This window comes from Ambystoma mexicanum, chromosome 10 (assembly GCF_040938575.1).
Source record: "Ambystoma mexicanum isolate Mex_15411 chromosome 10, UKY_AmexF1_1, whole genome shotgun sequence".
Lineage (NCBI taxonomy): Eukaryota > Metazoa > Chordata > Amphibia > Caudata > Ambystomatidae > Ambystoma > Ambystoma mexicanum.
Window position 1 is genome coordinate 375,141,067 of NC_090932.1, and position 72,089 is coordinate 375,213,155.

The following is a 72,089-nucleotide window of genomic DNA, read 5'->3' on the forward strand; positions in this document are numbered from 1 at the left end:
TGTGCTCCGTTTGACTTTGGCTGTCCTGGCTCCCTGCAGACTATTCTAGGCCATTGACTTTGATATTTCTGTCCCTCATAGGTGGTAACATGTTTTAGACAGTTATTGCTGGGAAAGGGTTGTCTAGACTTCCTTGGAAGATTTAAGTATACACACATGCCCTGAGAACCTGTTGAACCTTTTTCCTTGCTTTAACCTTTCCTTTCTGCAACCTCAGACTCTGCAAAGCATAACTAGGGATAGATAAATGCCATTACTGTCCTTGTGAATGGTCACCTCCGGGTGTAGGAATTGTCTAAAAAGCATATCCAAAGAGTATCCACTAACTGATGCTGATTCAGAAAAGTATGTTTAAAGTATATTTGATTGTTACATATCTTGGCCTTTTTAAAGAACGCTTATTTAAAATTGATGTTAAATAAATAAATAACTATTTATAACTGAAACCTTGAGTGTAAGTGTTACTTGGTTACTTGTCTTTGCGAATTTCATTGCTTCAGCTCTACAGCTCACATTTACCCCTCTTGAGATAGACCTGGCTGCTCAGTCACACTACCAAAGTGTGTAGTACAGACATATACCAAAAGGTGGGTTACCTAATACTGAGCAGATCAGTGTTGTGTAGTCTCACACAGTGTTACTACATACATTCTTAGCTAACAACAGCTTGTGGTAGTCCACTCTTGCATATTTGCTATTGGTGCTGAAGTGCACAATGCTCTCTAGTTGAGGCCTGCAGCAGTGTGCTAACTTGGCTGGTGCAAAGGCCTGTGAAATTCAAAGAAATACAGATAATAGACCTATGTTTCCCCTGCACAAAAGTGGTGACGCAACGGTAGCTTGTTTCCAAGTGCATTACTTGTGCAAAAGACTGTGCAGCAGCCCCTATTAACCACATGTGCTACTTGACTGATTGCTGTGGTAATGAGTTAGTGCCAAATTTCATAGCACCACCAATGAATGACCTACTGAACTGCAACCTTGCACCTGTACATCGCTGCAAATTAAAGCCTGTGATAATGCACTCCTGTACAGCAGTTGCTGGTGCCTGGCTCCACAGTACCACACAATAACATAGACTAAAATGGCAGCATACCCACGCACATCAGAAAGTCCTCCTTATTCAATATGTGTCAGTGTTTGGCCATGCATCATGAAGAAGCCTGCTCTGTTCACAGAAGAAAACAAATACATCTAAATGAGCACATAGCTGGTAACAAATCAGTGCACTCGGCATGGCAGGCTAGCAGAACTCACACAGACAACGTTCCACCACTCTAGCCCCAACCAACGCAGTCGCCCTAGCTTCTAAATCATGGTTCATCCTATGCACTTGCGGGCTGCCTTGCCTATTTCTCCTGGGGTCGACCTGCTTCTCCTCCCTGTAGCAAGTCTCCCACTTATCAGCTGTCCTTGTCTGGAGAGTAGGGAGGGTAAAGGGCCATCTTTTTTATGGTTTGTAAACAATATGTGTTAGTGTTTAGTCATGCATCGTGGAGCAGCCTGCTCCCTTTACAAAATAAAAAAGTCGAATAAATCTGAATGCAGCACGTAGGTGGAAAAATATCAATGATCTGAAAAAGCCTGTAAAACAATGAAGAAGCACAGATTCAAAGCCCTGTGTGTTACCCGGACAATAGTAACACAAGGGCAGGTTGGCTGCAGGAAATTACCTATTCCTGCAGCATAAACTACGGTATCTCTTTTCAGCAATGGTCGTGTTACGTCGCCCATCAACAGAACATTAATTTTAACCAACAGGAAAACTTGCCAAACATACAAACTATTATTACAAACAAAAGAGTCATGATAACATAATGCGACCACCTCAAAGAAATAACTCTTTCACTTTATCGAATGGTTTTTTATTGAAATTTAATTGTGTTTTTATAACGTTTCTAAGCACTGGATGGGGGGATTGGAACTGCTGTTTCTCTGTGTGGTCATGCTCTCAAGACCAGCGCGTTTCCCCTGTGCTATCCTTCGCACTAGAGCTGAGCGAGCCAGGTGGGACCCGAGATGACCTGAGACAAAACGGTGAAATACAAACAATAGGGGTACCCCTAGTGCTAATGTGGATCAGGGGGTAATAGATACTTTTAAACATAAAAAGAGAGAGATCCACGAGCAAAACAATATTCATTTCATTGTAAGACAAAACAGTGACTCTATTTAGGGCTAGTGCCTGACCCTCGAGTCGGAACGTGGTTGCCCATCTGCCCTGGTGCAATGAAGGTCTACTGCGCTTGCTAGAGGGTGACGTTTTCCGTAAACAAAACTTGAAGGCACGCTTCAGCATGTTTTGCACTTACGCTGCCTCACTTCATGTCCCACTCTCCCGCCTAATTTCCTGGTTGAGGGATGGAACGGCGTGGGAGCAGTGTGGTGCGGCGGTGATTTGCAAGGTGCCAGGCAAGTGTTCTGCCCGGCTCCCTACAGGCTGATCAGCATTCCACCATCTGGTGCTGCACTGCCCTCCTGCACCCAGAACCAGTGAGCACAATCCGTATTTCTCCTGCCCAGACCCCCCCACAATACAAAATAAAAAATTTGATGAGTTTTTTTGTCGAAAAATCTGCTGTAAAAAACCCAGCGAAAAAACATCCCGCGATTAAATGACATAGAACCATTTTAGTTAAGTGGTGAACCCAGGATTTGAACGCAGGATTTGAGCCCAGTCGGCGATTTCATTTTGTTTTCGCAAGTCTTCCCAGTAGTAGCTCTGATTAATATAAATATGTGTATACTTTGCAAAATAATTAACCACATGTTTTGCATGTCAATTTACTGACGCGACTCTTGTTTGGACTTTGCAGCCAGCTCAGACTCACTGGCTCTGCCCTACCATTGAATTCTCTGTCTCCCCCAGCTCTATTATATACAAGCCAACTATCATTATATCACATCGATTGCTTTCTGAACTGCATACGGAACTTACTAATGATTTTTTTGTCAAATCACCTGTGATAAACAAATTAGGCAGCCAAGCTGAGATGTTTTTATTAACGTTTATTTTTGGTTAAAAATAAATTCAACATTAACATTAACAAAGAAACTGTTTAAAAGAATTAAATAAAACCAATTAAAATTCATGCAGAGAAAAATAAGAAAAGGAAAATACAACCGCAAAAGATGTCCATTCTATGAAAATCAATACATTAAATGCTACTGATATGAGCAAGTTCACAGAATTTAAGGGCAGATCGTATAGCCAAGGGCCCTCCTGAGTTAGTCTCAAGCTGTTAAGGAAAGACACTACTGAAACTGCCATGTGTGCTTGGGTGCCCTCCAGGCATTTTCCCCAAAATAGATCTTGATCTGCACAGACAACTGAGTCAAAATATTTTTGGAAATAACAGTACCTCGTCATTCTCAGTGTAAAACATTCTGTCAATAAATGCTTCAAGGTTTCCATTTTGAACTTAGCTCTGCAGAATCTGCTCTCCGCCTCTTTGCCCATCAACCTTCTCTGTCTAATCAGGATCTCCTTGGTGGGAAGCAAGTTCTGCCGGAACCGCAAATAGTCATCACGAGTCCTGGCACAAGGAAATTTGGCCAAGTATGGAACCAGAGTCCCCCTCCTTCAATGTTCGTGTAGGAAGTGTGACAAACTAGTGTATGCTTGTAGGGTTTCGGTGTTTGCGCACTAGTCTTGATCTAGCAATTCCTTCTTCACCTGCTCTGGGTTGGTAATCAAGTCATCATTCCCCAACTCTAGGTTTTTCTGTAAAATTTCACATCGACCAGCAAATTCCATCAACGTGGGAACTTTGCCGGAAGTCATGACCACAGCAAGATTTTGGTATAGGGTGTTATTCTGTGGGCACAGGAATTTGGAGAATAACAACCAGAGACGCCATTGGCCTTTTGCCTTCAGGAGTTGCATCCCAATTCATGCCTTATGGCACTGACAGGCAGAGTTAGGGACCCCCAAGACTTTGCGCCAGAAAACGCCCTCAATGCAAGCAAGAAAGTCCAAGACCCATTCATCCAGCAGCTCAGTTCCATGTAGTAGTGTAGGGGTAAATTGACCCTACAAAAAATGTATGAGGAGGATAAATGAAAATGTACAGTAGCGGAACTTGACAAATATAATGTTCCGCTTTCGCTCTCAAGTGCTTCCTGATGCATTCTCTATTAGGAGAGCTTTGATCGGGAAGCCAAGATATATTACTGTCTTGACTCTTTCTAAGGTGACCCCATTAACCGAGCAACTTAACTTGGTCTTCCGAGCTCTCTTTACAAGTGACATGACTTGTGTTTTTTGCAGTTAATCTCCAGGTTGTTGTCTCCCGCAAAGCCCTCGAAGGCAGCCAAAAGGTGGTGCAACCCAGATTGTGTGCAGTCTATCAAAACAAAGTCGTCAGCATATGCTAACCGATTTATGGAAATATTTCCAATGTTGGGAGGTGCGAGAGATGCTCATTCTAGCATGGGACCCACGTCTGCAATATACAAATTAAAAAGGCAAGATGCAAGAATGCACCCGTCTCAAACCGTTTATGTTGGCAATTTTTCCCGACAGGCTGCCCTCCAAGTTAAATCTTACTTGGACATTGTTGTCCTCATGCAACTTAATAATACATTTTAGCAAACCCTCAGGGAAGCCCCATTTCCTTAACTTAACCCAAGGTTTTGGTCTCGACACAGTATCAAATGCATTCGAAAGTTTCAAGGTTGCCAGGTGTATAACTGAATAGTTTCCTTTTTTAACCACATCCCGAAGGCAGCTCAGTACATACTCATTTAAATGTGTGCCGTGGTTTTTCCGGAAGCCGGTCTGAAAGATGGATACACATTTTGACTTTGTACCCAGGCTTCTAGATGCTGCAAGATGATACTAGCAAAGGTTTTACTGTCCGCATCTAGGATACTAAAAGGACAGTAGTTATTGGCATCCAATCTACTACCTTTTTTGTAAATCAGAATAGCATATGCCATTTTCCACATAACAGGGTAGCTCGTTGTCCTCTGGATGTCGTCAAATAGAAACTTCAGAATCCCTGCCCACTCCGACAGAATCCCAGTGATTTGACCGAAGGGGAAATTATCGAGGCTGAAATATTCGAAAACGAAATGTTCGCATTACCAAAAGTTCGAACACTTTGTTTATGTTTTTGCCAAAACACACATTCTCTCACACACACACACACACACACACACACACACACACACACACACACACACACACACACACACACACACACACACACACACACACACACACACACACACACACACACACACACACACACACACACACACACACACACACACACACACACACACACACACACACACACACACACACACACACACACACACACACACACACACACACACACACAACGCCCATAACACCCCCCACCCACACCCTCAGCACACCCCCACCCACACCACCAACATACACAAACCCCAATTGCCTTCACCTTCACGCTGGTTCCTGCAGCGCCAGTTCCCTTTCACTTCTGTGATTGGGAACTGGCGCTGCAGGGTCCTTTTCTTTTTTTTTTTTTTTTAAACGGACGGCTGCGGTGGTGTCCCCCACAGCCCCCGCTCGCTATACCATAAAGTATAGTGAGCGGGGCAATGCAGGGGACAACCCCGCAGCCCCTGTTTTTTTTTTTAATGCTACGACCTTTTTTTTTCGGTCATTTCGACCTAAACCCTCCAACATAGCTCCCTTAAATAAGCTGTAGGAGGTTTTATTCGGCCCAGGAGCTCTTGAATTACTAGCTCTATTTATGACCTCCGCCACGTCACCTGTGTCATAACTAATGGCACCAACGAGCCCTTTCTCTTCTACATTATGCATGTCATGAATAACTTTTTCTATTTCTAACTGCCCATACGTGGCTCCAAAATGCTTAACCCAGTCTGCTTCTGAGACAGCGTTAATGGTATTTTCTCCTGAATCTTTACTTTGATTATTCTTTAGAGCCCAGAAAGATTGTGAGTCCTTCTTCTGGAGATATGTCAACAACTCTTCAGCATCTATCTGGACCATTGTTGCATGATGATTCTTAACCCAGTTTTTATATTTTTGCTTGATTTTCTTAATTAGCTCCAGACACTCGTCTGTGAGCCCATTTTGTTTACTGAGTTGCCGAAGAGAAAACCTCATGTCCTTCTTTTTCCCTGCCAATACTTCATCATATCTGTGGGTTTTCTTGTTAGCAGGTTGTTTCTTTTTGTCTTTCAATACCTGTGTGGTTAATAGTGCTCTGCAGAAAATAGTCGAAGTTTGCGTGCATGAACGTCAGCAGTTTCCAATCATAGTTGAAATAGTCAACTGCATCCTTAAATTCTTAGTTCACCTTATTAATCGTATATTGGTTGCATGTAATTCTGTTTAGAGCAGAGTTAACCCCAATGTCTATCTCATATTTCTCTCGATTTCATTCCGTCGGCCAATAAGTGAACAGGTCTAGTGATCACTCCAAGAGTTTTGTGAAAGTTTACATTCAGTACAATTTGCCATCTGAAAGCTATCAAGAAAAATATAATCCAATGATGATCTTCTATTTCCACTCTGCCAAGTGATATATTCCCCTTTGTCTACATTGGTGGTACCATGCAGGAAATACAGTCCCAAATTGTTTAGGCAGTGTTTCCATTTACTGCCATTCAGACCCAAAGATTGATAATCCACCAAGAGAGGATTATTAAATTTGAACATTTTAGATGATGAGTCTTCATCTACCTCAGTGTCAATGCAGGACGATGACATGCCCGTCTTTAAGGCACTCCATCCAATACACAGAGCAGGTAGACAAAGCTTCTAAGAATGAGTCTAACTGCTGAATGCCTTCATGCCAGTAGATGTTACAAATTAGCAGTTGTAAGGGCATTGATTCAATAGAAAATGCACATTCAGTGACCATAAGGCCAGGTCTGAGGTCGTATTTTTCAGTGAACTTCAAGCCACTTCCAATTCTGCACATAGTTACGAGGCCCCCCTTTGGCCTTCCACTCAAGCCCTCCCTTGCCAATTGAGTGGTCACAATATGTCCATCCATAATTGGAGCTTTCAGTAACCAGGTCTCCTGGAGACAAATAAGATCTAATGTTCTTAATAAATGGCCGACAGATGTATTTGTAAATAGGTGCTTGTGACCTCTTGTGTTCCAGGTGGCAAGTTTACATGCTGTCATTGCTAGAGTCTACATGTGCATTTTTGGGGTTCATGACTTGCATTTAAGGTTGCTGCCAACCAAGACCAATCCACTTGACATTCTTTCCCCTCCCCAATCATACTGTCAGGGACCAAGATCTGCCCAGCTTCAATGTCTGAGTAGGAGGTGGTGTGGGGAGGGTAGATCTTTATTGATCATGGTAGTTACCCACAACTCTCTGTGTCAGGTGTGAAGCCATGTTCGTGTCCATTATTTTGATAGCAAACCCAAGCCGCCATAGAGTCTCAAGTTCCCTAAAAATAAGTTCAAATACCACTCGAGGCTCAATTCCCAGTACAACTCAATCAGTGTGTACTTGGTCCACAAATTCTACGTTTTCAATGTTTCTAGTTGATATCACACTGAGGTTAACAATTTCAGCAAATAGAGACAAAACAGCAGACCGATTCAAAACCAGGCCCCTCTCTTGGTATAATTGACCCTTCAAAAGAAGTTTATAATAGGCATGAGGCTTTGCTGGATGGAGTCTAAGACCACCATCCCGAGAAGAGACACACTGTTTCTGGGATTTGTTTTACTGGTCACCTATGGTTTGCTACAAGGTTACTGCATCCTCTCTGCCTCTTGCACCTTTTGGAATTGAAAAATTGTTAAGGCTGGCACTGTTCAACGTTTTTTGGGCTGTTGGCATAACTTTTGATAGATGTAATGTGCGTCATTATTATCCAGCTCATAATTTTGTTGTCCTCCTTTAATGCCCAGCCTATCCCTCAAATCATCCCTGTTGTTTTCAGCTCTGTAAGTGCTGTGTTGGGGCTGTGAGGTAGATCGATGATAGGCTGGATCTCGGTGCCACAAAGATTTTATGGTCACTAAAGGTCTCTAAAGGTTGTGCAAGTTGTAATTGCTGGTGATAGCATGTTAGTTATAAAGTCTGAGTTAAGGTATGTCTTCTGTATTTAGTTGCCTTATTTTCTTTTAGGTATGGGGAAGAGAGATCCGATTGTCCTCCTCGCAATGCCCCGATTCGCAGATCAAAAGGGAGCATACTTGAATAAAAAGGAAGAAAATTAAGGACAATTTCTGAACTACAAAGATAGTAATTATTTAGGTATCTCTCCTGATGAACCATAGGGACTACTATGCCTGTCTCCACTGCCAACATTTCAACAATATTATCAAAGGGGACCATGTGAGACACCCCAATACAGGCAAGGAAATCATGCTGAAACACTATGCCACGTGTGATACAAAAAATGTAATTTATGCCATCTGCTGTCCCTACGGGAAGTACTACATAGGAAAAACCAACCGGAAGGTGAAAGAGAGGTGGACAGAACATAAATCCTGCATTAGGACCAAAAACACAAAATCACAGGTTTACAGACAAAACCGGGATCAAAAACATAACATCTCACATATGAGAATGGTAATCTTAGAAGTTCTACATCCACTATCTCAGGGTGGTAATCTACCAAGACTCCTAACACAAAGGGAACATTTTTGGATCCAGAAATTAGACGCAATGATACCACTTGGTATGAATGAAGAGTATTATCTAGGACCCTTTTTTTAAAATCACCAAAAATTCCTAACCAGCTAATATGGGGTCTAATTAACCACTGAATAACAACAGAGTGATTCCTGGTTCATTTCAATACCACACTCGAGTATTAGGGTACCCAGTCTGGAATAAATACAGATGAGAGATATATACAACAAATAACTAGCTTCTGTTTAATCATCACTAAGTACATAATAGAACAAGTTCCCAAATGTGGGAATTCCCGTCCTCTGCACTCTGTAGGTGGCTCAATAAAGAGTTCAGCTATTTGCTAATATTTGATTATTTGTATAATTTAGATTTCATGTTTCAAAAAAACACTAACATTCAATGCAACATCTATAGGTAATTGCTTATTTGCTTAACATATATCAATACACATTGACACAGTTAAATTCTTTAGTACAAATAAGATGATTTATTTAGAGGCCCAACACATTTCGTGAGAAAAATCACTTCTTCAGGAGCAATTCCATTAATTTTTAATTTTTCAAAAAATCTGGAAACATAATATTTAAGCAATACATATTAGTCCAAATAAATAATGTCAACTGTAATTTGCAGTATAATCACAAGCAAACAATACCAAATATGATCATTTTAGAACCTGAGTAATATCTTTTTTGGACATCAGCCCTGCAAACAATAGCACATAAAATTCATAGCATATTCTAATCAATATGTGTTCCTGGAAGTACACAAGGTATACCTTTATAAACAAAACAATTACCTATAGTTCCACTTCCAGAAACCACAAGTCTGTGGCTGTTCATCAACGTGACAAAGAATAAGTGTGTCCTCTTCATCAAGTTACATGCGCACTGTATTTGTAATTTGGCTCAGAGCTGTGCGAAAAAGAGTAAGACACCGGAAAATATGGTCAAGAAGATAATTATAAGGAATGACCTAGTCTTGAAAGAGTAATTAAGGTGGCAATTTACCACCCAGCCAAATATTTCCAAAAGACTGAAGGTAATGTAATGTAATGGTAGCAATTCAAAATGATGAATCATCTTGCGGTTAAATACTGTGCCATCCATAGAATAAGCAACTGGAAAACCTGAAAATATCAGGGAATCCCTAAAAGAATAAGAACACAAACTTCTTACTAAAGTTGGCGAAAGCGGTTTAGGGCTTATTCAAAAGATAGAAAAGATCAAGGGAGTGGCAGATTCTGCCAAAGAAAGGTCTACGTGTACTTACTGTCAGATCCTCTGTAGGCGTGATAGTAGTATTGGAAGGAAGACCTCCATACAGGATTGGCTACCCGGACAGTGGTGAAAGATTGATCCTGTTTACCCTTAAGTACAACAGAAAGGGGCAGAGTAACATCTGACGACGTGCGTTCAATAAGAGTGACGTCACGGTGTAAACACTGTGACGTCACTTCGCACATGCGCACAGTGTTAACAATCGAAATGTTACTCGGCTAAATTCTGAAAATTATCGTTGTAAGATCTTGAAATTAACCCAATTTGTCAATGAAGATGAAGCGGGTAAGGAAAAATATTTTTTTTTAACTTTTTTTATTGTATTAGTTGAATTTAATCAACCTTTCAAATACAAACAATTCACTATATACATTCAAATATAAACTGATATATATAATATGTGCATTTATATAAAACAATGTTTCATTCAAAAGATCCATGATACAATTTAGGACTGTACATAACATATATACATTTGAGAAGTGCATTAAAAGAAAAAAGAAAAAAAACGGAATCAACGTGAGAAGTATAAAAGGATTATAGTAACTCATCAGTGCGTTTCACTTTCAGTATTCTCCAATTTCAAAGATAATAAGAAGTTAACAGTTGCAATCTGTATCGGTAAGTAGCAGGCACCCAAAATTAAAGACCAACATAAGCCCTGAGTGGTCATACAGAGATATTTGCAATATCTTGTATAATGTATTTCACGCAATGGCCGTAAGGCACAACATTCTGTGACAATATGTGACATCGTTTCACTCGAGGATTTCAATAGACATAACCGGCAGAAGTTGTCATTTATGGCTATTTGTTTCCACTTAAATTGCAAATCCCTGGTCTTCCACAAATTAAAGCGTAATCTTAATATTCCATGACGCATTTTGAGTGAGGGACATCGTACTAAATAGGATGGTAATGTTTGTAATTTTTTATGTGGAAATCTGTCCTCTTCTGTATTATGATACGAGAGACACTGAGTTCTGGTTAATATCCAGTCCCGCTCATACAGTTTCAATTTTGCTTTGTCAGGATTTTTTATCAATAGATCTATAGACACATCTGTCGAATCTAATATGCAATAGATCCTCGTGAGCCACTGTCTGATAAATACATGGTTAGTGGTAAATATGTAATTCGACAAGGTTTTCAACAATATGTTTAAGGCAGTTAAAATTAAACATTTTCTGAAAAGCGCACACAGACGCCACTGATACATGGCATGTATCGAAACCAACCCCAATTCATACCTCATCCAGGCCGCAGGTATGCAATTTGGCAGATGTAGAATGAGCCGCCAATATTTTGCTTCCCATTTATCAAATGGATAGGTTGAAATAGTGTGTTGTGTTTCCAAGCCATATAACAGTGCTGGGATCGTTTTCATGTTCCAAAAGGATAGGGCAGGTTTGATGGAGAACTTCCCATACTTAAACATTATTACTCTGGCTTGTGAGATGGATGTTTTAAGTTTTGCCTCTAGTTGTGCTATATGGCCCTTTGCATGATTCTGTCCCTCAAACAATACACCAAGATAGGTGTACTGGGGAACCATTTGTATTGGTGACTGATCAAAGGTCCAAACAAAGGACAAAGGACCTTGTCGCTTGGGTGAGTAAGGAACAATTTGGGTTTTATTTAAATTAATTTTCAACTCGCTTTCTTGAGTATAATTATAGAATGCGTTAAGCAAGCGCTGTAAACCTAATTGTGTTTTAGAGAGAAGTACTACATCATCTGCATACATGAGGGCTTGAATGGGTTGTTCATTTAATTTGGGAGAATCTGATATAATATCACTCATGGCCTGTCCAACATCATGGATGAAATAGTTGAAAATTGAAGAAGCTAAGAGACAACCTTGCTTAAGTCCCCGATATGTATTGATCTGACCAGATAATAAACCGTCTAAGGTTAACCTAACCCTAATGGAAGTTTGAGAATGCAGTGATTGAATGATATCATACAGTGTGGTCGGACAATTGTTTCTGCGAAGCTTTGAAAGCAGAAGAACTCGAATCACCGAGTCAAAAGCAGCACTAAGGTCAACAAAGGCAAAAAAAACATGTTGTTTGGACATGTGACATTGTTGTTTAACTGCATTAAGAGCAAATAAATTAATACCAGTGCCCATACCAGCAACGAATCCGGTTTGATTAGAGTCACAGAGTTGGGCTTGTAGGGTCCAGGCATTGAATGCGCAGAGTGTTAATTTGGCAAACATTTTGCCTGGCGCATCCAATAAGGCAATTGGCCTATAGTTGGCTGGTAGGCTACGCTCTCCCTTCTTGAAGACAGGAACGATTATAGAGGTTTTCCAGGATAGGGGGATGGTGCGAGATGTTAGTATTTCCTTGAAGATGGAATTGAGGATGCAAGCCCATTCTTCAGGATGGGTTTTAAACATGGAGTTTGAAAGTCCATCTGGACCCATCGCCCTGGAGGAACTGGAGTGCATAATGATGGTACAAATACTCTCTACTGAGAATTGCAATTGCCACGGAATCATGGATGTCGGTGTACATGTAATTTTGGAAAAGAATGGATCCGCATATAAAGATGAAAAATGCGAAATCCAGGTAGATTCCTGTACACCATTTATTTGTGCATCTCCCTGGAGTTGACATCGCAGTCATTCAATAACTGCCACATGGAGGCAGAAGTTTTATTGGCCATGGCATGTTGCATTACTTCACTGTCCCTTTGGAATTGAGTTGCTTTAATGCTCTTTAGCCAATTTTTGTAGCAACATTTGGCTGTTTTTAGATGTTTCCAACACATCGGGTCACCTGAGGCTGCTAATTTTTTCCTTAATGTTTTATATTCTGCTTTAGTGCGGTGAATTTCCGCATTGAACATGTGTGGATGTCTTATCCGATTACGCCGCAATACAGTAATCGTTTTCCTAAATGGTTGTAATAGATCTGAATACGATCTCGTGTGTTGCTGCATTATATTGTATTCCACACTATTTCGCAGGCTGATTAATGTGTCCGAATTCCACCGGAGACGATTTCTCGCTGAGTTAACTGTCACCTCAGCATGAAAATTTGACTTGATTTCCCTTGCTTCAAAACTCCACAAAGTTTGAACAAGTAACCCTCTATGGTCACTATGAGATTGTTCAATAATGCTCAATTTTTGTACATTCTTAAACAATCCAGCACTCATGTAAATGTAGTCAATTAGACTAGTGCTAGACCCACATTGCCATGTGTGTTGGGGAGGAATGTCTCCTTCAATGGACCCATTGAGCATATGGAAATTGCGATCCTGCATGAGATTGTTCCATCTCCAGGCGCCCTGTGTGCACCCTGCGGGTCTCAAACAATTCATGTTAAGATCACCTGCAATGATGGTACCTGAGATTTGGCTATTCATCTGAATCATACCTAAAATGCCAATTAACCCGTCGTAGAATATGTCATCTGACATTATTGCAATGTTTCTGTAGATATTAATTAGAGCTATTATCTGTGTGTGACTGTCCTCCTGGACTAGTTGGATTTGAGCCCCCACAGAGAACCAAGCCTTGACACACAGGCCACTAGAGATTTGGACTGCCACCAGGAGCCCTGAGGATGGTTTGCCTCCACTGGGTAATGCAGGGAGTAAGGTGATCTCATAGCCATCCCATATGGGACAAGAGGTCATTCAGGTTTCCTGTAGTACTATAATTTGGCAAAGATTGGATAGTTTGGTAATGGAAGATTGTAGGTGGGAATTGCCCCTCGTATTCCAGCTTGCAATAGCTAAGGGGGCCAGGGTGAAGCAAATTGATGGTTAATTTTGTTGCGTAATTTTGTTTGTCTTATTAGAGTTTTTTGTTTTTTAGGAGGGACACTAGATGGGTCCTCTGCTAAAAGGAACCCCATTTCGAACAACTGCATCCTACATCGCCAAATGGAATCTCGCACTACTCCCGATGGGAGCCACAGTCTCACAATTGTGCACTTTAAATCTGAGATGAATTCTACCTGATCTATGTCCTGTGTGGACACATTATGTAGCTCAGGCACATCACCAAATATATTCAAAACACTCTGGCGAGTCAGATCGTAGGAAGGAAAATTCCCATCTCGACATTTCAAGATAAGGGTGTAAAACTGAGCTCTATATGGATGCAGATGACGTGACACTGAATTCAAATTAGAGTTCTGTGGCATCCATTTTAATTTTGAGATCTCATTGCTTGTTTTGCATTCGGTATCGCCTGGCTCATCCTGTGGGTAATCTTCTTCATATACAGACTTTTGCATGTTTTTGTCATGTATGGAGACTGCTCCCGGTACTACCCAGTTTTGCATCTTAACCATATTAGTGGCCAAATAATCGTCTACCTTCTGTTTGAAGTCCTCAACACACACACATCTCGATTTTTAGAATTTCGAGTTGCATATTGTGATACCGTATTTCTTAAATAAGATTATATGATCTCTTGAAGGTCCGTATTTTAATTATTTTAATTAATTACAAGCCTCTCTACTAACATTTTTTTAAATATGCCTCAATAATGACATTGTTGTCTATATCTCATATCATTATCTTTAAACCTAGTGGCTTTACAACTGTGAGCATAGCATGCATGCGCACGTTTACGTCACAGTGTTTATACCGTGACGTCATTCATCTCCGAAGTGCGTCACCGGACCTATGTCAAAACAGTTGCTAATGATATTATCGGACCTCCATATGGTCCGGGGCTCATACCAAATTTTTCCATACCTGCTTCATCTTCATTGACAAATTGGGTTAATTTCAAGATCTTACAACGATAATTTTCAGAATTTAGCCGAGTAACATTTCGATCGTTAACGCTGTGCGCATACGCGAAGTAACGTCACGGTGTGTACAGAGGGGCATCACTCGTATTAGACGCACATCGTCAGGCGTTACTCTGCCCCTTTCTGTAGTACTTAAGGGTAAACAGGATCAATCTTTCAACACTGTCCGGGTAGCCAATCCTGGTATGGAGGTCTTCCTTCCAATACTACTATCACGCCTACAGAGGATCTACAGTAAGTACACGTAGACCTTGCTTTGGCAGAATCTGCCACTCCCTAGATCTTTTCTTTCTTTTGAATAAGCCCTAAACCCCTTTCGCCAACTTTAGTAAGAAGTTTGTGTTCTTATTCTTTTAGGGATTCCCTGATATTTTCAGGTTTTCTAGTTGCTTATTCTATGGATGGCACAGTATTTGCACAGTATTTAACCGCAAGATGATTCATCGTTTTGAATTGCGACCATTACATCAAATTACCTTCAGTCTTTTGGAAATATTTGGCTAGGTGGTAAATTGCCACCTTAATTACTCTTCTAAGACTAAGTCATTCCTTATAATTATCTTCTTGACCATATTTTCCGGTGTCTTACTCTTTTTCATACAGCTCTGAGCCAAATTACAAATGCAGTGTGCATGTAACTTGATGAAGAGGACACACTTATTCTTTGTCACGTTGATGAACAGCCACAGACTTGTGGTTTTTGGAAGTGGAACTATAGGTAATTGTTTTGTTTATAAAGGTATAGCTTGTGAACTTCGAGGAACACATATTGATCAAAATATGCTATGAATTTTATGTGCTATTGTTTGCAGGGCTAATGTCCAAAAAATATATTATTCAGGTTCTAAAATTATCCTATTTGGTATTGTTTACTTGTGATTATACTGCGAATTACAGTTGGCATGATTTACTTAGACTAATATGTATTGCTTAAATATTATGTTTTCCAGATTTTTTGAAAAATTGAAAAAATTGATGAAATTGCCCCCGAAGAAGTGATTTTTCTCACGAAATGTGTTGGGCCTCTAAGTAAATCATCTTATTTGTACTAAAGAATTTAACTGTGTCAATGTGTATTGATATATGTTAAGCAATTAAGCAATTACCTATAGATGTTGCATTGAATTTATGTCATGAAATTGAAATTATAAAATTAACCAAATATTAGCAAATAGCTGGACTCTTTTTTGAGCCACCTATAGAGTGCAGAGGACGCAAGTTCCCACATTTGGGAAATTGTTCTATTATGTACATTGTTGCAACCCATATGCCAGGGTTGTAAATTATCTCCTCCGCACCTTAAAATAACTTGTAAGCATTGTACCAATCGAATTACTTATTTTCTAAAAAATCAGGAGTGCAGATTGATTTGCTTCGTTCTTTGTAATCATCACATGTGATCATGTAATGCTTGCTAAACTTTATGTTATGTATTTAATGTTTTTGTCTAAAGGACCAATGTCAAACATGGCTCAATGTGTCATTAATTTCAGGAGTCTCTAACTATCTACTCCATGAGGGTCAGTCGCTGTTCAACCAATACATTTGACCATGATATGCTATCTAGCCCTGATATATCATAGGTAACCTTCTGTCCAAGGGACCAATGACAAATATGGTCCAATATGTCACTAAGCTAAGTACTCTGTAGTTATTCTACTATTGAAGACTCCATACAAATGTAGTTATATGGTAGGTACCCATTTTTTGCCATCAGACACTATAACCGAAGGGTAGGTGTTTTTACAGTCCTCCACTTCCTCTACAAGCAGCTGGGAGACATTCCCAGCTAACATACATATATCACGTTTTCATCATATCATTTTGAATATCCATTACATCATAGTGAGTTCTCAACAGCTCCCTGATCTCAAGATATTGCCTTGCATGCAGCTTCTCTTAACAGGCAAAGGGGTTATTACTCATTCTTAAGCATCTCTTCGTATATTTGAAAAAATTACCAATATATCTTTGACATCCGATAGCAGGGCTTAATCAACATAAATACAAACATGAAATTTTTTTGCGCATGAGTGAATGACGTCACCATATCATAATGCCCGCTGCCGCGGTCATAAGATGATGTCAATTGCAGCTTAATGCTTTCAATACTTTTAGTGGACACACTCACTTGTGGCAGCTTTTATATCAAATATCATTGACATCTGACATCAGGGCTTCATCATCATAAACTTTTACATGATAACACTTCCTTACACGCACGCGCGAATGACGTCACCATACTAAAACGGCTGCCATGACATCATTTTGCGCATGCATGAATGACGTCAACTGCGGGTATTTAAACCGCTGCACATAGACATAATGGCAGATGCAGTTCTGATAGCTCCAGCTACAGATGCCCTCTCCTGCACCAGAAGGACCTCCTGTGATAAGACCTGCAAAACAAGATAAGTAAGTGACTCCACAGTGCTGGAATTTACAGAATAGGATAATTTCAACTAGATACTTACCATTTTCGTTTTCCTTGTTATTAGGGACTACAACATCACTACAGGAAGCCATAGCATCCTGAGCCATCCTTCACCTTAACATAGACAGAAGTTATTCTCCTGCTGACCACAAGCCAGACTGACCAGTACTTTCTATCAAGTAAGTTAGTGATTATTATGCCTATAAATAGGACAGAATGTTGACTACCCAAATACTTACCTTCCATATAACATTTTGATACTAGGATAGGCATGATGCAGCAGGCAGCATTGTCATTCTTGCCCTTCGTGCTGACCAGACCGTAGTGAAGCAGCAAGCTACACAGAAGGACACCCTTTGGCTAAATCGACTTCCGAATTGCCTTAAAGTATAGTAAGTTAACCATTCTCTGATATATCTAGAGGCTTTTTCAAGACTTCAGCACTACAACCTGTATTGACTACAGATAGGCTATAGTCACAGGGTCCGTTCTACCTTAGTAAGAACATATTAACCTCTTTTATTATTATTTTTTCATTGGTTTAACATGATTACTGCACAATACCAGTTTGATTTAATGTAACACTCATGAGTCCAGGGATCCAGGTGACAACCCACTAAATTATGATTTGAAGTTGGGACAGTGAGGGTAATAGAGACATGTTTATCATTTACCTTATAGAGTATGTACTTTTTTGAAATGTGGAGGCGATAGCCTTGAGTCATTGAATCAAAGTGTCACAAAAATGTATGAACGCAAAACGGATTGAAATATGTAATTAATATTTGAATATTTTCTTCTTTCATAGAACTTTGTAAGAAAAAGAATGTTTGCCCCTGATGAAGAGTATAAGTAAACTCGAATCGTGTTGAGCCTGTCAAACAAAATGTTTTATAACAATAAATACTTGTTTTAGATCAAATTTTAATTGTCATCTACTAATTGTGCTTTTTTTTTAAAATCACCTTTGTGTAATATGGTCATAAAAACATATAAGAATTGCTAAACAAATTGACAAATTGACTTTAAACAAAGAGGCAAGGTTTAGATTTCCACTCCATTGGTGGAGACTAGAACAACAGACCCTGCCTTCAACAGTAAAATATATACAGGCTTTTGCCTTAGAGATAGTGTGCAGTGGACGTGGGTTTCCTTAATTAGGAAACCATCTTTCCCTTGTAAATTGTCCAGCCTAGGTACCAAGGATGAGTACTTCTCCCCTGCACCTCAAATAACATTAATCCAACTACTAAATAGATTGAAGACTAACTTTAATTAACTAAACTATTTCTTTGAATAGGTGTGCTTGATTGTTTCTAGCCTTGTTCTACGTCCCACTTGGAGACATGCAAATGGGATCAAGGACTTTGAAATGAGACCGTGACCCTGCACCATTTAAAAAATACCTCCACTTAGAGCAATACCAGGAGACAATGACAAGACCGTGTTTTTAGAGGGAAACAAAAGGTTAGTGGGCTGTCACCTCATTACAAAAGAGAGCAACGAAGTACAACATATATGGTTGTTTGGTGCCACTAATAATAAGATTGAAGAGTCCTGCCAAGGGTACGCTACCATTAACTGGGGAGTAAGAATTTGCCCCAAGTCACACCTATGACGTTGTAACTGCCCCTGATGAATGTCCAGCATAGTGGAGCTGACAGGACAGAAACTTGGACAAGTTAGGCTAATAATGCAAGCGTATTATTGAAGTTTAGGATAATATTTAAGGGACAATATACACAGATTGTGACACTTATTTGAAGTGACATTAGAATGTAATGATGTTTATGTCCAGTTACACATGCAAACATTAATTTGTTTGTTGTAAGTTTTTTATGTATGTATTTTATAATTTTTTTGTAGATCATCTAGGTGTATTAACTCATATTGATTTGTATTAAATTGGTTTATGTATAAATAGTGAATTCAGGTTCTGTTATTTATTTGAGACCCTGTGTTCTTGGATGGTTTGAATTAGGACAGCTTTGGTTGTATTATTTATAAGGTCATATTAGTGAACATGTACAGACCAAACATAGATGACCCAGGATTCTCTTGCCAAATCTCGGGGAGGTTGGCAAAGATGGCAAAGGCTCCCATCATACACAACACAATCTTGGACTTACATAAAGACCGACCAACCAAAACAAAACGTGGACCTATGGACGCGGCTAAAATGATTAAACAAGCAATGGAACAACTGGGATTGACAGACGTATGGAGGGAGGAACATCCGAGGACAACTGAATATACATACTATTCTACAGTCCACAACACCTCGTCGCGGGTTGACTATTGGCTGCTTTCATCAATATGGTCCCCACGCTTGCGCAGGAGAAAAATCCTCTCTTGTACACTGTCAGATCATTTCCCGGTGGTGATGTCACTGGAACTTAGTGATCCACCGTGCCCTGCCCGCTTTGGACCATGTCACAAATTATTTTGTTTAGATAACACCCTATATGAGAAAATGGAAGGGTTTTTTGAGATCAATGAAAGCTCGGTTTCACGATACGCCACAGTATGGGAAACCTTTAAGGCCTGGCTGCGTGGTACGCTTATTTCAGTTATATCTGGGGTACTCAAAGCCACTAGACTGGAATTAGCAGAGACCAAACGGGGGCTACGCAGATTAGAGAATGACTACGGCACCGCTGCCAACAGGACACCACCGGGGGTAATTAAGGGCAACCTGTTGAAGTTCCACGAACTAGCAGATTGTGAGGTACATTATCTTAACTAGGCCCACTAGACCATGCTACACTAACCAACTCATCATACCACGCATCAACAGGGCCGAAGCAGGAGGGATGACTTCCCATATCTAGCCACCAAGATATGGAATGTGCTCCCCACAGCCCTCAAAGCAGAAACTTCTCTTACCGCCTTTTGTAAAAACCTTAAAACTGCCCTCTTCAACTAACCCTCTCTTTTTCCCACCCTTTCAGCCTACAATCATCCTTCTGATTTACAAACTGTGCTACGCAATCTGTACATTAAGTATGCCTTTTTGTTGTTATATGTAACTAAGCTCTGCTCACTCACTGTAACAAGCGCCACGATGCCTGCGGGCTGTTGCGTGCTCTACAAATATGAATAAATAAATAAATGACAAAGCCAGTTCAAGCATGCCGATATGGGGTGGAAGACCGACCTAGACTATTCCTGGCTAGTGTGATTAGTGGGCAGAGAGTGGCGAAGCACATTACGGGAATCAAAGGGGTAATGGGGAGGTTTCTCACATCCAACGAGGCAATTAAATAGGAATTTCAGCGATACCTTAAAACACTGTATGCAAAGGCAGATACCTGCACTGAAGAGGATGTAGAACTCTATTTAAATGGGATAGCACTACCGAGTTCCCCCAGGAAATATGTGAAGCATTGGATGCCCCAGTCACTTCTGATGAGATTGCGGAAGCCATCACTTTGCTTTCATCGGATAAGGCTCCCGGTCCTGATGAATTGGGCATAGAACTGTACAAGACATATGGTAGGACATTGGTACCGTGCCTACTCAGGGTTTGGGCAGAATCACGGAGAGATGGGTGATTCCCACCCACGCTTACCGAGGCTGTAATCTCAGAGTTGCCAAAACCAGGCAGACCACCGAGTGAGGTCGCTTCCTACAGTCCGTTATCATTAATTAACATTGATACTAAGATTTTTGCGAAAGTACTGGCAAACAGACTCCTACCACACATGACTTACCTGGTGCACCCGGACCATTCAGGCTTTATTCCCAGGAGATCCACAGCCCTTAATCTGCGTCGCCTTTTTGGCATTATGTCGCAAATAAACCCACAGGACGAAGCAGTGGCAGCATCATTAGATGCCGCAAAGGCTTTTGACTCTGTATCATTGAACTATTTGTTTGGGGTGCAGATGATACTTTGTTATATATACATGGAATCCAGATGAAAACTTGGGTCCAATCATGGAAGAAGTGGCCAGATTCACAAATCACTTAGGATACAAGATCAACACCCCTAAATCTGAATTGTTCCCATTGCCGGCCAACACTATAAACCCAGTTGACCTTAGAGGATTCCGGTGGCTTCCGACCTCCTTCAAATATTTGGGTGTAAAGGTGTCTCGCACACAACAAACCCCCTACGAAGATAATCATGAAGCGTACCTGAATGCTCTGGTGGGTTAAGTTGGCTCTGTGGGCTAGATTCCCGATCTCCCTATACGTTAGACTATCTTTGTTAAAAATGGTGGTGGTCCCCAAACTTTTGTATTGCTATACTTCAATACCAATCTGGCTGGGTCGTGTCTTTTTTGTAAAGCTCTGCTCACTGGCGGTGCAATTTGTCTGGGGGGGTGGTCGGGTGGTACATCCCGTATGATATGGGAGGGACTGAACGAACCATATGAGAATGGGGGACTTGCAGCGCCAGACTCCGCGTTATATTATCTGGTGGCCCAGGCATAATACACGGAACACTGGTATGTACCTGACACAGGCCCAGTACATCTGGCACTGGAATGATACGATGCAGTCCTGACAGACCTTAAATCAGTTATACTTGCGCACCGACACACGGACACTGGCACATTTGACCCGGTGCGCACAACAGTTTATGCATGGGCCAGAGAGTTCAAGCAGCTGGGAAAAACAACACCCTATAGTAGCAAAGTTGGGCTCTCGTGCTGTCCTGGTCTTCCTCCCACATATGACCCTGATATATAAATGTCCTGGGTTCTGGGGAAAACAATGATACTAGGCAATCTATTCCCCGAAGGGAGGTCTGTGACTCAGGAGGAGTTTTCCGAATAATTGGGTACTAACCCCGTCAAACTTTTACAGTATTACCGCATGAGAGCAGCGGCACACAGGAAATGGCAGTTGTTTCCTCTGGAGTAGGAAACATGTGAGTGCATGGATGTCGTGGTGCAGGATTTACAGAAGGGGTTGGTGTCAAAGTTATATAAGAGGGTACAAGAAACACTGCAAAATCCAAACGGGAAAAAGACCTAGCTATGGACATTGATGATACCAAATGTCATAGATATTGTCTATTGATGAAAGAAGTAGCACTAAACCCATGCCTGCGTCTGATTCCATTCAAGGTCCTAAACCAACTGCATTATACACCTGCCGGGGTAGCTCAATTTTCCCCAGACACACATAATAAATGCATGAAGTGTGGGAGTGGGGGGGCTGACTCAATCCATATGTTCTGGACGTGCCCGACAGTATCACGATTCTGGCAGGACATAGCGGGAATATTGCACCTTATGATTGGTATCCCCCCAGTACTACTCCCCCCTCAAATACCTGCTGGGAGACATTGTTAAAGTTTGAACCAAAATACGTAGACTGTTTGGCATAAATTGTATGGTGGCGAAAAAATGCATCTTGCTAAAATGGAAATCCAAGTGGGTACCATCAAGCATGGAATTGCTTAAAGAACTTACCTATGTGAACGGGAGGGAGGAGGGTTATATTGCAAATGTGAGTGCAACTGGTAGACCTAAGAACATATGGGACCACCTGCACGATTACATGAGAAAAGCACAGTCTAACAATGCATAAAGGATCAGTTTGCTTTGCTGTCTGCAAAGGATCAATGTACAAAATGAACCATGATGATATTCATAGTTATATGTATTGTATGTGGAGTGCAACCTGCATCCAGTCTGACTACCTGCCTGCTTAAATAAAGTTTAACAAATAAAAAAGCTTTATTGAAAAGAGTTAGGTTTGGTGTAAGGCCTATCTTGCCCTATCTCTACTTTGGGCTTTCCATCCATTCTTGTTTCTAAGGAGGTTCAAGGTCCGTAAGTCCCAAAACAAAAGTCTGTCTGTGTCAAACCTATGCTTGCCTCACTCTTGAAACAAATATTGTGCTGGGACTTCTTAACAGAAAAATGGTGTTCCAAAAAAAGAAGTATGACACAAGGCTGGATTCAGGTGGCCTTATCATCGTGTTCAGTTGTACTAGTTCAAAACATTTCAACTAAAAGGTGCTCTTGAATCTCTCTGGCAAGGTTCTTGTAGCTTCAAAGCAAATCAGTTCACAAATGTTCCTAGGTTTGCTTGGCCAAGCTTCTCAAAGTTCACATTTCTTTTAGGCCTCTCAGGGCTCCCTTCCCCAAGCCTAGACCCCTCGGGTTTCAAAGGTTTAGCTCACAGTCTCTTTCGGGCGTCTCAAGGATCCCTTCCCGAAGCTTAGGCCACTCTGTTTGAAGATTCACAACAATGTTCATCAAAACACAAATGTTCAGCTTTCCAGAATTCACTCTTAAAGCACAATTCTTTCTCTGAAGCTCAAACAGTCTTTTACAACACTTTGGGTGTTGTGCTCCCACTTCGCCTTCAGTGTAGCTCCCCCTTTTGACCACCTCTCAAGTGGTGCTGTTTGGATCCTCTTTTAAACACGGGGTCTGTAACAGAGACCTTCGAGAATGCATAGTTTTACTTTCCCCTATGCATGACCACACTGCTACTTAGCACCCTCCTCATCTTTCTTTCTCCCTCTCTTTGTCTTAGGGATATTGCTGTGCTTTTAGTCGACAGGTTCTCTGCTTTCTTCCTGCTTTTCTGCCACACGTTTGTTTTCAAGCGTTTCCTTCTTGGATACTTTCTTTCGCTCTTGTAGCTCTCTGTGTCAATCTTACTGTTCTTCCTAATGGGGACTTTGTGGTCCTTCTGGATCCGCCTCCTGCCTGAGGGGCACCCCAATGCTTCTCGAAATTCTTGTGTTTGTGGAAAGTCTCTTTTCCTTTACTTTATGGAGTTTCCTCCCACTTTGTTTTTTGCAAGCTCACCTTTTCTCACAGGAGCTTTCCATTAAGCTACAGAGTCTTTCAACAACCTGCACTCCTGCACGTGACCACTATGTTTCTTTGTTTCCCACTTCAATTGTCCGCTTCTTTTCCTTTTCAACCTCCCGCTTCAGCATCACACACGTACTGGGTTTCTGAACATACAGAAACTCTCTGGTTAATGCAGGGTGATCAGGAGGCCTCACTGGCTTCAATACTGAGGTAAGGGTCTCACCACCTACCTTTCAGGCACCCCTACATACTGGACTTCTCCCAGGGGAACAAGCATCTGCCTGGCCGTGACCCACAGGACTGCATATGCCAAAGCCCGGCACCTTGGAGACACAGCTCCCTAGCCATGCTGCAACCCTTACAGTACACCGGATTAGTCTCCCGCTCTCCTCCAGACTCCTCAGGGTCTTCATGCTGCAGCTTCCTGGCCTCCAACTTCCATAGTTTGCTGAGCACCCACAGCTTGCTCTCTTTCTCAGGTAAAAACTGGCTTAGGAACAAGACGAGATCCCCTGCTGGATTCAGCCACTGAGTCTCTCTGCTGCTCTCCTAGCTGCTGCTCTCTGCTCTGCTGAGTGCTCCACCTTTTATACACCTGAGCCTTATTAAGGGGTTTCAGGCGTGAGTCCCTGGCCTCCCTCGGCCGATTCCAATTAGGCCAATTAATGGGACATGTCTGACTTTTGGGTTTCTTTTTCTTCATAACAGTACTAGAGTGGTAAGCAATAGAGTGTAGGTGTGTATAGTTGTTTTCAAGTGCCTGACTGCCTGACCTCACTAAAGGGACCTGTTGGTAGTTTGGTGTAGTATGCCTCTCCATTCATCTTCCTCCTCACAGTACAATGAGGACTTTTACTATAGGTAATCTTCCTTACTGCCAGACGCCTCTTCCTCGTCTCAGTATGTGCTGAAAATGGGGAGGGTGGAACGGGACAGGACTGGTAATATCCCATAAAGGCCAAGGGAAAGTAGGGTGATGGATAATTAGGAAGGGAGGAATACCGTGTTTTACCCTCAGGCACCCTCTTACCACTCCCCAAGGACCTCCCACTCAGGTGATCCTCTCTCGCTTGTCCGCCCCCAGGGTCGGGATCCACAAGCGATGGCCCTTCCCTGGCCACCTGAGCAAAGGATCCGAGAGGAGAAAATGTGAGTACACCCTCAGGTTTCTCACACCTGGTAAATAGTAGAGATTCTCCATTATTTAATTGTTATCTTGATGAATAGTAGAGCTGCTGCACTATGAATTCTCTGTACTTGTAAATAGCAGATCATTTTCACTATTTACACTTTGTCCTGGCAAATAGTAGAGATACTGCACTATTTGCCGTATGTCCTGTTAAATAGCAGATATTCTCTATTATTTACGTGTTATCTTGATGAATAGTACAGACGCTACCCTATAAACTCTTTGTACTTGTAAATAGCAGACAATGTGCACTGTGTACACTTTGTTCTGGTAAAAAGTAGATATTCTTCAGTATTTAGCTTTAGTCCTGGTAAACTGCACTATTTAGCAGGACATTGTGTACTGCTGACGAGCTCCCCAGAAGATTCTCTTGTGGTTATGTCCATGGCATTCTGGCTGTGCTTTTCGGTGCATCGACCAAAAAGAGTCTAGCATGGTTTCTGAATCTCAAGTACCCAAGAAACCTTTAAAAGACGTGAAGCCTATGTAACTAAAATAGTGTCCTAACAGTGATGTTCACGTTTTCGTACCTGGAATGAAAGGGAGTAGAATCTGTTTTAAAATGTATTTCAAATATAATTCATGCACAGTCAACTAAAAGTGACATACAAATATATAATCAAAATAGAACCATGCATCTTCCACTCCCTCAATTGTTTTGAAGGAAATCCAGGATTCCTGTGTATTCATGTCATTAAATCATTCATATGACTAAAACAAACAATCTATTTCCTATATTGCACTTTCCCTTCCTTTCATTGTTAAACAATTAATGATCTAAGTCCAAGCATCTAAAACATTATGATGTGTTTCTAAACATATATGATAGTGACATATACTGACTAATTCCAGTATTGACGCACGTCATCTTTTCATTTACTTTTGCACTCAGACAGTCAACACAGGTCGGGAGGTGATTTTGGAACGCCCTGGCAGAAGGGAACTTGTTGCAGACTAACTAAGTTGAGCCAATGCTGGTCATGGCCCACTTAAAGTCATGCTTCCTGGTAAATAGTAGAAAGTGTGCACTAGCAACCCTTCATCTAGGTGAATAGTAGAAATGCCTTGCTATTTACCATTAGTTCTGGCAAATAATAGAAATGTCGCCCTTGTCCTGTTAAATAGGATAGACTGTGCACTATTTAACCTTGATTGTAATCGACATTAAAGATTCTGCCCTATTTAGCATTTTAACCTGGTAAATTGTTGCAAAACGTCCACCATTCATCAGGACAATGGGTACTAGTGACTCATTTCTAAGACTCTCTCTCTCTCTCTCTTGGCTGTTTCGCTGGAGTCCTTGAATATAATGTGACTATGTGCTAAATACCTGGTAAATAACCTTGTAAATAACAGCGATTCTGCACTTATTTGTCGTTGTCCTGGTCAAGTGTAGCAAAAGAAGCCCCCGGTAGGGAGGTAGTGCAAGTGTTTCCCCCAGGATGGTTTTGGGGCTAGTGCCCCCCTTTCCTGTGTGATTAAAAGGGGTCAGGGAAGGGCCCCCCTTTCCTGGGGGCTTAAAAGGGGTCAGGGAAGATTCGGGAGCAAGCGACAGTTGGAGGCATTTCGTGCATCCAGTCCCTGCTCCCATGCCTTCTCTGTCATGTTGGGCTAGGTGGTTGGGGGTGGTTGAGTCTGTGCAGAGGGCATCAGGCAAGGTTTGTCTGGTGTGCTGGTGCAGAGGGGGCGGGGTCACATAGATTAATTTACAAATATATAAATATATAATACACGGCCCGCGGTAGCAGCCGTGTAGTTATGGTTAAGTTGCTAAACTCATAGGAAGAGCACTTTTTAGGTGGCTTATAACTTCGTTCCCACCAAACTTTGCAAAAGACGTATACGGCCCGCTCTGAATTGTTATGCAAAGTTTGGTGAGGGATTGTCAAGGGGGGGTGCAAAGTTATATGGGTTCCCAATTTTTTTTTTTCCATAGACTGAATGGAGAAACACTTTGTTCAAAAGCGTGCTTTTGTAAATTTGGTGGGAATCCAGCCAGTAGTTTTTTTTTAAACAACCAAAAAGTAGGTTCAAATAAATTTGTGATATCTGGGTCCGGTCCACGGATTCATTTCCCTGTTCAGTCCGCGGACCGGACTCTGATTGGCTTAGAAGGCAACTTGCTGTCCGCGGACCTCGGACACGCCCACTGATTGGATGGTGAAAAGCGTGAAGTGTGTCAGATTTTTGGAAACCCCCGCTATCTTGGATTCACGGACTTCATCCACTGTCCGCAGACATCGCAGTACAAAAATATTAAAATACACACCATTGTACTTGTCAACCTTATCAAATAATCTCTGGGGAGGTGAGGGGTCATGAGGATGGGATGGGATATAGCTGTATGAAGCAAAAAAACAAGCGTTTTTCACCCTAAATGTCCGGGAACAGTCTGGATGTTCGCGAAAAGTCCTGTGAAGTTCGCAGACACCTCAGCATTACAGGGTTGGTGAAAAGCAGTTCTTGGATGGCTTATAACTTTGGCGCCACTTAACGAAACTGCATGAAATTGTGCAATTATATTCCTGACCCGATTCCGAATGAGTTTGCAATGTTTGGTGGGATTATGTCAAGAGAGGGAAAAATTAGAGGGGGGGTCCCAAAATAATGTAAAGGCTTATACATGAGGTGCCATTTGACGAATCTACATTTAATTTGGCAAACTGGTAATAGATCTATATATACATGTTTTTGCAAAGTTTGGTGGGATTTTGTCAAGAGTGGGCAAAATTAGAGGGGGGTCTCAAAATATTGTAAATGCTTATAAATGTGGTGCCATTTGATAATTCTACACAAAGGTTTGCAAAAAGATTATAGATCTAAATATAAATGTTTGTGTAAAATTTGGTGGGATGTTGTCAAGAGGGGGAAAAATTAGAGGGGGGGTCCCAAAATATTGTAAAGGCTTATAAATGTGGTGCCATTTGACAAATCTACAGAAAGGTTTGCAAAAAAGATTATAGATCTAGATATACATTTTTTCGTAAAGTCTGAATGGATTTTGTCAAAGGAGGGCTAGGTTATATGACTATTGTTTCTGCATATATTTGACACTTTTGACAAGTGTCATGATGTAGGTACAAAAAATAGTGATATACCTTTGGTGACTGAGGTGTAGCCTGTGGCCATGGTCAGTGGCCAGATTGTCCGGGTCATGGAATAAGGTCATGATCCGGACAATCTGGCTACTGCCCGTGACCACGAGGGACAACACATGGGGCTAAAGTGGCCATGTCTACCTGGGACTGGCTTTATGGTAAAGTTATTTGAAATTGGGATAGGTTTGAAATGGAAGAAAAATGTGCTTGTGGTAATATGGTCATAGGGTTCTCTTTTCACCTTCTGCAGGCTGCCATGGAAAGCGAAGAGGGGTCCTGTATGGAACCCCGCCTTCCCTTTCCATGGTGGCCATCTTGGAAAAGGATTTTCCTTCCTACACCGGGATGCCGCAGGTGTCCCGGTGTAGGAAGAAAAATCCTCTTTTTTAGCACCCTGGGTTCCCATTTTGGAAACCCAGGGTGCTAGTGGCCTTCATCCCCCATTACAGGGGTTGGAATGGGAGGATAATAGTCTGGAGACCTCGTTATCCACCCTCGCTTCGCTTGGGCTGATAATCTGGGCTTCCGGGCCAGTATCCACCGTTCCAGTCCCTGGAACGGCGGATGAACGTGTAATATTCCCATTAGCATAACATAAAATGCAAATAGAAATGTTGGAAAGTCTTATTGAGCCTATGTACTTTACTGTAAAGTAGAGGGAGTCCATAAGTTTTTTTTTTAGTTCTATTTTTTAACTGTGAAAGGTGGTTCCTAAAGGAACATTTCTTTTGTTGTTTTCGGACGTATTCTTTTTTTTTGGCAGGAGAGCTTAGAACGAAATGTGGGGAGGGAAATGAGGGTAGAGGCACCAAACACTAATATGGAGGGGCAGGCAGACAGGGGAAAATGCTGTGCATGTGTTATTTCTAAAATAGGGGGCAGTGTTTCTCATGCTCCTTGATTACAGAAGTGGTGGTGGTTCTGGGGGAGGAGGGATGGCATTAGATTATGCCATTTTGAGATAAATAGCAGTTTTGCTAAAAGTATGTACTGTGTACTAGATTGTTAATGGATTATGAGTAGGAATAGGTGTAGGAGCTGTGCAAGGGAAATTTTGAATTTGAAAGTTCCTAGATCAGTAGAAAATGCAGTTCTGAACTGTCCGTGAAGCAAAGATCTTATCATGAAGTGCGGTCGGGTTCTCGGACACGTCATCATGCCGTGTGCCAGTGTATCGTTATGTGGCACTGTCCGGAAGGTCCTCAATGAAGTCCGATGTGCGTAGACGTCTACGGATGCAAAACCAGTTGGACTAGTTGCAAAAATTGTATAGAAGTGTTAAAAATGATTCTAAAAGGTGGGAAATGGCAGAGTTTTACGGTGACACTTTGTAAATCTGACACAAATATTGCTATATTGGGTAAGTATGATATTAGAAAGTTGTAGGAAAATAGCATGCACTGGTAAAAACCCATGAAATTCACTGAAAAAAACTTTGTTAAAGGGGCGTTATGGTTAAGTTACACTAATAAAAACCTATGAAATTCAATGAACATTTTTTTTTAAAGGGATGTTATGGTTACAAGTAAAACCAAAAAACCCCAGAAATTTGCCAGTTATGGTAAGCTAAGCAACCATAACTCACGCCACCACCATGCACTGCTAAGACTAACATCCTGGACATCAAAGATGACATCACAAATGTCATTGATGACATCACTGATGACATCACATGTGAAATACATTTTGATGAAAAGTCCCTACAAGGGGTTGTGTTTATATTGTTGGTAACAAGATGTCAGGGGTGATCGGGAGACCTATCATGAACTACTTAATCTATTAAAGAATGTACTCATCTAAAATCATTGTATTGGAGTGTTGTTGTTAATACAGAAACCTAATCATATTTAAACAGAGGCAATGACTGCATCATGCACCATAGAAGTACACTATTTATAATCTTGTAATTTTGGATAGTACAATAATGAATGCTACCTTATCAGAGTTTTGAGTAATGTTAATAACTAGCTAACAATTCAAGATTTACAACACTTGTTCTAATATAAACAATACATATGAAGAACCACAATGCATACAAATCAGAGGCACATACAGGGAAACTAAAGTAAGGAAGAAAGAAACAGCATCATCAGAAAAATGGTAATAACAATTAAGTTTATCTTCATGCATACAAATGAATTGTGTGTTTGAGGCCTGCTCATTTCCACATGTATGTGCACCATGAGCTGAGACCAAACCCTAAGGAAAGTACTTTAAGAACATATGACAAGGTGAACGTCTAGATATATACCACCTCTTCAATGTTAATATTCTGACTGTCAGTGAACAAAAACAAGTGGCCCAGATAGGTGATGTCATCAGTGATGTCATCAATGATATTTGTGAAGTCATCTTTGATGTCCTGGGTGTTAGTCTTAGCAGTGCACTCTGGTGACACGAGTTATGGTTGCTTAGCTTACCATAACTGGCGAATTTCTGGGGGTTTTCGGTTTTACTTGAAACCATAACGTCCGTTTAAAAAAGTTTTTTCATTGAATTTCATAGGTTTTTATTATTGCAACTTAACCATAACGTCACTTTAACAGAAAAACGTGGTTAGCCTAATAGTGCTCTGTGTGCATATGGCTGATGCTTAAGGTCTTGTAAGCCGGCCAGCTTTCTAAACATTAAAAATATAATGCACTATTTCTCTGGTTGTAGTACTTCAAAAAACCAATGAAAATAATGCATTCAGACGACCAAGCACACAAGACCCTTCTACCCTTCTACCTCTGCCTCATGTCACAGCATCTGGGCGCCCGCGAGGGTAACACACTGCCCATTAATATCAACATTTTTTGAAACTTATGATATACAGAGATCAGAGTAGGATAGAATACATATTAGAGGCACCCGCAAGGGTTAAGTACCGCCTCCAGATTTAATTCCCTATCACTTGCGATTTTGCAATATGCACTTTATACTATGCACTTTATTGATAGCACTCAGCACTTTATCAAACAACCGTTTTTCAATGTTTACAAAGCATGCAGCACTTTATTAGCTATACAACACCTGCATATCTCAATTTTGATATCTGCAACATATATGTTGGAATACAATTTTTTGAGAGCACACTTCAATCCATGTTGAGACAATGTGTCAGCCCACTTGGGCCGAATTCAACATACCCAGCACAATAGAAAACGGTGTACGATTGTCTTACCCAATTTTATTGACATTGGCAAATACCTAGATGAAACCACATGATTTAATATCAGTGATTCAATATCAGCAATCTCAAGCTTTCTGTCCATCCCTTACCCACTTGGGACATTTGGTGTGATTAAACAAACATGTTTCAAACCGCTACACTGTCTATGAAAATGCCGTGTCTCTTTTAAATGCACTGAACTGTGTTGTTATGTAGGTTCCAACATGGCTGCATTTTTGCCTACCACTTGTTACCTTATCTTAGTGCAAAACATTGAAAAAGGACTCATATACTTGTCTATATAATACCAGAGTCCTCTCTCTATGTCACTTACCTGACGAAGCCCGAGTAGGGTGAAACGCGTCGTTCCTTCTTGCACCTAGGACCGTTGCTGCCTCCTTTGTCCATGTATCTTAAACAATAAAGGACACTTTGACTGCACGGAATACAAGTCTGCGTGTGGATTTATTGAAGACATCCAGCCTTTCACTTCGATCACAGCCGGAATGCCGATGTAATCCGGATTGGTTCCCAGTCCTTTTTTTCTACATATTTTCAATGCGGTCTGGCCGCATCTATCATTGAGCACCCGTGTGGACTTTATCAACTGAATCTACAAGCTGCAGCAGGAGCGCGACACGATCCAGCCAGACACCCTTTTGGAAGTTGCAAACTTCAAGTGAACGCAGCCCTGCTCGCAAATGCAGCTTTGACTCTGAAAGCTTCTGTGTGAAGGATTACCACTGTGGTCAGAGGTCAGCAGCCTTCTGTGCTGCTCGAGTCGGAGGACCCGCACAACACAGGTGAGGCAGCTGTTTTCCTGACATTGTTATCAATGTTTAAAACATTGATTATTTGCACTTTCTCCGTTTAAAAACACAGATCGGCATTAACACGCCGTTTTTTCAGAGATCAAAACACACGTGGCAATACTCCTTTTACATCATGGGATACTAAATAAATAAATAAAAAAACTATCCACGTTTTAGTTCAATCTCAATGTAATAAGGAAGAAAGGCGTTTAACTCTTATCCACAGCAGCAATGTGCATGTGTTTGTTTGTTTATTAAATCAAACACACTACCGCATTAAAATGGCAGACAAGGAAGGCAGCAGAGATGCAGAGGCTTCCATTTTATTTAATGAAACCTTGCAATTACTACCCAAACAGACTGAGAAAGCAATGCCTCCACAAATGAAAACGATACAACAGAAGATGTTTAAATTGGAAAAACTGCATAAAAAGGAAACAAATAAATGGTGGGAAATTAAGTCCTTGCAAAATTATTTGGATAATCGGAGAATACCCAGAGGCCTTAGAATTTTCACTATACCAACATATGAAGACCCAGACCCGGCAATGCTAAATGAATGGGGTGAAGCCACCAGTGAATGCTCTTTTAAAATGTTGACCATATTAGTTAAATATGCTAAAAGGGATAGAACCAAAGCGCTCAAGGAGATTGAAACACTGGAGCAGGACATATACAATGGTCCAGATGCTGAAGCAGCACTTAAAATGAAGACCCAAATGCAAACCAATGTTAGCAAATATGAAGAAGAAATATAGGAGCGCAAACAAAGGAAGTTTTTAAGAGACAAAGAAGACTATGCCACAGGTCGTATCTACACATTTGCAAGAAAATATGACAACGTTCGCAAAATCATTAAAAAAAAAGCAGAGGTCAGAGATGAAAACACGAGTCTGATAGAATCAGAAATTGAAGAAGATGCCAGCACTTCCACAGATGTCTCAAACTCAAGCAGTGAGGACACTCCCATTAGGTTACATTTTTTAGAGGAAATGAGACTTTTACATCAAGTGGGAAAAACAACACAAGTGCGAAATACAAACAAAAACAAGCAATTTCAAAAATCAACATCAGCAAAAGGAGGCCAACAAGGGGGCGCCGGGGAAAGAGGAAGAAAAGGGGAGCAACCGACAGGCCGTCTGACACGCTCTGGCAAAACCAAGAAGAATATTTAGTAAAGGATACAATGCAAGTAATCAATTTATCGGACAGACCCTTAACTCAACACGAACAGGAAGTACTAGGAAAGGGTCTGACTTTTTGTCCTACAGCCAACTTTGATTACTCCCAAGCAAGAATTGATTTATATTGCTTTATCCGCAAACTAAGACTGACTAAATTTTATGCCAATCTGAACAACGTACCAAAGCCTGGACCCAATATAACTCCCTCACATTTAAACATCAGTGATATACCAGCCTTAAGAGACCTTGCAAACCTGGGAGAGAATATGACTACTCAGACTTCTCAACATGCAGTACAAGATGAGTGGCAAATCGAATTACCAACAGAAATAGATACCGGTATGGCAGCTCCCAGTGGTATGAAAAATAAGTCCAAATTCAATCCCTCCAACCTATTTTGTCCTACGATAGATCTATTTGAAGATCTTGTTATAGATGGCCTCAAAAAAGTGACGATCAGACCAAGCACAGTTCAGAATTTGACGAGATTGCAGCATACAGCGATGGAAAATTTACAAGCGGATACATCGATCATTATTAGATCTTCGGACAAAGGTGGAAATGTGGTAGTCCTTAACACCAAAGACTACCAAGCAGAAGCAGCTCGGCAGTTAAATGACACCAGTAATTATGTCAAACTGCCCTGTAACCCCTATCCAGAGTACAAAGTACAATATGATATTATGTTGGACCAATGGCATGGTTTGGAACTTATCACTACTAAAGAGAAACAATATCTAACCAAAGACCATCCCAAAACACCAATCATACACTTTATACCGAAAATTCACAAATCTCTGATTAGACCACCTGGAAGACCAATTGTGGCATCAATAGACTCCTTATTTGAAAATACCTCCAAATTTGTTGACAACTTCTTGTTTCCCTTTGTGGAAACGTTACCTTCATATACAAAGGATACCACATCTTTTCTGAACCAAATTGCACATATTCCTTGGCAATCCAACTATCTTTTGGTCACATTAGATGTTGTTTCCCTTTATACATGCATCACTCATTCAAAAGGTTTGCAAGCAGTTAAAAGATTCCTGTCAACCAGATCGTTAAGTTATCGAGAACACTCGATTATGCTCTTGGATATGCTTTCTTTCATTTTAACACACAACACCTTTATGTTTGATTCCAAATATTACAAACAAATCTGTGGTACGGCAATGGGTACAGCAGTGGCTCCTACCTTTGCTAATCTATACATGGGTGCATGGGAAGAAGACCTTTTTCATAATGACAACTATAAAGAACATACAGATAAAGTAATCATGTGGCAAAGATACATTGATGATCTTTTTATTATTTGGAGCGGGACGAACACTGAATGGATAACTTTCTTTCATACTCTGAATCAAAATCAGCAGAATCTACAATTTACAGAACATCATAGTAAAACAGAAATAGTCTATTTAGATATTAAAGTGAAAATTGTTGGAAACAGCATAAGTACAGAACTGCACAGAAAAGAAACAAGTACTAATACACTATTACATGCAACCAGTGCGCATCCACAAAGTCTCAAAAACAGTATTCCATACGGAGAGTTCTTGCGGGTAAAAAGAAACTGTAGTGAGAATGAAACATGGGAAAAAAATGCCAAAAAAACTGCGGCTAGATGCTTAAATCGAGGCTATAAGAAAACAGTTATCAACAAAGCCTACGATCAAACCTGCAAGAAAACCCGAGAGATGATTCTAGCCAAAAGAAATACAATCAAAAATTCAATAAAGGATCAATCACATGAAGGTTGCGCACTCAGATTCATTACTACTTTCAATTCTGGAGCAAAAGAAATCAAACAAATTTTAAAGAAACACTGGCATCTCTTGAAAAGAGACCAGGACATTACTCCATACTTGCCAACACATGCCAGCATGACATACAGAAAACCACCTTCGATACAAAGTAAACTATCACTGAGTATGTTCCGATCGCCCAAACAAAGTACCAACACCTGGCTACCCACCGAAATTTCGGGTTTTTTTACTTGTGCTAAATGTAAAGCATGTCGTCATGGGATAAATATGAAAATATTCCTACATCCTTGGACCAAAAAAGAAGTTAAAATCAAACAAGATCTGAGATGTTTTACACAATTTGCCATCTATGTGATTATTTGTTCCTGCAATTTATGGTATGTAGGTAGCACCAAACTAAAAGCCAGGCTAAGAATATTGCAACATCTACGTGCAATCCAAAATCATGATATGTCTTATCCTCTTGCTAAACATTTTAAAGAAGTACATCAAAATGACACCAGTTCTTTCAAGTATTTCGTTATTGACTCAGCCACAAGCCACCCAAGAGGAGGGGACAGACTACGAACACTTAGACAAATGGAATCCAGATATATAGTAGATTTTAACACCAAGTATCCGGGAGGTCACAATCGTGACGAGGAATTATATGTATTTTTGGGATCCTAAACATTTAAAGACTTCAAATCTCGATCACTTATAGACCCAAGCCCTTCCGAATTTTTTCAATTTTTCCAATTTTTGTAATTTTTCTAATTTTTCTAATTTTTTCCAATTTGTCCCACGTTTCTGCATTTCTGAAAATTCGATATATATTATTTGCATTTTTTGTATATCTTGTCTATTTGGTAGATATGTACAATGAAAAAAGGTTCTTAGAAAATTGAGTTTAATTTGGACGCCTATGCATCCCTACACGGTCTTTCATGCAAGCAGTTTTTCACTTTGATTGTGTGTTGTTTCATATCACCAATCATTTTAAATTAGCAACTTAGTTCAGGGAGAGGATGTTTTATCTTTAGTTCTATCTAGTGCTGTTTTTATCAATATGTAAAGTGCATTTATCATTTAGTTGTCAAATGTATTGCAAGTTCCCTGACAACAATGTGCATTAATCACAGAATTGTTTTAAATGTAATCGATGGATTTGAAGTATGGGAGAAGGCAATAATTCAAATGTTAAAAATATTATGCCTCATGCCCCACATCCACTAAAAAAACTTTCTAGCATAAAACACCAACACATGAATGTGACATTCAACACTATGCACCTTAAATCGTTTGCACTTGAATTATAAGGAGTAATTTTAACATATGACATCAAGTAACTTAACTCTTTTTTTAAAAAAATGTTTCAAAACTCTTTTCATAATATGTTCGTACAACAATTTTAGAAGGTAATATTTATTCTTGCATTTGCATTAATTACTTTTTACTACCTTGCTAAATAGACAGGTTGGTATAGTCACAACATATAGGCGCCCGCAAGGGTAACACACTGCCTATATGTACATATTAGACCACCTATATGTTTCATTAAGAACATTCATAATATATACCATGGATTGTATGTCTCTTCCAATGTATAGTTATGCATAGTGATTCGACCAATATGTGAGGCACCCGCAAGGGTTATACACAGCCTCATGTCACAGCATCTGGGCGCCCGCGAGGGTAACACACTGCCCATTAATATCAACATTTTTTGAAACTTATGATATACAGAGATCAGAGTAGGATAGAATACATATTAGAGGCACCCGCAAGGGTTAAGTACCGCCTCCAGATTTAATTCCCTATCACTTGCGATTTTGCAATATGCACTTTATACTATGCACTTTATTGATAGCACTCAGCACTTTATCAAACAACCGTTTTTCAATGTTTACAAAGCATGCAGCACTTTATTAGCTATACAACACCTGCATATCTCAATTTTGATATCTGCAACATATATGTTGGAATACAATCTTTTGAGAGCACACTTCAATCCATGTTGAGACAATGTGTCAGCCCACTTGGGCCGAATTCAACATACCCAGCACAATAGAAAACGGTGTACGATTGTCTTACCCAATTTTATTGACATTGGCAAATACCTAGATGAAACCACATGATTTAATATCAGTGATTCAATATCAGCAATCTCAAGCTTTCTGTCCATCCCTTACCCACTTGGGACATTTGGTGTGATTAAACAAACATGTTTCAAACCGCTACACTGTCTATGAAAATGCTGTGTCTCTTTTAAATGCACTGAACTGTGTTGTTATGTAGGTTCCAACATGGCTGCATTTTTGCCTACCACTTGTTACCTTATCTTAGTGCAAAACATTGAAAAAGGACTCATATACTTGTCTATATAATACCAGAGTCCTCTCTCTATGTCACTTACCTGACGAAGCCCGAGTAGGGTGAAACGCGTCGTTCCTTCTTGCACCTAGGACCGTTGCTGCCTCCTTTGTCCATGTATCTTAAACAATAAAGGACACTTTGACTGCACGGAATACAAGTCTGCGTGTGGATTTATTGAAGACATCCAGCCTTTCACTTCGATCACAGCCGGAGTGCCGATGTAATCCGGATTGGTTCCCAGTCCTTTTTTTCTACATATATATATATATATATATATATTACATGGACGCGGTAGCGTCCATGTAGTTATGGTTAAGTTGGTGTTTCCATAGGAAGAACATTTTTTGGGTGGCTTATAACTTCGCTCCCTCTGGACGAATCCTCACCAAACTTTGCAAAAAAAGTATATGGCCCACTCTAAATTGTTTTGCAAAGTTTGGAGAGGTTTGGTCCGGGGGGGCAAAGTTATAGGGGGGGTCCCAAAATTTTTGTTTTTTCCCACAGACATAATGGGAAAAAACTTTGTGCATGCCTACAGCCCAAACCGCTGGATGGATTTACACCAAATTTGCAGCAGGAGTGGGGGCTTGGTCCCGAAAGCATGCTTTTGCAAATTTGGTGTAAATCCGTCCAGTAGTTTTTTTTTAAATGACCAAAATGTTAGGCAAAAAAATTAGTGATATCTCTGTTCGCTCTGCGAACGGACTTCCCGGATTGCTCCGCGGACAGTGCCCTGATTGGCCGAGCGGCTTGCGTGATGTCCGTGGACATGCGATGTGTTCGCTGAATGGACGGCGTGGTGCGTGAAGCGCGTCAGATTTTCTGTGGCGCCCGCCATCTTGCATTCGCGGACGACCGCGGACAGCGCGGTGAAACTTGGATTAAAAATTGTATTTAGTGGAGTGTGTTGGTGTGTAAGAGTTTTTGGGGAGGGTGGGGGAGTATGAGATAGGTTCAATGTTCTGTTTTTTTATGTGCTAGACACTTTTGTTGTGTTCGATTTTTCTGCAGACAACACGGCTGTTCTGAAATGTTCGTAAATAAACAGAATGGATTTGGTGTCAAGTTGAAAGTGTTCTAAGAAGACTCGTGGGGTCCTGGAATGTTCGAAAATAAACAAAATGGGAGTGTTCAGAGGACATTCTCCATATTGTGTGCCTGCTTAGCTGTGTCCAATGAGGGAATGGCACAGAAAATGAAGTGGAAATGGTAGAAGGGCTGTCTAAGAGTTATGCGGTCTGCGGACAGGGCATGCTATATCCAGGGTTTTCCAGCAAATCCAGCTTGGAAAGAAGACTGTGGGGATCAGCCAATCAGATGTTGAAGTTGTGGATTTGTGTTCAAAGAGACTGTGTGTAGTGAAGATGGCAGAAGTGGAGAAAGTCAGGGTGTTGGTGCTTGAAGATATGGTTGTGCATGGTTTACAACAGTATGCTCAATGCAGGCATGTTGCAAAGAATTTTGATGTTAAAGGAGTGAAGGTGGTGTGGAGCACTGTGCCTGATTGCAATGTACAGGGAATTGTACAAGTTTGTGAAGATATCAGCAGGATCAACAGTCCCCATGTGGTAGTTTTGCACTATGGTGCTTTCCATTTGGGCTATGTCAGTGCCCCTACTTTGTTGGCAGATTTGGAACACTTGGTTCAAGCAGTAATGAACATCCTTCCAAATGCCAAAGTAATTTTTTCAGGATTAGTACCTAGGGCAATATGGGACAATAGTTCAGTTTGTTTTCCTCAGCAAAACAATGCTAGATGTGTAATCAACCGAGGCATGTGTGCCTTCATGCTTAGAACTGGTATGTTCTTCTGTAATAATGAGAATATTGATTCCAGTAATGCTGTTTATTTTAAAGAAGATGGCATTTCCTTGTCTTTTATGGGAAATGCCATTCTGTTTTGGAATGTAAGGGTTGCTTTGGAGAAGGTTATGTGAAGATTTTAGGAGTAAAGTAAGAAAAATAAATTTAGAAAAAATACAAAATAACAGGTGTCTGTCAAGCATCTGCAAAAACCCCCAAAAAAACGGCTCTTTTCAGAGCCAACCTCAAAGGGGAAATGGGGCACACTATTTAAATTTACATTCACCGCGCTCAGATTTTCGATATGTCCGCGGACATGGCGGTAGTCCGCGGACATCGAAATCACTAGCTAGGGGGTTCAGTATGTTCTATGTTACATGTATATAAAGTCAGGGATATTATGGTTAAGTTGTGCTACTAAAAACATATGAAATTCAGTAAAAATAACTTTGTTAAAGAGACGTTATTGTTAAGTTGCGGTACTAAAAACCTATGAAATTCAGTGAAAAAACTTTGTTAAAAGGGACGTTATGGTTAATTTGTGCTACTAAAAACCTATCAAATTCAGTAAAAAAACTTTGTTAAAGGGACGTTATGGTTCAAAGTAAAACCGAAAAACCCCTGAAATTCGGCAGTTATGGTAAGATAAGCAACCATAACTCGTGCCACCATGCACTGCTAACACTAACACCCAGGACATCAAAGATGACATCACAAATGTCATTGACAATATTTTGTGACAGGAGACAGAGTGAGGGGCCAGGAGGTGGGGGTAGGGGTTGTGGGGAAAGGCCTATACTCCAGTTAAGGTGGAGGTGCTGGAGAAATGGCTCAGTTTTTTCTCAGATAGGGAAGGGGTCAGGATTTTGGGTGTGGGTTTTTGGGAGGGTTTTAAGTTGGGGTACCAGGCTCTGAGGATGCAGCAAATTTAATGATGTGTCTATGTGGCTGCAAGGGGACCCTGTGGCTTGGGAGGTGCAGGTGTTCTCTGATGCGTCAGGTGTTTTCCCTTGCTAGTGGCTTTCGACTTGTGGGGCAGTGAGTTGCGGAATAACAAATTGAATTTCAACGTGGATAACAAAGCGGTGCTTAACATTGTGAACAAGCAGTCAGCAAGGGACCAGACGGTAGCCAGGCTAATGAGGGAATTTGTGCTGAGGTGCTTGAAATGGAACGTGCTGTTTAGGGTGATGCACGTGCCAGGGAAGGCTAACGGCATCGCTGATGCACTATCTCGTTTTAAGTGGCAGAGATTCCATGGGCTGGCACCTGAAGCAAAGGTAGAGGGGCACCAGATCCCAGAGGAGCTGTGGCGGCTAGAGATTGAGAGCCCTGCATTTAGTAGAAGGTTCACTGGCTCCAGCATTGTGGGCTGCATACAGGAGAGCATGGTTGGAGTTTCTGGGGGGGAGGGACGTAGTTAGTAGGGGATGGAGGATGCGGAGGAGAGAAGGAGGGAGGATGTGATCAACTTTATATTGAACTGTGAGGGTGGAGGTTGGTCCAGGGCAACAACTGCGGGCAGAGGCATTGCTGGGGGGAGTTGCGGGGGCTATAGCCCTGGGTCTTTTGGTTGTAGGCCCAGATAGAATCTCAGGGGCCACAACAAAAACGCTAGCTAGCCCTGAGTCCAAATGGCCTGACATTAGTGTAGCCCCGGATCTTTGCCAGACCTAGCAACACACCTGACTGCGGGGAAGCTGATGGGCATTGCTATTTATGGAAAATGGTTCTGGGGCTTTCATTCTAGTGGGGGGGGAATGGCATGTAGGATGTTGGAAGGATGGGCGAGGGGAAAGGGAAGGATGGTAGGAGACCAGTGTCAGTGGGCCTTTTAAGGAGGTTGTCTCAGGTTGTTGAGGGCATATGCTGGCAAAGAGATATGTTTACGGCGTGTTTTATGTGGTTGTTATTTGGGACATTTCAGTTGTCAGAGTTGGTACTGAGGGGGCGGGGGACTGATGTGGAGGAAAGTCTATCTGTCGGAGGACAGCATGGTTATCAAATGTGCAAATCAAAGACGGATCAGTTGGGCAAGGATTTTTGGGTGCATTCAGATAGGGAGTTGTGCCCGGTGAGAGCGGGATTACTATGGCAGGAGAGATGTAGGTGAAGGGTTGGTTTGGTTTTTCAGCATGCGAACGGGGAGCGGGTGACGACTGCTCAGGTTTTGAGGGTGATGAGGAGGGCTTTGTTGGTGGCGGGCAAGGCGGCACATGATTTCGGGACTCATTTTTTTAGGATAGTGGCGGCGTCCAAAGGGAGCATGCTGGGTTTGTCTGAGGAGAAGGTGAAGAGCCTGGGGTGCTGGAGACCGGCAAAGTATAAAGGGTACATCAGAGATCTGGGAAGGGGGCTCTTAGGCAGCAAGGGGTTGGTGCAGGGGGGGGCGCGAGAGGCCAGCATGAGATGTAAACAAATATATATATTTTTTTGTTTATAGGAAATGGGCAGGGGCCGCTCACATGGTTGGACTGGACCATAATACTGTCTCAGGCACCAATGAAAAAGCACCCCACAGTTGCAAATGGATACTAATTTCTTTAGTCATAGGCTGTTTGAATAGTACCCATGGGGGTTGTTTTTGTTACAATGTAAGCAATTTGTGATATTTAAGGAATGTTCATTCAGCAACAATGGTCAAATCTACAACCTGCATAGCCTGGTGGCTCATCCATAACGTGCGAAGGGGCATCCACCCAGTGGCCCCCTCACCCATTATCGAGGAGCCAAGGAGCCAGTCCAGTGAAACACTGAGCACTCCCTCTGCTGCTTTTTCCAGCTGAGGGAGTGCTCCTGGGCTGGCTGAACTGTCAAAGGGAAACACTGTTTCCCTTTGACAGTTCAGTTCCCCAGCCACATATGCTCACTGAGACATGCAAGGCTGGGGGCGTTTTGCTTCGTCAGCCTTGCATAGCTCATTGAACATGCTGGCTGGGGCACTGCATGGCTGTATGTGCTGTAGGAGCTCCTGCGCCTCTTCGCACATACGGAGAGAGCAACCTGGAGCAGGGCATTTCAGCACCCACGCGCAGGCCCCTGCAGAAGGTACGTTTCTGTTGCTTTATTTTTTATTTAAATATGTGTATGGATGCATGTATGCTTGTGTTATCAGTGAGTGTATGGTAATGGGTGCTTGCATGAATGAAAGAGTGATTGCTGTGTGAGTGTGTGTGTGTGTGTGTGTGTGTGTTTTTTTATTTGTGTTTTAATCTGTTAAGATTTTTACAAAAAGAAAAAGAAGAAGTAATTTTCTATTTATCTCTGTTTGTCTAATCTCCTTTCTTAAGTCTCTGTGGAGCTGTCCGCGGAGCAGCTTATTTATTGTGATAAGGAAAGTGGAGAGGTACAAGGCGCCACTAGATCTGTTAAGTCTTGGAAGCTTTCTTGTAAGCTGCGTAGGATGTTATAAGATGCCAACAGCCAAGGTTTCATGTCCCCCGCTATTACCCTTGGCCAGCAAAGTGCTTCGTCCTACATCACAAAGTACGAGAAGATATAACTCAGGTATGGTGATCTTAACTTCAAGGTTCCTGGACAAGAGAGCATGAAGTGGCGGATGGTCTCCACTGTTTCCGTTTGTCCACAGAATCTGCAGGTGTTTGTTGTCGCCTGTCCCCGTATGAGTAAAATCTCATTTGTGCGTAACAAGTTCAATCTTGCTCTTAGTATCAAGGACCTTGCTTGGTTGGAAGCAAACTGTTTAATAAACGGTTGAAGTTCGTTCAGTTTGCGGATGTTCACCTGCAAATGTCTCGTTAGCTTGTTTGAGGCTGCTTTCTCAACTGTTTTGATCCAGTCGAGTTCCTTCACTCTGTTCAGTACTTTTACTGGGTTGTTGCTGAGAGTTTCATCATCCGCTGAAACGTCTCGGAGAATTTCTTTGATCCAATATGACCAGCTGTTTAACATCAGGCAGTTTTGGGTGTTTGTTTCTTGTAGTATCAGATGGTATACTGAGTGGTTATCCGCAAGTTGGTATTTGCGGTAGAGCATTATGGAGTTGCATTTAACCGATCCCTCGAGGGAAAGTAGACTGAGTTCTTGTCTTATACAGGCTATAGGTACACATTTTGGGAGTCCCAGGATAGCCCGCCAAAATGTTGCCTCTAGGGTAGGCCAAAGAGACGAAGGAATGTTGGGCATGGCGTCCGCTCCATAAACTAGGGTTGGGACCACCTTCATTTTGTAAAAGTTGATAACTGGGATCAAAGAAAATCGACCAAATTTTCTATCAATGGCTTTGCCTTGTGCCGTAGGTTTTCTTGTTTTTTCTTTTAGGAGATTTTGCATTCCTATCTCGGTTTTGGAGTTATCCAAAATGGCACCCAGGTATTTAAATTCTGCCACGCTTTCGATCTGATTTTTGTTCAGCACTAGTTCTGTCTTAGCGTTGGTTTTGGCGGTTTTGGAGAGAGACATGAATTTGGTCTTATTTTCATTTATCTCCAGATTGTTTCTTTCCATGTATAACTGCAGGTTGCTCAGCTGACTTTGTAGTCCTATTGGTGTATAATCTAGGAGTATCAGGTCGTCCGCGTACAAGAGCCTTCCCACGTGTGATTTCCTGATTTTTGGTGCAAAGCTTCGGACAGTTTCTTCAGATGTTTTGATATCACCAAGGAATGCCAAAAACAGCGCCGGAGCCAGGGGGCATCCTTGTTTGACCCCCCTTTGCATGGGAATCGGAGTGGATAAGAGTCCTTGCTGGTCCAAGCGCACCCTCATGCTGGTTTCTGAGTGCAGCGCTTTGATAGGTTCAAGGAAAGAGGGAGGACAGTTCCATGCCTCTAACTTCTCCCATAAAAGTGACCTATCTATGCAGTCAAAGGCCTGTGTAAGGTCCACAAAGACGGCGAAGATCTTGGGGCCTCCCTCTAGCACTTTGTGTTTCATGGTGTTCATTATCAAGATGTTTGCAGAAGTGCCGAGGTTTTTCTTAAACCCTGATTGTAGGTGGTCCACGCAAGGTGCCGTTTTTGCCCATGCTTTAAATTCATTAAGAAGGAGGGACCCAAACACTTTGCCTATACAATCTAACAAGGCAATTGGGCGGTAGTTTGCCGGGTCGCTCTTGTTCCCTTTTTTAAAAATGGGCACAACCGTCGCTGACTTCCATGATGGCGGGATTGATTTTGATTTGGCACATCTACGAAAGATTTCAGACAGGAGCGCTGACCATTCTTCGGGGTGTGCCTTTAGGTCCACGTTTGTGATCCCGTCAGGACCGGGAGCTCTGGAATTCTTGAGTGACCTGATCTGTTGGCTTATATCTTCACGGTCATCCAGAATGATCCATTGAGTTGATTCAGAAGTCTGCTTAACTTCCCTGGTTGTTTCCGGTGGTGCAAAAAGAGTTTTGAAAAAGGTCACCCAGTCAGATTCTCCTACGTTGTTGATTATAGTTGATTTCTCTTGCGGTGTAGTAGAGTTTAAGAGTGGCCAGAATTCACGGCTTTTGTTCCCTTGTATTGCGGTTTGGATTTCCTCGGTGTCTTGCTGGTATAGTGTCACCCAGTGGTGCTTTAGCCATGATTTATATACCCTGGTGGCCATCTATAACTGTATTGTTTGTTTTTATAGATCCACTGGCTAGTGCAGTCCTTTTTACTTTCCTTAGGGCTTTCCTTTTTTCGACCAAAAGTTTGTCGTATACATGCTTCCTGGATTCTATGTTGTTTTTAGGCCCCCTCTTCTTTTTGTAGATCTCTAATAATGGCAGTCAGGCTCGTTTGCTAGGGTGCCGTCGTTTTGTGCGCAGTACTTTTGTTTGAGATCGATTATTGCTTTAACTGACAATTTTATTTTTGTTCCTCTGGTGTTTGTTTCCAATAGCATGGTTGACTTTGAAATTGGACTCTGGTTTGTGGGCCATGAAACGTACAGCAAATTATGGTCACTTTTGCTGGTTCTTCTCACCCCGAAATCCGTGGTTAATCTAGCCAGACTGTCAGAGACGTAGATATAGTCAATCGTAGCGCTGGATACACCATTTTCCCATGTGGGGAGGGAAGGTTCTTTAGGTAGGACCTCACTCATGTTTAGTAGTCCTCTAGAAGACATCAATTTTGACCATGCCATCCCTCTTGAGACCGTAGCTGAGGCTTTTTGGGCTGAGTGGTCTTTATATGTTTCCTGACAGCAAGAAGCATTAATATCACCACACAGCAATAGGTGTAAAGCTGCCTGCGTGGCGGTGGCCATGTCAATGGCTTGTTCGATCAATCTTAGAAAGTTGCTGGTTTCAATGGCAGATGGGTTCCAGTAAATGTTCATTATGACTATGGTTGGTTTTACGTTTTTTGTTTTATTTATTGTTGACTCGGTCAGGTTTGCGCTGATCATAAGTAAGAATTGGTTGCTTCTTAACACTTTGGCGTGTGACAGGCCACAATTATCTCGAATCGCTGGCAAGATTCCTGAGGAGGGCAGTCCCAACGGGCCCTTTTTGGCGGGAGACAGAAAAATGTCATATCCGTCGAGGGAGGGGGACTCTGTTAACCAAGTCTCCTGGAAACAGAGGACGTCAAATTCAGTTAGTTTTACGTCACTGGGAGCCGTGAGGTGACCGTGACCTCTTGTGTTCCAAGAGCAAAGCTTCAGTCCGCTTGTTGTTGGCTTTGTATGGCGTTGCAGTTGGTCAACGTGCTCCGGAGTTGAGGGTTGCTAGCTTTTGTGTTGTTTTTGTGGCATTTTAGGCAGCCAAGCCCACAAGTTTCTTGCCGGAGATTTGGTAGAGAAGGCCACCGACTTAGCTGATGTCACGTCTCGTCCACCAGTGTTTGACCTCGATAAGTCGTGGTGAGACTTGACAGAAGATCTCTTTAAGGCTGTGTACTCTCTTTCACTGCACTTTCGGGTCCTCGTCGGTGTCCTGAAGTCATACCTTTCCGACGCTTGCTCTATCGATTTTCCCAATCGGCTGCTTTCAGCTAGACTGTAATTTTTGACTTCCTTGAAGTGGTCTTTAGGTTTTCCCCATCGGTCTTGAGAATGGTTTGTGACCTCTGAGTCACGTTTCTGGCTCAGGGCACGCTTTCGTAAGGGCAGAGCAACTCCAAATCTTGAAGTGATCTCTCTCGTTGACTCTGTTAAGTCGTACCCCATTTTAAGGAGTTTGTTTGAATCTTTTTCCAGTTGGCTTTTAATTTTCTTAGAGGCAATGTACAGGTGGGCCACAGCCTTTCCACGTTTATGACTGTAAGCGATATTCAATCAACACTACAGCTAAGTCAATGCCTAGTCTGGGATGCTGAGGAAAACCCTTATTGATGTATTTTTATATCCAGTTCAGTACTCTGGATGACAACCCTTGTATAACACCCCCCTCTTAGAATCCCCCTGACCCCACTGAGCCAAGAAGTAGGTTTGTTTTGCAAACTAAAAAGTTTATTTGAAAATTTAAACAATATATATATCACACTTCTATAAATAAATTGATAATGGATATTACACTTGTGAATATGAGCAGTAATCAGCAAGAGGTAACTATGAATAGGAACAGAAGAACACGGGTGGAAAGAATGCTTTATATGGTTCAAGGAAACGCAAGGTGGAATAAAATGTAGTACAGAAATAACTTGTTATGATTTTAGCAGAAGGTAATATGATCACTTTTTCTCTGGCAATTCACCCCGCTCACCTATGCAATGTAAGAAATGGAAGGAGATGGAAAGAGGCGCACACAGTTCTCATGAATGCAATGAAATCCAATACGAAATTCAGTTCCCCCCCAGCAAGCTTAGAGGAAACAGGTAGGAGTTTGAAACACAGGCCCAAAATGCTTTTTAAATGTGATGTCAATGGATGGGAAAATGTGCCAACTGATTTTAATTCCCTCTAGAGATTCAGGGTGAGTGGGAGATGCGTGTTGGTATTAGTTCAGGCTCACTTTAGCAATGCTCTATGAGTTATTACCAAGTTGCAACGGATTTTAACAAAAGAAAGAATGGAGCTGCTATTTTGACAAGTGGAGAAATTGAGCCAAGATCGCAAATCGCGGTAAATTTCGCGAGTGCGTAAATCATGAATGCGGAAAAAGTAGATAAGGAGTAGGAAGTCGGTTCTACGCTTGTTGGAAAGCTTAGATTCCGTTCCTAGCCCAAACGGTTCCAGAGATACGGACGATTAAATAAAGGTAGTTTTTCGGATTTAAAGTAAACTCAAATTGACAGGTGACAGCTTGCAGCTGCAGAATTGACAGGTGACAGTTGTGCAGCTTTAAAAATGACAGATGACACGATTTCTAGGAGGCAGTTCTACTTAGGTTAAAATAGTTTGGATTAGATTATTTTAACTAAAAGGTTGGTTCTGCACAATTCTGCTAGGTACTCACAATATAAATTTGAACTAGGCCTCGTCACGGATCTGGTCAACACGTCCGGCTGCGGTTCTAGGCTTGTTCGAAAGCTTAGAATCTATGCTTTCAGATGAAAGTTAAATTCCGTTCCTAGTCCAAACGGTTCCAGAGATACGGACGATTAAATAAAGGTAGTTTTACGGATTTAAAGTAAACTCAAATTGACAGGTGACAGCTTGCAGCTGCAGAATTGACAGGTGGCAGTTGTGCAGCTTTAAAAATGACAGATGACACGATTTCTAGGAGGCAGTTCTACTTAGGTTAAAATAGTTTGGATTAGATTATTTTAACTAAGAGATTGGTTCTGCACAGTTCTGCTAGGTACTCACAATATAAATTTGAACTAGGCCTCGTCACGGATCTGGTCTCCCCTTTTCATCCAGATAACGACCTCTAAACCTTTCCAGATTTTACACAAATGTGCACCAGGGATATGGGTTACAGATGATAAAGTGTCAGATTTTTAACATGCATACATTTGGAGTGAGACCCTATTTTCCGCTAGCAACCCCCCCAGAATACACCACAGGGTCCTAACGCCTCTCAAAATGTTCACAGAAAAATCACAAAAATAATGATATTACTTATATAATTCTGACAAGTCCGCACTATGAGTTATCTATCTTTTTTAAATTATGCCCTGGTCAAAAAGGGGTGTGGCTTCCCCCATCACAGGGTGGAATAACTGGTTTATCCACTTCCCCCAAGCCAGCTTGTTCACAGAGGCACAGCTGCCCCCCAGTTTCTCCCAAGAGGAAGCTATTTTACGACGCCCCCAATATAACATTTGCTTGAGTCCAGGACAGGCCTTTGTTCAACTCCCTGTAGTCCCCAGCTGCTCCACCCCTTATCTAATCAGAGAGGTGTTAACTCCTTTTGGCCAGGGGCAGAGTGGCTGAGCATCCAGTTTCAACTCCTGTCAGGGGTAGTTGTCAGGCAGAATTCAGTTTCATTAAGCCAGGTTTCAGCTAAATGTCACTTTTGGTTCCCAGTTTTCTACATTCAAATCAAACTGACAATTTTTACCTATACATTAAATAATTACTTCCTTCAAGTCATTTCAGAATATAGTTTTACATTGTATCCACCTCTTAGCAAGTCTTTCCTTGGTCTGGTTTTGTTTCATTTGTTCAGTTTTACACAAAAGTCTGGTGGTTTTAAAACGCCGGCTGTCTGATAGTGGTGAGTACTGGTAATGCAACCATTTTTGGGATTAAGAAAATGAATTCCCCACAGTTCTGAATTGCATTTTGGCAATCAGCATTGCCATTCCCAATGGTTTCAGGCTACTGTGTGTGTAGACCAATGGTGGTTTTAGGCAGTGCCCTCCTGTGCTCACAACATAGGCAAAAATGGGTGGCAGCCTATTCTTCATGTTTTCCCTGTGCACTCTCTGGGGAGTTTTGGCCATCATGATGTTTTCCATGCCAGTACTGCCCAGTTTTATGGTAGGGCTTGGATGCATGGGTAAAAACATCCCCCCCCTCTTGCGATGGCCATTCTGTCCTTTCGCTGATGGAACTCGCAAGATCTGGGATGTTCTCCTCCTCTTCTTCCAATTCCATGGATGGCACAGTTCAGCATCTTTTCCTGCCTCCAGTCGATCAATCAGTTCTCCTTGCTGGTCCTGATGGGAGGATTGGGCGGTACCCCGGGCCCCTCGGGTCTCTGCTCCCGGTCCCCGGTCGTCCTCCTTGGTCAGTCTCCATGGTTTCATCTCTCCTAGGATGATAAAGCAAAGCGGCAATACCTATTCGTAGACATTTCTTCACCACTATTAATGGTGTGGTGAACATATACATTTTATGAATCAGAAGATATGAACATATACATTTTCTTTTTTAAATTAGGAGACAAGAACATTTATATACAAGGATCACAGAATTGTATAGGCTATATGTGGAATATTTTAGAGTTGGAACTGAATTACTCTGGAGCGGCGCCCTCTGGGATTCCAGTGGATTCCTCCAGTTGTTACAGAGTGTGCCTGGGATGGCAACACTTTAGCTGATTTATATGTACCCACTTGTCTTCCCCTTCCGCCAGACTGCCTTTGGGGATGCAGATCTTATAGGCAACAGGGGAGATCTTGTCTATAATTTCAAACGGTCCCTTCCATGTAGGCAAGAATTTTCGCTGTTTGGCCTGGTTCCTTTGGAAATTGTATAGATAGACCCGATCACCCACCTTATATTCCTTCCGGGTGGTCTTCAGGTCGTAGTGGGTCTTCATGCCCTCGGCTGATCTTTCTAGATTCCGCTGAGCATAGGCAAAAGCATGTTGGAGGTGTTTCCTTAAATTCTCCACATACTCATGAGTTGTGGAGGCATTTATCAGTGTCTGCTCTTGGGTCCTGTAGAGCAAATGCTGGGGAAGGACCATCTTGCGCCCCGTCATCAACTCAAATGGTGACATTTTGGTTGCAGATGAAGGGGTAGATCTGATGGCCATTAGGACCAGAGGTAATCGGATATCCCAACTTGGCCCAGAATCTGCCACAAACTTTTTAAAGATGCTCACAATGGTTCGGTTATATCTCTCCACTGCTCCAGAAGAAGCTGGCCTGTAAGCAATGTGTAGCTTCCTTTTAACCCCCAGTATCTCCCACATCCTTGTCATTACTTCACTGGTGAAGTGGCTACCTCTGTCTGACTCAATCCTTTGAGGTAGACCAAAACGGGAAAAGATGTGGTTAATCATCCGGGCAGCTGCTGTTTCTGCCTTGCAATTTGGGGCCGGGAGACATTCCACCCACTTGGTAAACAAGCATGTAACGGTCAACATGTACTTGTTTCCTCTAGACGAGCGAATCACAGGGCCTACAAAGTCGATTTGCAAATCTGACCATGGCAGTGTCATCCCCCTCTTTTGGAGAGGCGCACGGTGTGTGAGGGATGATGGCTGAAATTGTGCACACACAAGACACCCGTTCAAGTATTGGTCGAGGTCCTGCCCCATGTGTGGCCAGTATGCAACCTCTCTTAAGATTTCCAGTGTTGTGTGAAACCCCCTATGACCGGCGGTGGGCGTGACTTAACATCAGGCTTCGGAATGAGGTAGGAACCACCCACTGATCGTGGCCAGCTTTGGATTTCCTTACCAGCAAACCGTCTTGGATTCGGAACATTTTTGGACGTTTCATCAACACTCTTAGGTCCTCTTTCCCAATGTAATCGGTATCCGTCAGGGGAAAGTTCTCAGGGTCCTCAAGGTGTTGGTAAAACTTACTAATAATTGGATCCCCCTTCTGAGCTGTAATTAAATCAGCATCAGGGGTCTCCTTACTCCATTGTGCAGTTGAAAGATCATTGTGAGCATTTGTCTGGGACCTAGTGATAACAGTGACCTGGATTTCCCCCAATAGGGACTCTATTTCTATTAGATCCCCTTGGATGGCCCCGGTTTTGGCCAGCTGATCAGCTAAGTCATTTCCAGTTTTGTCTGGTCCCTCTACTTTGGAATGACCCTTGATCTTTTTCCAGTAGATGGTCATCCCATTCGATGTGACCAGATCATCAATTTTTTGAATTAACTTCCCATGTTTCAGGGGTTTGTTATTAGCACATAACATGCCTCTGGTTTTCCAATTAACCAGGTGCTCCACGAACCCGTTCCGTACATAATCCGAATCGGTGATTATGACCAGTTCGTGGAGTTGATGTTGGACAGCAGTGAGGATGGCCTGATGCACAGCCATCAACTCTGCCACCTGAATACTTCGGGGACCAATGTTGTATCCAGCGGAGGGTTCTGGAAACTCCTTCACCCAGGCATTCCCTACGCCGGCCACTAGTTCTTTCTCCCCGTTGTTGTCAACATGGTACGAGCATCCATCCATATAGACAGTGGGCATTCTCTCACACTTGTCTTCTTCAAAGACTTTGTGTGGAGAATTAATGTATGCCTCCATGTTGTCCTTGATTTTTAGGCTTTCGTCCTCGAGAGAGTTTTCTCTGGCACAATCATGCAAGTCAGCCAGACCTTGCGCGAGGGGACTCTTCTTGTTTTGGCCATATCTGCCCTCCACAGGAAAGCATTGCATTGACAGAATCCAGGAAGTAATTCGGGAATTACTCACATTTCCGGCCCGGATTCTGTCACTTTGGAGATATTGCAGAGGCTGGTGTGGAGTCTCCACTATGATATGTTCCCCCTGGATAAACGGGCGGTAATTCTTCAATGCCCACACGGTTGCCAGGAGTGCCTTCTCACAATCGTTGAATTTTTCCTCCACAGAGGATAAAGTTTTGCTCGCATAGGAGATTACTTTATTGACCTTGTCATGCTTTTGGTATAATACTGCCATCAAGCACGTATTAGAGAACCCTGTCTCCAGGAAGAACTCCTTGTTTCTGACAGGGTAAGCTAGGCAAGGCGCTTGTGAGAGGCTTCTTTTGAGTTGTCTTACTGCCTCGGATTGTTCTGGACCCCATTCCCACTTTACCCCCCCTTCAAGAGATGAATCAGGGGTCTAGTGATCTCTGCGTAGCCTTCAATTAACTTTCTGCTGTAATTAGTCAGTCCAAGGAGGCTCCTTAGTTCCCGCAGAGTTGTGGGGTCTTTCAGTTTCTGAAGTGCTTCCACTTTCTTTTCCTGGGCACAGAGACCCTGAGGAGTAATCTCATGCCCCAAGAAATTAACACGGGTTCCACACCACTGTGCTTTCTGGAAGGAAAGTTTTGCTCCGGCGGTCCTCAACTGCGTCAGAACATAACGGATCTCCGCTATGTGTTCTTCCACAGATGAACTTTTGATGAGGACCTCATCTACATAAGCCAGGTTACCCCTCGCACCCAGGTCGGGCATGGCCTTATGTAGGAAAATGTTGAATTCATTGCCGGAGTTGAGGTATCCGAAGGGAGTCCGGGTCCATGTGCACTGCTGGCCCCCAAAGGTAAAAGCCAGTTTGTATTGGTCCTCCCTACTGACAGGCACGGTCCAGTATCCATTGGTCAGGTCTATTGCTGTGAATACCTGTGACCCCTGAATCTGGGCCAGCCCTTGGTCAATGTAGGGCAGAGGCCATCGGGAAGTATGGACCCGTTTGTTGAGCTCCCTAAGGTCGGCGCAAAGTCTCCACTGGCCGTTTGGCTTCAATATTCCCAGCACCGGATTATTGAAAGTGCTGTGGACTGGACGGATTATTCCCCTGGGACTCAAGGTTCTTAATTATTTCAGTAAGGGACTCCATGGATGCGAGAGGCAAGCAATATTGCTTCACAAACACTGGAGACATTCCAGGGTCCGTGGGATTTGTTGTGGTGTGGATGTCGGTGCGACCACAGTCATATGAGTCTACCGCAAAGAGATCTTGGAAATCCAAGAAAACTTGTTTCAACTTTTGCTTCTGTTCCAGAGTCACACAGGCATCAGCTAGGTTGACTCTCTCTTCCACCATCTGCCTGAAGCCTGGAAAGACTTCCGGTTTGGCTATCTCAGCGGCCTCCTCCAGCTGGGTGGAGAAGTCCCTGGTCAGAGTGCTGATTTGGACTGGAGGCTTCAGGTGGGAAAGGCAGCCCTCATGGACCTGGAAAATCACCTCATCCCTCCTGAAGTCACAAGTCACATCTTCCGTACCATAAGGGCAGGAAGTGTACACCAGGAAGTTCCCCCCATTCCGGGTGAAAATCCTGTCTGGTGTTGTATTGTCCTCACTGTCACTGTCAAAACAGTCCTTTTGGATCGGTCCTAACAGTTCATTTCCTAAATCAATGGAGAAATGTCGGTCATCAACCGCCATTCCAATAATGGTGCCTGCGGCTAGAGTAATACTCTTTAAGTCGCTGTTATCCACCTCTATTGGAATGGTGTCATGTTCTATGTTGGCTAATGGTGTTGGGTTTACCCCTAACCCTTGCTGTAGGAGAAAAGCATTTAGATGAATATAAGCATCAGGGTTTTTCAATTTTTGTCCTCTTTTAACTTTCACTTCCAAGGAGAATTGTCGGGTCCTTTCTGGGATGGTGACTTCCTCTTTGATCTGAATTTCAACTGCATAAGGTAGCAATTGAGCTGACCTAAATGCTTTTTCTGGATCATCAAAGCCCATGGGATTATCCGCTAATTGGGAACAAGCTTTGAAGTTTATTAGGTCCAAACTAATGGCAAAGCGATTGAGAATGTCACTGCCTAAGTAAAAGGCGGCAGTGACGTCTCGCATGACCCAACAATTATGGACTATGCTCTTGTTGCCAATGGAGATTTTGAGCATACACCTGCTTGGCAGGAGATGTTTGGAATTAGGTGCTTCCAGATCCATTTCCCATTTGTCTATCAGTTTGAATGTGGGAATGGCTGGATCTTTTGGGAGTTGGCGGAACATGGCTTCGCTGATGAAGCTCTTACCGTTGTTCACACACACTCGAGCGAGAACAGAGTCCTTCCCATCATTTAACTGAACAGGGATGAACAACTGCTCTCCACTTTGCTGAATATCAGCCAGGCACTGAGCTGATTTCACATCTTTCTGGACTATAGGAGTGGGAGTTTCTGATTGTGGATTAGTAAAGAATTTCAGGGTGTTTCCTTCCAGTGTGGAATACCACCTTAAACTGGAAGGAACGTTGATTTTCAGAAATAGAGAGGACCCCCCATCACCAGTCTGTTGTCCTACTGCTATTACTGTCACGTCTGGAATCTGGTTGTTCTGGAAGTGAAATTCTACTTGGTCAGATTTTTGTTCAACCATGTGGCAGGTGCCGTTCAAAGTAACATGGTTGACACTCTGTTTTAATTTTATTGGTCGGCTAGTCTGGGTCCAGAGGACCTTGTTTACGCACTCTATTAGTGGTGACAACCTTCTCAGGAGGTCATTCCCTAGTAGACAAGGGGTGCCCTCTGGAGTCACTACTATGACCGGGTGTTTCACCTTGTGTCGCCCAATTTTGATGTCCAAATCCGCAGTCCCCTCGACAGGAATTTCCTTCCCGTCAAAGTTCTGCAGTTGTCTAGGAAGAGAGGTGAGAGGAATACGGTAATTCTCCCCCCTTCCGGCATTTAGTTCCTCAAAGGCCCTTTTGAACAGAAGGGTAGCTTGGGATCCAGTGTCCACCAGTGCCAAAATTGTACCCTGCCCCTGTACTTGTACCGGGGCATAGTATCTTTCCTCCTTCTCCTCAAGGGGGCACAGATAATGCACATTTTTGGACAACTGGTGGGCTAACTTTCTGGTTTTGGACATTGCTAGCAAAGAGATTTGGGCAGAATTCTGTGGAGAGCCTGGGGAATCTGAAAGAAAAAGTTGGCAACTGGAAATGGTTTCGGGTTCTGGGCCGCCCCCCCTTTTTGGAGGCAGTCATCAGGATGGGTTTGACCCTTGGGATTTTGGTATTGTCAGTTCTGGGATGAGATGATGGGCGGCGGTAGCTCAGTCTCCATATCTCCCCAGTCTGGATTGGAATCCCTTGGGACCCATTTTTCCTTGGGAGGAGTTCCCCCATCTCTGAAGGAGAAGATCCTTTTCCCAGGATCTTCTGAGGATCCCTCTCCCTCAAATTGGAAGACCTGTACCTCCTCCACAAAGTGGGTCTGTTTGTGTCCTTTGTTTCTCCTACCCCCCTCTGCTCCTTGGGAGGCAGGCTTTCAGGGGCAGGAGATTTTGTTTCCGGTTCTTGGTTTTCCAGGGGCTGTTTACAAGTTGGGAAGGAAGCTTCTTCCAAGGCTTTACACCCCCCTTCCCCTTGTGCCTCCTCCCTGGGAACCGGTGGGTTATCGGGGTGCTGCCCCCGTCATTGTTCTGGAGCACCAGGTCCAGGGTTTGGGGCATTCTGCGGTGGCATACTCATCTGAGGGTTCTGTTGAGCCCTCAGTATGTGACCCAGATCTCGTGCCATATTTTGGACCTGGCGCTCAAGTTGTGAAACCCTGCTCAGGCTGATACGGGGCTCTATTTTCTCCCCTGGGCTGATCCCGGGAAGGGTAGCTATCCCTTCTCTGGTAATACCCCGGATTGGGAAGATTTGGGTACCCCTCCACCTTTGGCCTCCCCTCTCCCGGATTAGGTTGTCTGGGCTCAGGGAATTGGGGAAAGAAGGATGGATGGTTTTGGGGTTGGAAATTGGGTGGATACCTGGGAAAAAAGTTCTGCCCAGGATTTGGTGAATGTCTGCCCTCCTGGGGGAAGTTAGGAGGGAAGTTCCCCGGGTCAGGTGCTTGGCTGGATCCCCACCCTTGGGCTGGAGGAGTCCCCACATAACCCAGGATTGGTCGGTTTCCCTTATAGCGGGGACTTACATAGTCAGGGGGGCGGGGGACCCCATTTGTGGGACTACCTCCTCGACTCCCTGTCTGTGACTGGCCCGAGGGCCTTCTGGGCTGTGAATTATTTGGTGCAGGCAGGTTTTTAGGCCCCCCCATCTCCAAATCTAAAACGGGGGTAACCTTTACCTCTGCCACCTTGGCAGCAGCAGGGGTGCTGTTGGTTTTGGGGTTTTTCGGCGCATTATTTTTATTTTCGATGGGCTTCTGCACCTCATAGATCCGGGTAGCCTGTTCAATGACCCAGTCTAAAGATCTTTTCTCATGAAAATCTCTCACGAGCTGGGTCATTATGTATTTGGGTGAGGCATGGAAAAACGTATTGATAAATTCTCTGCTATCCGTGCGCACCCTTCTGGTGGTCTGCGCAAAAGCACGCTTTAATTCTTGCACAAACTCTTGTGGGGCCTGATCCTCCCCACATTGCAAATTGTAGGCTGCCTTGCGAGCCTCTTGAGGATTTCTGTGCACAGAAATATTTTTCAAGATGGCCGCCCTGTATGTGGACCACCTTGAATGGTTTTGATCCTCCAGCCCCGCAAAGAAACTGGAGTATTCTGGTGAGAAGGTCCACTTTACATATTGAATACAGCTTTGGCTGTCCTTCAAATGGAAAGTCGCCATCATTTGCTCATAGAGCTCCAAGTATTCCCAAACAGAATACTTGGCGTTCTTATGATAAGGCGTGATGACACTCCTTATTGCCTTTATTTGTTTCAATGGGTCCTTAAGCAAGGCCCTTTTTGCCTTATTGGCCTTTTTGATTTGGGTAACCCTGGTCCATTCATCCTCTGACTCAGAAGCGCTGCTCCCAGAGGTGCCCGTCTGATCTTCCAGGATTTCCCGGATTCTGCGAGCCTGGGAATGGCTGGCAGAATGTGGGGACCTGGTCTCCTGTGTCCTGTGATGCTCAGAGGAGTCTTCAGATCCCTCCTTGCTACCAGGATTTGCTGGGTATCCCCCCCACTGACCTAACTGGGCAGAGGTTTTCAGGATGCCCTTAATGGGCCTACTCTCCTGGGGTTCGCCACTAAATTGCACTGTGCTTGGGTGCCCATACCCGGATGCCCGCCCATCCATTCCTGGGAGGTACTGGCCTATGAGCCCCATACTTCTAGCTGGATAGTAATCTGCCATCCCCGTGGCCCTGGGCTCATGTGCGCGAGGGGACATGGGGGTGGCAGAGTCCAGGGACTGGGAGAGACGAAGGACTCTGGTACTAGGGCTCCTGAGGTTATGCTCAGGAGTTTCTCTTTCCCAGCGAACCTCATCTCTATCCGCCCCTGCTTCCTGTTGCAATGCAAGAGCCTGCGTTTTCAGTTCCTCAGTTAAGGCCTTACTAGATTCTATCAGTCTCTCCTGCATGGCTACCTGTTGCTGGAGCCTATCATTGTGCTGACAGAGAGCCTCATTTTCTCTCTGTGCCTCCTGATTGGACCTGGAGTACTGGCCCAGTCTCTGCTGCAGGAGGGTTACCTCCTCAGTCCCATCCCTACTGGCCTGCTCCTTTCTTGCCAGAGCCTCCTCCACCCTCCTGGTGTGCTCTAACAAGTTCTGGTGTTCTTTTTGGAGGTCACCCAGTCCCTGGAGGGCCAGGTGATTTTCTTCCATTTTCCTTTTTAAGTGGCAGACTTCCTGGCCTAAGGTATCCCTTTCCTGACTAAAAGCCTGCATCTGTGCCGCCAGGTCGTCCCTTTGCCTTTGGAAGGCACCAGCTTTCTGGCGCTTCTGATCAAACTCTGCCTGAGTATCCAGGTCCTTCAGAATCAATTTATTGCTTTCCTCTTTTTCCCCATCTAGGTGGCTTTGCAGGGTGACTACCTGCTCAGCACATGCCCTATTGAAATCTAATTGTTGCTCCAGCTTTTTCTGGCTCTGCAGTAGGGAGTCCAAACCTTCTTGGTACTCCTTCTGCAAGGCCAGAAATCTGGTATCCTGGTCAGCCTTTTCCTGTTGCAGCACATCCATATCCTCCTTTATTTTAGTGATGTACTGTCTGCTATCATTTTCTGACTCCTGGCTCCTGAGCAGCCTCTGCTCAGAAGAGTCCAGATCAGATTGGGCCTTCTCTAACGCCATCTGTTGCCTATTTGCCAGATCTTGGCCTTCAGCACATTTGTCCTGCATGGTACCCATATATAGATACAAATATGCCGCTATCCTGGCAATCTTATTATGTTCATCTTTGGCTTTAGGGGCCATATATAGTTCACTCAGGGCCACATGTAGGGGACCCTGATCTCCCCATATATCTGACCCTGTTTCAGTGACCTGTTGCGCGATTGCCTGCAACCAGACCATTGGGTCCTGATGAGTCCACTCACCTCACACAAATAGCTTATGTAAGAAGTGCTCTCTGGCTATTTTCATATCTACCAAGGTCGTCATTCTGGATTTTGAGTTCCTTCCTGACTTACAGAAGTTTGTATTTTATTTTGCAAAACAGACCGTTTCCTTAGAGCGTTCCTTTGAGGGATGCTTTCACAGTGTAAAACAGCGTGGTGATCTAACCGGATATTTGTATCTGGTCAGTTGGCACACTGTATTAATCTGCACAAGTGGTAATTCTAACCCAGAATATCCCGGCTCCGAGCCCCCACTTTTGTAAGCGATATTCAATCAACACTACAGCTAAGTCAATGCCTAGTCTGGGATGCTGAGGAAAACCCTTATTGATGTATTTTTATATCCAGTTCAGTACTCTGGATGACAACCCTTGTATAACACCCCCCTCTTAGAATCCCGCTGACCCTACTGAGCCAAGAAGTAGGTTTGTTTTGCAAATTAAAAGGTTTATTTGAAAATTTAAACAATATATATATATCACACTTCTATAAATAAATTGATAATGGATATTACACTTGTGAATATGAGCAGTAATCAGCAAGAGGTAACTATGAATAGGAACAGAAGACAAGGTGGGAAAGAATGCTTTATATGGTTCAAGGAAAAGCAAGGTGGAATAAAATGCAGTACAGAAATAACTTGTTATGATTTTAGCAAAAGGTAATATGATCACTTTTTCTCTGGCAATTCACCCCCCTCACCTATGCAATGTAAGAAATGGAAGGAGATGGAAAGAGGAGCACACAGTTCTCAGGAATGCAATCAAATCCAATACGAAATTCAGTTCCCCCCCAGCAAGCTTAGAGGAAACAGGTAGGAGTTTGAAACACAGGCCCAAAATGCTTTTTAAATGTGATGGCAATGGATGGGAAAATGTGCCAACTGATTTTAATTCCCTCTAGAGATTCAGGGTGAGTGGGAGATGCGTGTTGGTATTAGTTCAGGCTCACTTTAGCAATGCTCTATGAGTTATTACCAAGTTGCAACAGATTTTAACAAAAGAAAGAATGGAGCTGCTATTTTGACAAGTGGAGAAATTGAGCCAAGATCGCAAATCACTGTAAATTTCGCGAGTGCGTAAACCATGATTGTGGAAAAAGTATAAGGAGTAGGAAGTCGGCTTGTTGGAAAGCTTAGATTCTAAGCTTTCAGATGAAAGTTAAATTCCGTTCCTAGCCCAAACGGTTCCAGAGATACGGACGATTAAATAAAGGTAGTTTTTCGGATTTAAAGTAAACTCAAATTGACAGGTGACAGCTTGCAGCTGCAGAATTGACAGGTGACAGTTGTGCAGCTTTAAAAATGACAGATGACACGATTTCTAGAAGGCAGTTCTACTTAGGTTAAATAGTTTGGATTAGATTATTTTAACTAAGAGATTGGTTCTGCACAGTTCTGCTAGGTACTCATAATATAAATTTGAACTAGGCCTCGTCACGAATCTGGTCAACACGTCCGGCTGCGGTTCTGTCTGCTCGGCGGGTCAATCAGGCACCGGTTCTGCTCACAGCAATCTGGGTCAGCTCTGCTCTGCTGGTCTAGCCTCTCTGGATTCTGGATGTAACACGGCTTTCTGGGTACTGCTACAGGTTCTTGCAAAAATTCTCGGCAAAACTTCAAACAGCTCACCCGGCTGTTGAATAGTTTGGTTAGTTTTGAGGCCTGCTGAAGAGGATTCAGCTGGTGGATTCAGGCCTCTCTGCTACAAATTCTGGTGTTAATTTCTGCTACAGGTTCTGGAGATTGATGGATTTGAAGTCTGGATCTCTGGATGTGAAGTCGTCGGTCAGCATGCTCCGCAGCAAATGGAATTGAATGTCTCTGCCTGTCCCAGCAGTCTCTTTTTATGTGTTTTGGAAAGTGGGTGTGTGCGTTGGTCATAACTAAACCTGCCCCTCTCACTTATCATTGGCCAATTCCTCCTCTCTCCCTTGATTGGGGGAAGGAAATGTGAGTCAGAGTGATGCTGTAGGTTTTATGGTCAGAGGAACCTCCCCTTGTCAGATTGCACACAAATCTATTTCTGACCCAAATACATATTTATCTATGCACCATTTTTCTAATATTATAGGTCCAGTTAACATATTTTCTGTAGCACCAAACCATCCGATCCCTGTCTTTGTACGATGTCGTGTCCACTGATGACAGAATTCTCCCCTTTTCATCCAGATAACGACCTCTAAACCTTTCCAGATTTTACACAAATGTGCACCAGGGATATGGGTTACAGATGATAAAGTGTCAGATTTTTAACATGCATACATTTGGAGTGAGACCCTATTTTCCGCTAGCAACCCCCCAGAATACACCACAGGGTCCTAACGCCTCTCAAAATGTTCACAGAAAAATCACAAAAATAATGATATTACTTATATAATTCTGACAAGTCCGCACTATGAGTTATCTATCTTTTTTACATTATGCCCTGGTCAAAAAGGGGTGTGGCTTCCCCATCACAGGGTGGAATAACTGGTTTATCCACTTCCCCCAAGCCAGCTTGTTCACAGAGGCACAGCTGCCCCACAGTTTCTCCCAAGAGGAAGCTATTGTACGACGCCCCCAATATAACATTTGCTTGAGTCCAGGACAGGCCTTTGTTCAACTCCCTGTAGTCCCCAGCTGCTCCACCCCTTATCTAATGAGAGGTGTTAACTCCTTTTGGCCAGGGGCAGAGTGGCTGAGCATCCAGTTTCAACTCCTGTCGGGGGTAGTTGTCAGGCAGAATTCAGTTTCATTAAGCCAGGTTTCAGCTAAATGTCACTTTTTGTTCCCAGTTTTCTACATTCAAATCAAACTGACAATTTTTACCTATACATTAAATAATTACTTCCTTCAAGTCATTTCAGAATATAGTTTTACATTGTATCCACCTCTTAGCAAGTCTTTCCTTGGTCTGGTTTTGTTTCATTTGTTCAGTTTTACACAAAAGTCTGGTGGTTTTAAAACGCCGGCTGTCTGATAGTGGTGAGTACTGGTAATGCAACCATTTTTGGGATTAAGAAAATTAATTCCCCACAGTTCTGAATTGCATTTTGGCAATCAGCATTGCCATTCCCAATGGTTTCAGGCTATTGTGTGTGTAGCCCAATGGTGGTTTTAGGCAGTGCCCTCCTGTGCTCACAACATAGGCAAAAATGGGTGGCAGCCTATTCTTCATGTTTTCCCTGTGCACTCTCTGGGGAGTTCTGGCCATCATGATGTTTTCCATGCCAGTACTGCCCAGTTTTATGGTAGGGCTTGGATGCATGGGTAAAAACATCCCACAAGCCCCCCCTCTTGCGATGGCCATTCTGTCCTTTCGCTGATGGAACTCGCAAGATCTGGGATGTTCGCCTCCTCTTCTTCCAATTCCATGGATGGCACAGTTCAGCAACTTTTCCTCCCTCCAGTCAATCAATCAGTTCTCCTTGCTGGTCCTGATGGGAGGATTGGGCGGTACCCCGGGCCCCTCGGGTCTCTGCTCCCAGTCCCAGGTCGTCCTCCTTGGTCAGTCTCCATGGTTTCATCTCTCCTAGGATGATAAAGCAAAGCGGCAATACCTATTCGTAGACATTTCTTCACCACTATTAATGGTGTGGCGAACATATACATTTTATGAATCAGAAGATATGAACATATACATTTTCTTTTTTAAATTAGGAGACAAGAACATTTATATACAAGGATCACAGAATTGTATATGCTATATGTGGAATATTTTAGAGTTGGAACTGAATTACTCTGGAGCGGCCCCCTCTGGGATTCCAGTGGATTCCTCCAGTTGTTGCAGAGTGTGCCTGGGATGGCAACACTTTAGCTGATTTATATGTACCCACTTGTCTTCCCCTTCCGCCAGACTGCCTTTGGGGATGCAGATCTTATAGGCAACAGGGGAGATCTTGTCTATAATTTCAAACGGTCCCTTCCATGTAGGCAAGAATTTTCGCTGTTTGGCCTGGTTCCTTTGGAAATTGTATAGATAGACCCGATCACCCACCTTATATTCCTTCCGGGTGGTCTTCAGGTCGTAGTGGGTCTTCATGCCCTCGGCTGATCTTTCTAGATTCCGCTGAGCATAGGCAAAAGCATGTTGGAGGTGTTTCCTTAAATTCTCCACATACTCATGAGTTGTGGAGGCATTTATCAGTGTCTGCTCTTGGGTCCTGTAGAGCAAATGCTGGGGAAGGACCATCTTGCGCCCCGTCATCAACTCAAATGGTGACATTTTGGTTGCAGATGAAGGGGTAGATCTGATGGCCATTAGGACCAGAGGTAATCGGATATCCCAACTTGGCCCAGAATCTGCCACAAACTTTTTAAAGATGCTCACAATGGTTCGGTTATATCTCTCCACTGCTCCAGAAGAAGCTGGCCTGTAAGCAATGGGTAGCTTCCTTTTAACCCCCAGTATCTCCCACATCTTTGTCATTACTTCACTGGTGAAGTGGCTACCTCTGTCTGACTCAATCCTTTGAGGTAGACCAAAACGGGAAAAGATGTGGTTAATCATCAGGGCAGCTGCTGTTTCTGCCTTGCAATTTGGGGCCGGGAGACATTCCACCCACTTGGTAAACAAGCATGTAACGGTCAACATGTACTTGTTTCCTCTAGACGAGCGAATCACAGGGCCTACAAAGTCGATTTGCAAATCTGACCATGGCAGTGTCATCCCCCTCTTTTGGAGAGGCGCACGGTGTGTGAGGGATGATGGCTGAAATTGTGCACACACAAGACACCCCTTCAAGTATTGGTCGAGGTCCTGCCCCATGTGTGGTCAGTATGCAACCTCTCTTAAGATTTCCAGTGTTGTGTGAAACCCCCTATGACCGGCGGTGGGCGTGACTTAACATCAGGCTTCGGAATGAGGTAGGAACCACCCACTGATCGTGGCCAGCTTTGGATTTCCTTAGCAGCAAACCGTCTTGGATTCGAAACATTTTTGGACGTTTCATCAACACTCTTAGGTCCTCTTTCCCAATGTAATCGGTATCCGTCAGGGGAAAGTTCTCAGGGTCCTCAAGGTGTTGGTAAAACTTACCAATAATTGGATCCCCCTTCTGAGCTGTAATTAAATCAGCATCAGGGGTCTCCTTACTCCATTGTGCAGTTGAAAGATCATTGTGAGCATTTGTCTGGGACCTAGTGATAGCAGTGACCTGGATTTCCCCCAATAGGGACTCTATTTCTATTAGATCCCCTTGGATGGTCCCGGTTTTGGCCAGCTGATCAGCTAAGTCATTTCCAGTTTTGTCTGGTCCCTCTACTTTGGAATGACCCTTGATCTTTTTCCAGTAGATGGTCATCCCATTCGATGTGACCAGATCATCAATTTTTTGAATTAACTTCCCATGTTTCAGGGGTTTGTAATTAGCACATAACATGCCTCTGGTTTTCCAATTAACCAGGTGCTCCACGAACCCGTTCCGTACATAATCCGAATCAGTGATTATGACCAGTTCGTGGAATTGATGTTGGACAGCAGTGAGGATGGCCTGATGCACAGCCATCAACTCTGCCACCTGACTACTTCGGGGACCAATGTTGTATCCAGCGGAGGGTTCTGGAAACTCCTTCACCCAGGCATTCCCTACGCCGGCCACCAGTTCTTTCTCCCCGTTGTTGTCAACATGGTACGAGCATCCATCCATATAGACAGTGGGCATTCCCTCACACTTGTCTTCTTCAAAGACTTTGTGTGGGGAATTAAGGTATGCCTCCATGTTGTCCTTGATTTTTAGACTTTCGTCCTCGAGACAGTTTTCTCTGGCACAATCATGCAAGTCAGCCAGACCTTGCGCGAGGGGACTCTTCTTGTTTTGGCCATATCTGACCTCCACAGGAAAGCCTTGCATTGACAGAATCCAGGAAGTAATTCGGGAATTACTCACATTTCCGGCCCGGATTCTGTCACTTTGGAGATATTGCAGAGGCTGGTGTGGAGTCTCCACTATGATGTGTTCCCCCTGGATAAACGGGCGGTAATTCTTCAATGCCCACACCGTTGCCAGGAGTGCCTTCTCACAATCGTTGAATTTTTCCTCCACAGAGGATAAAGTTTTGCTCGCATAGGAGATTACTTTATTGCCCTTGTCATGCTTTTGGTATAATACTGCCATCAAGCATGTATTAGAGAACCCTGTCTCCAGGAAGAACTCCTTGTTTCTGACAGGGTAAGCTAGGCAAGGCGCTTGTGAGAGGCTTCTTTTGAGTTGTCTTACTGCCTCGGATTGTTCTGGACCCCATTCCCACTTTACCCCCCCTTCAAGAGATGAATCAGGGGTCTAGTGATCTCTGCGTAGCCTTCAATTAACTTTCTGCTGTAATTAGTCAGTCCAAGGAGGCTCCTTAGTTCCCGCAGAGTTGTGGGGTCTTTCAGTTTCTGAAGTGCTTCCACTTTCTTTTCCTGGGCACAGAGACCCTGAGGAGTAATCTCATGCCCCAAGAAATTAACACGGGTTCCACACCACTGTGCTTTCTGGAAGGAAAGTTTTGCTCCGGCGGTCCTCAACTGCGTCAGAACATAACGGATCTCCGCTATGTGTTCTTCCACAGATGAACTTTTGATGAGGACCTCATCTACATAAGCCAGGTTACCCCTCGCACCCAGGTCGGGCATGGCCTTATGTAGGAAAATGTTGAATTCATTGCCGGAGTTGAGGTATCCGAAGGGAGTCCGGGTCCATGTGTACTGCTGGCCCCCAAAGGTAAAAGCCAGTTTGTATTGGTCCTCCCTACTGACAGGCACGGTCCAGTATCCATTGGTCAGGTCTATTGCTGTGAATACCTGTGAACCCTGAATCTGAGCCAGCCCTTGGTCAATGTAGGGCAGAGGCCATCGGGAAGTATGGACCCGTTTGTTGAGCTCCCTAAGGTCGGCGCAAAGTCTCCACTGGCCGTTTGGCTTCAATATTCCCAGCACCGGATTATTGAAAGTGCTGTGGACTGGACGGATTATTCCCCTGGGACTCAAGGTTCTTAATTATTTCAGTAAGGGACTCCATGGATGCGAGAGGCAAGCAATATTGCTTCACAAACACTGGAGACATTCCAGGGTCCGTGGGAATTGTTGTGGTGTGGATGTCGGTGCGACCACAGTCATATGAGTCTACCGCAAAGAGATCTTGGAAATCCAAGAAAACTTGTTTCAACTTTTGCTTCTGTTCCAGAGTCACACAGGCATCAGCTAGGTTGACTCTCTCTTCCACCATCTGCCTGAAGCCTGGAAAGACTTCCGGTTTGGCTATCTCAGCGGCCTCCTCCAGCTGGGTGGAGAAGTCCCTGGTCAGAGTGCTGATTTGGACTGGAGGCTTCAGGTGGGAAAGGCAGCCCTCATGGACCTGGAAAATCACCTCATCCCTCCTGAAGTCACAAGTCACATCTTCCTTACCATAAGGACAAGAAGTGTACACCAGGAAGTTCCCCCCATGCCGGGTGAGAATCCTGTCTGGTGTTTTATTGTCCTCACTGTCACTGTCAAAACAGTCCTTGGGGATCGGTCCTAACAGTTCATTTCCTAAATCAACGGAGAAATGTCGGTCATCAACCGCCATTCCAATAATGGTGCCTGCGGCTAGAGTAATACTCTTTAAGTCGCTGTTATCCACCTCTATTGGAAAGGTGTCATGTTCTATGTTGGCTAATGGTGTTGGGTTTACCCCTAACCCTTGCTGTTGGAGAGAAGCATTTAGATGAATATAAGCATCAGGGTTTTTCAATTTTTGTCCTCTTTTAACTTTCACTTCCAGGGAGAATTGTCGGGTCCTTTCTGGGATGGTGACTTCCTCTTTGATCTGAATTTCAACTGCATAAGGTAGCAATTGAGCTGACCTAAATGCTTTTTCTGGATCATCAAAGCCCATGGGATTATCCGCTAATTGGGAACAAGCTTTGAAGTTTATTAGGTCCAAACTAATGGCAAAGCGATTGAGAATGTCACTGCCTAAGTAAAAGGCGGCAGTGACGTCTCGCATGACCCAACAATTATGGACTATGCTCTTGTTGCCAATGGAGATTTTGAGCATACACCTGCTTGGCAGGAGATGTTTGGAATTAGGTGCTTCCAGGTCCATTTCCCATTTGTCTATCAGTTTGAATGTGGGAATGGCTGGATCTTTTGGGAGTTGGCGGAACATGGCTTCGCTGATGAAGCTATTACCGTTGTTCACACACACTCGAGCGAGAACAGAGTCCTTCCCATCATTTAACTGAACAGGGATGAACAACTGCTCTCCACTTTGCTGAATATCAGCCAGGCTCTGAGCTGATTTCACATCTTTCTGGACTATAGGAGTGGGAGTTTCTGATTGTAGATTAGTAAAGAATTTCAATGTGTTTCCTTCCAGTGTGGAATACCACCTTAAACTGGAAGGAAGGTTGATTTTCAGAAATAGAGAAGACCCCCCATCACCAGTCTATTGTCCTACTGCTATTACTGTCACTTCTGGAATCTGGTTGTTCTGGAAGTGAAATTCTACTTGGTCAGATTTTTGTTCAACCATGTGGCAGGTGCCGTTCAAACTAACATGGTTGACACTCTGTTTTAATTTTATTGGTCGGCTAGTCTGGGTCCAGAGTACCTTGTTTACGCAATCTATTAGGGGTGACAACCTTCTCAGGAGGTCATTCCCTAGTAGACAAGGGGTGCCCCCTGGAGTCACTACTATGGCCGGGTGTTTCACCTTGTGTCGCCCAATTTTGATGTCCAAATCCGCAGTCCCCTCGACAGGAATTTCCTTCCCGTCAAAGTTCTGCAGTTGTCTAGGAAGAGAGGTGAGAGGAATACGGTAATTCTCCCCCCTTCCGGCATTTAGTTCCTCAAAGGCCCTTTTGGACAGAAGGGTAGCTTGGGATCCAGTGTCCACCAGTGCCAAAATTGTACCCTGCCCCTGTACTTGTACCGGGGCATAGTATCTTCCCTCCTTCTCCTCAAGGGGGCACAGATAATGCACATTTTTGGACAACTGGTGGGCTAACTTTCTGGTTTTGGACATTGCTAGCGAAGAGATTTGGGCAGAATTCTGTGGAGAGCCTGGGGAATCTGAAAGAAAAAGTTGGCAACTGGAAATGGTTTCGGGTTCTGGGCCGCCCCCCCTTTTTGGAGGCAGTCATCAGGATGGGTTTGACCCTTGGGATTTTGGTATTGTCGGTTCTGGGATGAGATGATGGGCGGCGGTAGCTCAGTCTCCATATCTCCCCAGTCTGGATTGGAATCCCTTGGGACCCATTTTTCCTTGGGAGGAGTTCCTCCATCTCTGAAGGAGAAGATCCTTTTCCCAGGATCTTCTGAGGATCCCTCTCCCTCAAATTGGAAGACCTGTACCTCCTCCACAAAGTGGGTCTGTTTGGGTCCTTTGTTTCTCCTAGCCCCCCTCTGCTCCTTGGGAGGCAGGCTTTCAGGGGCAGGAGATTTTGTTTCCGGTTCCTGGTTTTCCAGGGGCTGTTTACAAGTTGGGAAGGAAGCTTCTTCCAAGGCTTTACACCCCCCTTCCCCTTGTGCCTCCTCCCTGGGAACCGGTGGGTTATCGGGGTGCTGCCCCCGTCATTGTTCTGGAGCACCAGGTCCAGAGTTTGGGGCATTCTGCGGTGGCATACTCATCTGAGGGTTCTGTTGAGCCCTCAGTATGTGACCCAGATCTCGTGCCATATTTTGGACCTGGCGCTCAAGTTGTGAAACCCTGCTCAGGCTGATACGGGGCTCTATTTTCTCCCCTGGGCTGATCCCGGGAAGGGTAGCTATCCCTTCTCTGGTAATACCCCGGATTGGGAAGATTTGGGTACCCCTCCACCTTTGGCCTCCCCTCTCCCGGATTAGGTTGTCTGGGCTCAGGGAATTGGGGAAAGAAGGATGGATGGTTTTGGGGTTGGAAATTGGGTGGATACCTGGGAAAAAAGTTCTGCCCAGGATTTGGTGAATTTCTGCCCTCCTGGGGGAAGTTAGGAGGGAAGTTCCCCGGTTCAGGTGCTTGGCTGGATCCCCACCCTTGGGCTGGAGGAGTCCCCACATAACCCAGGATTGGTCGGTTTCCCTTGTAGCGGTGACTTACATAGTCAGGGGGCGGGGGACCCCATTTGTGGGACTACCTCCTCGACTCCCTGTCTGTGACTGGCCCGAGGGCCTTCTGGGCTGTGAATTATTTGGTGCAGGCAGGTTTTTAGGCCCCCCCATCTCCAAATCTAAAACGGGGGTAACCTTTACCTCTGCCACCTTGGCAGCAGCAGGGGTGCTGTTGGTTTTGGGGTTTTTCGGCGCATTATTTTTATTTTCGATGGGCTTCTGCACCTCATAGATCCGGGTAGCCTGTTCAATGACCCAGTCTAAAGATCTTTTCTCATGAAAATCTCTCACGAGCTGGGTCATTATGTATTTGGGTAAGGCATGGAAAAACGTATTGATAAATTCTCTGCTATCCGTGCGCACCCTTCTGGTGGTCTGCGCAAAAGCACGCTTTAATTCTTGCACAAACTCTTGTGGGGCCTGATCCTCCCCACAATGCAAAATTGTAGGCTGCCTTGCGAGCCTCTTGAGGATTTCTGTGCACAGAAATATTTTTCAAGATGGCCGCCCTGTATGTGGACCACCTTGAATGGTTTTGATCCTCCAGCCCCGCAAAGAAACTGGAGTATTCTGGTGAGAAGGTCCACTTTACATATTGAATACAGCTTTGGCTGTCCTTCAAATGGAAAGTCGCCATCATTTGCTCATAGAGCTCCAAGTGTTCCCAAACAGAATACTTGGCGTTCTTATGATAAGGCGTGATGACACTCCTTATTGCCTTTATTTGTTTCAATGGGTCCTTAAGCAAGGCCCTTTTTGCCATATTGGCCTTTTTGGTTTGGGTAACCCTGGTCCATTCTTCCTCTGACTCAGAAGCGCTGCTCCCAGAGGTGCCCGTCTGATCTTCCAGGTTTTCCCGGATTCTGCAAGCCTGGGAATGGCTGGCAGAATGTGGGGACCTGGTCTCCTGTGTCCTGTGACGCTCAGAGGATTCTTCAGATCCCTCCTTGCTACCAGGATTTGCCGGGTATCCCCCCCACTGACCTAACTGGGCAGAGGTTTTCAGGATGCCGTTAATGGGCCTACTCTCCTGGGGTTCGCCACTAAATTGCACTGTGCTTGGGTGCCCATACCCGGATGCCCGCCCATCCATTCCTGGGAGGTACTGGCCTATGAGCCCCATACTTCTAGCTGGATAGTAATCTGCCATCCCCGTGGCCCTGGGCTCATGTGCGCGAGGGGACATGGGGGTGGCAGAGTCCAGGGACTGGGAGAGACGAAGGCCTCTGGTACTAGGGTTCCTGAGGTTATGCTCAGGAGTTTCTCTTTCCCAGCGAACCTCATCTCTATCCGCCCCTGCTTCCTGTTGCAATGCAAGAGCCTGCGCTTTCAGTTCCTCAGTTAAGGCCTTACTAGATTCTATCAGTCTCTCCTGCACGGCTATCTGTTGCTGGAGCCTATCATTGTGCTGACAGAGAGCCTCATTTTCTCTCTGTGCCTCCTGATTGGTCCTGGAGTACTGGCCCAGTCTCTGCTGCAGGAGGGTTACCTCCTCAGTCCCATCCCTACTGGCCGGCTCCTCTCTTGCCAGAGCCTCCTCCACCCTCCTGGTGTGCTCTAACAAGTTCTGGTGTTCTTTTTGGAGGTCACCCAGTCCCTGGAGGGCCAGGTGATTTTCTTCCATTTTCCTTTTTAAGTGGCAGACTTCCTGGCCTAAGGTATGCCTTTCCTGACTAAAAGCCTGCATCTGTGCCGCCAGGTCGTCCCTTTGCCTTTGGAAGGCACCAGCTTTCTGGCGCTCCTGATCAAACTCTGCCTGAGTATCCAGGTCCTTCAGAATCAATTTATTGCTTTCCTCTTTTTCCCCATCTAGGTGGCTTTGCAGGGTGACTACCTGCTCAGCACATGCCCTATTGAAATCTAATTCTTCCTCTAGCTTTTTCTGGCTCTGCAGTAGGGAGTCCAAACCTTCTTGGTACTCCTTCTGCAAGGCCAGAAATCTGGTATCCTGGTCAGCCTTTTCCTGTTGCAGCACATCCATATCCTCCTTTATTTTAGTGATGTACTGCCTGCTATCATTTTCTGACTCCTGGCTCCTGAGCAGCCTCTGCTCAGAAGAGTCCAGATCAGATTGGGCCTTCTCTAATGCCATCTGTTGCCTATTTGCCAGATCTTGGCCTTCAGCACATTTGTCCTGCATGGTACCCATATATAGATACAAATATGCCGCTATCCTGGCAATCTTATTATGTTCATCTTTGTCTTTAGGGGCCATATATAGTTCACTCAGGGCCACATGTAGGGGACCCTGATCTCCCCATATATCTGACCCTGTTTCAGTGACCTGTTGCGCGATTGCCTGCAACCAGACCGTTGGGTCCTGATGAGTCCACTCACCTCTCACAAATATCTTATGTAAGAAGTGCTCTCTGGCTATTTTCATATCTACCAAGGTCGTCATTCTGGAATTTGAGTTCCTTCCTGACTTACAGAAGTTTGTATTTTATTTTGCAAAACAGACCGTTTCCTTAGAGCGTTCCTTTGAGGGATGCTTTCACAGTGTAAAACAGCGTGGTGATCTAACCGGATATGTGTATCTGGTCAGTTGGCACACTGTATTAATCTGCACAAGTGGTAATTCTAACCCAGAATATCCCGGCTCCAAGCCCCCACTTTTGTAAGCGATATTCAATCAACACTACAGCTAAGTCAATGCCTAGTCTGGGATGCTGAGGAAAACCCTTATTGATGTATTTTTATATCCAGTTCAGTACTCTGGATGACAACCCTTGTATAACACCCCCCTCTTAGAATCCCCCTGACCCCACTGAGCCAAGAAGTAGGTTTGTTTTGCAAATTAAAGGGTTTATTTGAAAATTTAAACAATATATATATCACACTTCTATAAATAAATTGATAAAGGATATTACACTTGTGAATATGAGCAGTAATCAGCAAGAGGTAACTATGAATAGGAACAGAAGACAAGGTGGGAAAGAATGCTTTATATGGTTCAAGGAAACGCAAGGTGGAATAAAATGCAGTACAGAAATAACTTGTTATGATTTTAGCAAAAGGTAATATGATCACTTTTTCTCTGGCAATTCACCCCCTTCCCCTATGCAATGTAAGAAATGGAAGGAGATGGAAAGAGGAGCACACAGTTCTCAGGAATGCAATCAAATCCAATACGAAATTCAGTTCCCCCCCAGCAAGCTTAGAGGAAACAGGTAGGAGTTTGAAACACAGGCCCAAAATGCTTTTTAAATGTGATGGCAATGGATGGGAAAATGTGCCAACTGATTTTAATTCCCTCTAGAGATTCACAGTGAGTGGGAGATGCGTGTTGGTATTAGTTCAGGCTCACTTTAGCAATGCTCTATGAGTTATTACCAAGTTGCAACAGATTTTAACAAAAGAAAGAATGGAGCTGCTATTTTGACAAGTGGAGAAATTGAGCCAAGATCGCAAATCGCGGTAAATTTCGCTAGTGCGTAAATCATGGTTGAGGAAAAAGTATAAGGTGTAGGAAGTCGGTTCTAGGCTTGTTGGAAAGCTTCGATTCTAAGCCTTCAGATGAAAGTTAAATTCAGTTCCTAGCCCAGACGGTTCCAGAGATACGGACGATTAAATAAAGGTAGTTTTTCGGATTTAAAGTAAACTCAAATTGACAGGTGACAGCTTGCAGCTGCAGAATTGACAGGTGACAGTTGTGCAGCTTTAAAAATGACAGATGACACGATTTCTAGGAGGCAGTTCTACTTAGGTTAAAATAGTTTGGATTAGATTATTTTAACTAAGAGATTGGTTCTGCACAGTTCTGCTAGGTACTCATAATATAAATTTGAACTAGGCCTCGTCACGGATCTGGTCA